This window comes from Bufo gargarizans, chromosome 2, assembly GCF_014858855.1.
Source record: "Bufo gargarizans isolate SCDJY-AF-19 chromosome 2, ASM1485885v1, whole genome shotgun sequence".
NCBI classification, from domain to species: domain Eukaryota; kingdom Metazoa; phylum Chordata; class Amphibia; order Anura; family Bufonidae; genus Bufo; species Bufo gargarizans.
In genome coordinates, this window is record NC_058081.1 from 52,067,261 (window position 1) to 52,139,349 (window position 72,089).

The 72,089-nt window shown below is 45.0% G+C and overlaps 1 protein-coding gene and 6 non-coding genes across 7 annotated transcripts; 5 read left to right on the top strand and 2 right to left on the bottom strand.

The window, feature by feature from the left end:
* Positions 1 to 2,432: 2,432 nt before the first annotated feature.
* On the top strand, positions 2,433 to 21,267 carry LOC122929433 (lysozyme C-1-like). Its single transcript, XM_044282994.1, has 4 exons — positions 2,433 to 2,571; positions 19,098 to 19,256; positions 19,981 to 20,059; positions 21,207 to 21,267. The coding sequence occupies exons 1-4, from the start codon at positions 2,433 to 2,435 to the stop codon at positions 21,265 to 21,267; spliced, it is 438 nt and encodes a 145-aa protein (XP_044138929.1).
* A 1,695-nt stretch (positions 21,268 to 22,962) lies between these two features.
* LOC122929795 lies at positions 22,963 to 23,098 on the top strand. The gene has a single exon (XR_006388016.1). It is a non-coding gene; the product is annotated as a U4 spliceosomal RNA (small nuclear RNA).
* An 11,543-nt stretch (positions 23,099 to 34,641) lies between these two features.
* On the top strand, positions 34,642 to 34,714 carry TRNAM-CAU. Its single transcript has one exon. It is a non-coding gene; the product is annotated as a tRNA-Met (tRNA).
* A 615-nt stretch (positions 34,715 to 35,329) lies between these two features.
* TRNAN-GUU lies at positions 35,330 to 35,401 on the bottom strand. Its single transcript has one exon. It is a non-coding gene; the product is annotated as a tRNA-Asn (tRNA).
* Positions 35,402 to 36,707: 1,306 nt separating this feature from the next.
* TRNAM-CAU lies at positions 36,708 to 36,780 on the top strand. The gene has a single exon. It is a non-coding gene; the product is annotated as a tRNA-Met (tRNA).
* Positions 36,781 to 37,398: 618 nt separating this feature from the next.
* Positions 37,399 to 37,470, bottom strand: TRNAH-GUG. Its single transcript has one exon. It is a non-coding gene; the product is annotated as a tRNA-His (tRNA).
* A 10,880-nt stretch (positions 37,471 to 48,350) lies between these two features.
* On the top strand, positions 48,351 to 48,422 carry TRNAG-UCC. The gene has a single exon. It is a non-coding gene; the product is annotated as a tRNA-Gly (tRNA).
* Positions 48,423 to 72,089: the final 23,667 nt, after the last annotated feature.

Here is a 72,089-nt window from a genome sequence, read left to right on the forward strand (position 1 = left end):
CGATTTGGTCCTTGTGACTTCACACAAAGCACAATAAGATCTATTCAGCCCTTCAAAACATGTTGTTTTCGGGGTTCGGTTGGGTTTAGAAACCATTGGAAATAAGATAGGATCATATGATCTAGTATATTCTGAATATTATCACCAATCGTAAGCCTGGGCAAAAGCTCAAACACAGACATGAAACAGAGGGCTTATCGGACCCTACGTAACAATGCACTTACAGAACATAACATTTACCTTTTCTTATAGTTATTACTTAACTGTGTGATAATACTTGGCAGCCTCTGGGGAGCAAATATTGTCCCCTTACCTGTAAGATAACATCTCCTTCCAGATGCATATAAGTAGAGCTCACGTCCTTCCATGTATTTAGGAGAAAAGCCTAGTTGGAGAGTAAGTATTACTGATTCTTGCCTTCCTTTCGCTTAGTACCTCGTAGTGACCCCTAGAATGTAATCCAAAGATGCATCAACACATAGCATTAATGGTTGATCAGTGTCTATGGAGAGCTCAACAGGAACGTGTCATCAGAAAGTCAGGTTTCTATGATAAATATATTTTGAATTTTTTTTTGTGACATTATTAGCAATTTTCCATGTCACTATATATATTTTTAAAAAATCCTAAAATTGAGCAGTTTTTGCACTGGCAGATGAGCAACAAATAATAGATGTAATTTCTATACAAGATCACTTTCTGCAGTCATCTCCTTATCATGACAGGCAGGATTACAATGCCATGTATATAGATAGATCGATCACTTATCTGCTCCCTCCTGACCTCTGCCAAGGTCACAGAGCATGCGTAGAAAAGTCTCCCATAGAGACGTATAGTCAATATGGTCCTCTCCTGTCCACTGTGTCTATGGACCATGTGGCTGCTGTAAAACATGTTTCTAAATGCTGCTAAAGGGGCCCTCTCACTTCAGCAAATGGCATTTATAATGTAGAGGAAGTTAATACAAGGCACTTACTAATGTATTGTGATTGTCCATATTGCTTCCTTTGCTGGCTGGATTCATTTTTCCATCACATTATACACTGCTCGTTTCCATGGTTACGACCCCCCCTGTAATCCATCAGCGGTGGTCGTGCTTGCACATTATAGGAAAAAGCACCAGCCTATGTGCGCTCCCATGGTCCCGGCCACCAAACAGGCTGGCACTTTTTCCTATAGTGTGCAAGCACGACCACCGCTGCTGGATTGCAGAGTGGTCGTAACCATGGAAACGAGCAGTGTATAATTTGATGGGAAAATTAACCCAGCCAGCAAAGGAAGCAATATGGACAATCACAATACATTAGTAAGTGCCTTGTATTAACTTTCTCTACATAAATAATGCTATTTGATGAAGTGAGACAACCCCTTTAGCATCAGCTCAGGAAAGATGGCCACCAGGAAAGAGAATTAAAAAAAAAAACTGATCTTAGGATATCACAGGGAGGCCTATAGTCAATGGGGATCCGGTGGTTAGCTGTAGAATCCGGCAGGCAGCTCTGTGCCGAAACAGCCTGGCGCATCCGCTGCCACAGATGCGAACCCTTATCTGGAGGTTCTAGAGTATACTCTTGGTGGTCCAGATAGTTAAAGGGTTTATTGATATTACTTCAGCTAGTCTAGAGTTCAGCATTAGGGCTCATGCACTCGACCGACAGGCACTGACCGCGTGGCCGCGGGATGCGGATCGCGGACCCATTTACTCGAATAGGGTCTGCGATCCGCATCCGACTGTCTGCACCACAAAAAAGTAGTGCATGCACTACTTTTTTGAGGTGTGGAGGCACGGACAGAAAACCCACGGAATCACTCCGTAGTGATTATGTGGGCTTTCGATCCCTGCCTCCATTCCGCACCGCATCTCCCGGATTGCGAACCCCTTCAAGTGAATGGGTCCGCATCCATGATGCGGGGTGCACACAGCCAGTGCCCGTGTATTGCAGACCCACTGCTTGAGGGCCACAATACGTCCACGGCCGGGCAACGGCCGTGAGCACGAGCCCTTATTCTTGTTGATAGGGAATAGTGCTATAGTAGTTATATTCCAGGTTAAATCAATTTAATTTACTCATCTTCTGATACGATACTGTGACACGGGTCTTCGTTGATCCATGTTGCTCTGCCCATAGAAGTCCTTCTGTAATGATCCGAAAGCCGACCATACTATAGATGTCGGCTGAATTTCTTGTTCACCTGACAGGAATCGCTCACACCATTCTTTAATACACATGCATGCTCGGCTTGACCATGTGTTCTCAGTTGGAAGAGTCGAGAAACTTATTGCCGGAGTCCTGGACGCCTCTGGCGGTGAATACCCCCCCCCCCCCAAGAATAAAATAATTGGATTGAGCATGTTGAAATCATTAATTTTATTGATTCCTTTCTATTATTATACAGAAACCTGCTGGATCCTGCCTTACCTGATAACCAAAATGAAGGTCCTCCTTTGCCTTGGTTTCTTTCTGTGCTTCTATCTCAGCTCAGAGGCAAAAATCTATACCAAGTGCGAGTTATACAGAATGTTCCAGCAAACTGGACTTTCTGGATATCATGGCATCAGCGCTGCAAACTGTATGTATACCCTAATCAAACAGAAATAATACAATGTAATATTCTGTGAGTTGTTCTGAACACTACGGGCATCCGCAGCAGCTCAAGGTTCACGTTCTATCAATGCCAAACATGTCACAAAAGGTTATCTTCCATGAGGTTGTCTGCAAAAGGCCAATGGGAGCAGACATACTAATGTCACTCTCTGACAGATCCCCACCATGATGATGATATCTGACATGTCTCGACCTACCTATAGCCCTCACAGCAGGGTAGCACATCAGTAGATCTTGTAGACTCCTCCATATTGCATATACTTTCTAACCATGGGCAGCATGAAATACTAACAGGCTCCCACATTACAAAGAACTACATTTTATTACTGAAATGCTGCTGTGTTAAAAAGAGCCAAGTATGTGGAGAAGGGTCCACTGGTGGCTCCTCTCCAGCTTCTTCTCCCCACCCAGCTCAGGTCTCTGCCTACAGGGGAGAGGGACCATCCAGCAGACACTTCTCCCTGTTCCCACTATGTTTTCTCTAAAATACCGTATCTATTCCTTTGTAATGAGGGAGCCTGTCACTACTTCATGCTGCCAGTGGTGAGGACAACATGAAGCTGATGACAGGTTCCCTTTAGAAAACGATGTACACATTTACACCATTACAATTTTCGTAGCCCTATTCTACGTTGTTTTCATTAAGAGAGACACAACTAATCTCAGAAAATGACATCCAAATTAGTTACATAGGGGTCTATGCACAAATCCCTAAGGGCTCCTGTATAAAATGAGACACCATTTCTGCTAACATACCCAAAAATACAGTAATATTTGTTATTTTCGTTTTTTTTCTGTTAGCCCTATGTTAAAAGACCCAATTTTACTTAAAGATGGGTTCCAAGACCAACTTATTGATTGCCCACCCTTCATTGTTCATCAATTTCAAATCAGGAGGAATCTGACCCCTGGCATGAAACTAGCATCCACTGTGAAGTGGCATTGTCTGGTTATTGGAGCACTGCTCCTATTTTTGTGCTTCAATTTTTACTACAGAGATGGGTAACATCCCTAGTGGTCTATGGCAGTGATGTGGAGAATGACTACGTCACTGGTAAAATAGGAGCAATGAGAAAGTTAAAATGGTTCTCTAAGCTTTACTTACATTCTCTCTGTCAGCTAATGCATCAAAGGAGGAGACTTTCATCAGTACTCACCCTTCCATCACGCCACCGATTCTACAATCCTCAATCATTTGAAGGCTTGTCTGGCTGCAGGCGCTTCTGCTGAAATCCAGACCAGATTTGCTTTTTTGTCTTCCTGTTCAGCTTCAAAATGTACATGCAGTTGAACAGGATGACACAGGAGCACATCCAGTCGGACTCGGGACTTCAGCAGAAAAATCTGCAGCCAGCCACATGATCACAGTTGACATCATGGAATTACAGTGGAAGGGTAAACACTGATGAAAGTCCCTTTCTTCGACATGATAGTTGACAGAGAATTTAGCTAAACCTGAACTCTTTAATGATTACTATCCTTGTGGTAAAGGTCAGTGAAACATTGGTGGACATACCACTTGGGCAGACAGTTCAGCTGCCCAGGGCCCCACAAGGAAAGGGTTCCTGACAGAACATATAAAGGTTAGTTTTCCTCTACTTTTGAATGCCTCCTTCCTCTCAGAGGTTCTTTCCTTGGCCAAGTTGCTTTTCCATGAAGCTCTCCTCTCAGGAATTCTGTTTTCCTGGAGTTAGATCCTCCTTAGGCCTACTTGGCAGGTCCTCTTTCTTGCTTCTAGAGCCTCAACTTTCTAACCAGGGGAGTCAGGGTCAGTCTGTCTCCCAGCAAATAAACCAAAAGACTGTATAGTAAAATGACATAATAAGAAATCTCATTAACTGTTTTGCAGTGTACCTCTGGGTCACTTTAGTAGAAGCTGGTGAATGTTACACAAGTTACACACACAGATATTGACAAGAATATAAAAAAAATAAGGGTATATTAAAACCTAGCTTTTAATATCATAGCTAAAAAGGGAAAAATAAGTGCCCATGTAAAAAAAATCACAAAAAAACATAAAATATATTGAACTCCCTGTCAGGGGTGTAATCAATTTATGCACCACACACACACACACAATATGTGCCATATTGAATTACCAGAAGACACCATGCAATAAATATTTAAAAAGAGGGATCTTACCCACTGCCATGGTAAATGGTCAGTTACTGTTTCATGCTGCGGAGATGGCCCATGTCGTAGTCCTACTCTTGTTGCACCCAGAAATGTCCATGGTATCCGTTGTGCATAATAGTACTCTGGACTCAGGTCGTAGGCAAGGTTACATCTCCTGGTTGGCAAAAATAAAGAAAGCTAACCCTGCTACACCCTAAGATGGCATTGGAGGCCCTTTTCCTTTTTTGGATGGCTCTATGTACACTAGTCCACTAACTTGAAGTCCAGCCATCCCTATTTAGCATCCAGGTCACATTATACCAGTTTTTTTAATTTTCTATTGATTTGTACCCACTATTTGTTGAGTTATTATTATTTTTTGTATGCAGCATGGTTTACTATGTTACTATATAACCGATTGAAGGAGTGAGATAAATAAGGTACACTTAGTTCAAAAAATACTACAATGGTCCAAAAATAACACAATTTATTTGAAAATCACAAAGAAGACACATGATCAGCACTGGTCACAATTAGAACAATACACACAGGTACCCCTTGAAAAAGCTGTATGCGAAACGTGCGTTGGGGAGTGGACCGGTGGTGTTGCTACACGATATATTCAAATCAATTGGTCAGTATTTTTTCTATCATGTGCTGAATTTAATCTCAATTATCTTTACTGCCTTAGTTTTGACAAATGTGGTGTATATCTCACACCAACTTTGTGGCAAATTTTGATATATATGCATGTGGATATTATTGTGGTATCTACTAGCCACAGCTTGTGGATACTACATGTCCTTCAATTGATGACCAATTGGTTATAGTTATGCACTTGCACTTTATATCCAGATATATATATCGGCAGCTCACCATCGGTCCCCTTGGTTTTTAATGTGTATTGTAACCTGTGTGTATTGTTCTAATTGTGACCAGTGCTGATCATGTGTCTTCTTTGTGATTTTCAAATAAATTGTGTTATTTTTGGACCATTGTAGTATTTTTTGAACTAAGTGTACCTTATTTATCTCACTCCTTCAATCGGTTATATATATTCTAATTAGGGGTGAGCCCGTAATTTTGTTAGGGCTACATATAGGTTTTACTATGTTACTACTTGGCCAGCAGTTCCCCTGATGAGTCTACAGTATAACTTGGACAGAAACATGGCATGTCAGGAGCAGCTATGGGGTACACTAGGGTACAGGACCACATTTTAGGGTAAGGTTCCGGGGAGGTTGCTCCATTGTTAGGCCTTTAGTGTGTACTAGCCCCCTTCGTCAATGCCATGATTTTCAAAAGAGTCTTGTCGTGAACTTGAGCTAAGGTTTCAATATAAAGAATCAGATCTAGATGTTCCTAGGGCCACATGTGGTGATTGTGATGCTGTGTATTGCAGTATGGCATACATGGGTGTACTTATAAACCAAGTAGACATTTGCCATTTTTTTACCACAATGGTCAGAATGGGGTCTGGGGTGGCTAAATGTAGGAAATACTGTTGGCTGCCAAGGTACCAATTTGGCGTAACTAGAAAATGCTTGGCTACATGGCAAATTTTTGAACACCTCCCTCTCCCCCGATCAACTTTCCCACAAATCTCCATCCTAGTCAAGACCACCCACATTCACCATACAACACCCCAACCAGACACAACTGACATATGTGTACTGCACAGATCCGGTGTCTATACACTGATAGCCATACAGAGTGCGCTAAATACAGATTTAATATACACTGATAGCGCCGGACAGAAAAACTGACCATGCAGTGTTTTTCATCACAACTGATGCACCAGATGTATGACAACTATTCCATAGAAAACAATGGGATCAGTTCTGCCTTCAGTTCTGGTGTTTTTTGCTTCACATTGGAGGGGAACGAACAGAACGAATAGCCTAATATAAGGGGTCCTCATAAGGTTACTAAGGGGGCCACGCTACTGTAAGTGGGCACTAGCAGGGTAGCTCTACTGTAAGGAGGGCACTAAGGGGGCCGCACTACAGAAAGGGGGCACTAAGAGGGCAGCACTACTGTAAAGGGCATTCTACTGTGTGGGGTCACTAAGGGTCACTAAGGGAGCATTGTATGGCATTGGGGCACTATGGGAGCATTCTACTATGTGGAGGCACAAGCATCGCACCATACATTGTAAATTAGCCATGTTTGGTATAGCAACTCAGGTCCAGTCACTTGAATGGGACTGAGCTGTGCCTAGGCCACGTGACCAAGACCGTGATGTCACTGACCTAGGAAGAGACCGCAGCACTCACCGGAGTGCCACAGCCTCTTCAGACAGCTGATCGGTGGGGTTGCTGGAAGTCGCCCCTCCAACCAATCTGGTATTGATGGACTATCTTAGGGATTGGCTATTAAAATTTTCTCACAATTTACTGGATAGGCAATAAATATCTGCACACAGGGATGTCCTTAACACCCTGTTCCTTCTAACAGCATGACCACAGTGAGGGGGTCATGTGAGTCACATGGCGATTTAACATGCCGCTTCATTCAGTGTCTATGGGACTGTCGGAGATAGCCGAGTACAGCATACATTGAATAAATCAGCAGTGGGCATGCTTGGTTGCCACTCCTTTCAAACTCCTATGAATTGGTGGGTTTCCTAGACATAGGGCCCCTAGCAATCAGACCCTTTAAATTGTCAATGGTGGGAAAAATCCTTTCACTGCCTTAAGGCTACATGCCCACGACCGTATCTGTTTTGCGGTCTGCTAATTGGATGACAGCCATTTTTTTTTTTTGCAGATCCTTTGTATTAATGCCTAAAACGGACAAGAATAGGACATGTTCTATTTTTTTGCGGGGCTACGGAACGGACATACGGATGCGGATAGCACACTGTGTGCTGTCCTAATTTTTTGCTGACCCATTAAAATGAATGGGTCCACATGCTATCCGCAAAAAAAACGGAAGGGACACAGTAACAAAATACGTTTGTGTACACGATGCCTAAGGCTGTATTACACTGGCCGATATTTCAGCCAATAATTTCTAACGGGCGTTCATATGAACGCTCGTTAGTAGAGTTGAGCGAACACCTGGATGTTCGGGTTCGAGAAGTTCGGCCGAACATCCCGGAAATGTTCGGGTTCGGGATCCGAACCCGATCCGAACTTCGTCCCGAACCCGAACCCCATTGAAGTCAATGGGGACCCGAACTTTTCGGCACTAAAAAGGCTGTAAAACAGCCCAGGAAAGAGCTAGAGGGCTGCAAAAGGCAGCAACATGTAGGTAAATCCCCTGCAAACAAATGTGGATAGGGAAATGAATTAAAATAAAAATTAAATAAATAAAAATTAACCAAAATCAATTGGAGAGAGGTTCCATAGCAGAGAATCTGGCTTCCCGTCACCCACCACTGGAACAGTCCATTCTCAGATATTTAGGCCCCGGCACCCAGGCAGAGGAGAGAGGTCCCGTAACAGAGAATCTGTCTTCATGTCAGCAGAGAATTAGTCTGCATGTCATAGCAGAGAATGAGGCTTCACGTCAGCCACCACTGCAACAGTCCATTGGCATATATTTAGGCCCAGCACCCAGGCAGAGGAGGGAGGTCCCGTAACAGAGAATCTGGCTTCATGTCAGCAGAGAATTAGTCTGCATGTCATAGCAGAGAATGAGGCTTCACGTCAGCCACCACTGCAACAGTCCATTGGCATATATTTAGGCCCAGCACACACACAGGCAGAGGAGAGAGGTCCCGTAACAGAGAATCTGGCTTCATGTCAGCAGAGAATCAGTCTGCATGTCATAGCAGAGAATGAGGCTTCACGTCAGCCACCACTGCAACAGTCCATTGGCATATATTTAGGCCCAGCACACACACAGGCAGAGGAGAGAGGTCCCGTAACAGAGGATCTGGCTTCATGTCAGCAGAGAATCAGTCTGCATGTCATAGCAGAGAATCAGGCTTCACGTCAGCCACCACTGCAACAGTCCATTGTCAAAAATTTAGGCCCAGCACCCAGGCAGAGGAGAGAGGTCCCGTAACAGACAATCTGGCTTCATGTCAGCAGAGAATTAGTCTGCATGTCATAGCAGAGAATGAGGCTTCACGTCAGCCACCACTGCAACAGTCCATTGGCATATATTTAGGCCTAGCACACAGGCAGAGCAGAGAGGTCCCGTAACAGACAATCTGGCTTCATGACAGCAGAGAATCAGTCTGCATGTCATAGCAGAGAATGAGGCTTCACGTCACCCACCACTGCAACAGTCCATTGGCATATATTTAGGCCTAGCACACAGGCAGAGCAGAGAGGTCCCGTAACAGACGATCTGGCTTCATGTCAGCAGAGAATCAGTCTGCATGTCATAGCAGAGAATGAGGCTTCACGTCAGCCACCACTGCAACAGTCCATTGGCATATATTTAGGCCTAGCACACAGGCAGAGGAGAGAGGTCCCGTAACAGACAATCTGGCTTCATGTCAGCAGAGAATTAGTCTGCATGTCATAGCAGAGAATGAGGCTTCACGTCAGCCACCACTGCAACAGTCCATTGGCATATATTTAGGCCCAGCACCCAGGCAGAGGAGGGAGGTCCCGTAACAGAGAATCTGTCTTCATGTCAGCAGAGAATTAGTCTGCATGTCATAGCAGAGAATGAGGCTTCACGTCAGCCACCACTGCAACAGTCCATTGGCATATATTTAGGCCCAGCACCCAGGCAGAGGAGGGAGGTCCCGTAACAGACAATCTGGCTTCATGTCAGCAGAGTCTGCATGTCATAGCAGAGAATGAGGCTTCACGTCACCCACCACTGCAACAGTCCATTGGCATATATTTAGGCCTAGCACACAGGCAGAGGAGAGAGGTCCCGTAACAGACAATCTGGCTTCATGTCAGCAGAGAATTAGTCTGCATGTCATAGCAGAGAATGAGGCTTCACGTCAGCCACCACTGCAACAGTCCATTGGCATATATTTAGGCCTAGCACACAGGCAGAGGAGAGAGGTCCCGTAACAGACAATCTGGCTTCATGTCAGCAGAGAATCAGTCTGCATGTCATAGCAGAGAATGAGGCTTCACGTCAGCCACCACTGCAACAGTCCATTGGCATATATTTAGGCCCAGCACCCAGGCAGAGGAGAGAGGTCCCGTAACAGAGAATCTGTCTTCATGTCAGCAGAGAATTAGTCTGCATGTCATAGCAGAGAATGAGGCTTCACGTCAGCCACCACTGCAACAGTCCATTGGCATATATTTAGGCCCAGCACCCAGGCAGAGGAGAGAGGTCCCGTAACAGACAATCTGGCTTCATGTCAGCAGAGAATCATTCTGCATGTCATAGCAGAGAATCAGGCTTCACGTCACCCAACATTGGAACAGTCCATTGGCATATATTTAGGCCCCGGCACCCAGACACAGGATAGGTTCATTCAACTTTGGGTAGCCTCGCAATATAATGGTAAAATGAAAATAAAAATAGGATTGAATGAGGAAGTGCCCTGGAGTCCAATAATATAATGGTTAAGGGGAGATAGTTAATGTCTAATCTGGACAAGGGACGGACAGATCCTGTGGGATCCATGCCTGGTTCATTTTTATGAACGTCAGCTTGTCCACATTGGCTGTAGACAGGCGGCTGCGTTTGTCTGTAATGACGCCCCCTGCCGTGCTGAATACACGTTCAGACAAAACGCTGGCCGCCGGGCAGGCCAGCACCTCCAAGGCATAAAAGGCTAGCTCTGGCCACGTGGACAATTTAGAGACCCAGAAGTTGAATGGGGCCGAACCATCAGTCAGTACGTGGAGGGGTGTGCACACGTACTGTTCCACCATGTTAGTGAAATGTTGCCTCCTGCTAACACGTTGCGTATCAGGTGGTGGTGCAGTTAGCTGTGGCGTGTTGACAAAAGTTTTCCACATCTCTGCCATGCTAACCCTGCCCTCAGAGGAGCTGGCCGTGACACAGCTGCCTTGGCGACCTCTTGCTCCTCCTCTGCCTTGGCCTTGGGCTTCCACTTGTTCCCCTGTGACATTTGGGAATGCTCTCAGTAGCGCGTCTACCAACGTGCGCTTGTACTCGCGCATCTTCCTATCACGCTCCAGTGCAGGAAGTAAGGTGGGCACATTGTCTTTGTAGCGTGGATCCAGCAGGGTGGCAACCCAGTAGTCCGCACAGGTTAAAATGTGGGCAACTCTGCTGTCGTTGCGCAGGCACTGCAGCATGTAGTCGCTCATGTGTGCCAGGCTGCCCAGGGGTAAGGACAAGCTGTCCTCTGTGGGAGGCGTATCGTCATCGTCCTGCCTTTCCCCCCAGCCACGCACCAGTGATGGACCCGAGCTGCGTTGGGTGCCACCCCGCTGTGACCATGCTTCATCCTCATCCTCCTCCACCTCCTCCTCATCCTCGTCCTCCTCGTCCTCCAGTAGTGGGCCCTGGCTGGCCACATTTGTACCTGGCCTCTGCTGTTGCCAAAAACCTCCCTCTGAGTCACTTCGAAGAGACTGGCCTGAAAGGGCTAAAAATGACCCCTCTTCCTCCTCCTCCTCCTCCTCCTCCTGGGCCACCTCCTCTTCCATCATCGCCCTAAGTGTTTTCTCAAGGAGACATAGAAGTGGTATTGTAACGCTGATAACGGTGTCATCGCCACTGGCCATGTTGGTGGAGTACTCGAAACAGCGCAACAGGGCACACAGGTCTCGCATGGAGGCCCAGTCATTGGTGGTGAAGTGGTGCTGTTCTGTAGTGCGACTGACCCGTGCGTGCTGCAGCTGAAACTCCACTATGGCCTGCTGCTGCTCGCACAGTCTGTCCAGCATGTGCAAGGTGGAGTTCCACCTGGTGGGCACGTCGCATATGAGGCGGTGAGCGGGAAGGCCGAAGTTACGCTGTAGCGCAGACAGGCGAGCAGCAGCAGGATGTGAACGCCGGAAGCGCGAACAGACGGCCCGCACTTTATGCAGCAGCTCTGACATGTCGGGGTAGTTGTGAATGAACTTCTGCACCACCAAATTCAGCACATGCGCCAAGCAAGGGATGTGCGTCAAATTGGCTAGTCCCAGAGCTGCAACGAGATTTCGCCCATTATCACACACCACCAGGCCGGGCTTGAGGCTCACCGGCAGCAACCACTCGTCGGTCTGTTGTTCTATACCCCGCCACAACTCCTGTGCGGTGTGGGGCCTGTCCCCCAAACATATGAGTTTCAGAATGGCCTGCTGACGTTTACCCCGGGCTGTGCTGAAGTTGGTGGTGAAGGTGTGTGGCTGACTGGATGAGCAGGTGGAAGAAGAGGAGGAGGAAGCCGAGAAGGAGGAGGTGGCAACAGGAGGCAAAGAATGTTGCCCTGCGATCCTTGGCGGCGGAAGGACGTGCGCCAAACAGCTCTCCGCCTGGGGCCCAGCTGCCACTACATTTACCCAGTGTGCAGTTAGGGAGATATAGCGTCCCTGGCCGTGCTTACTGGTCCACGTATCTGTGGTTAGGTGGACCTTGCCACAGATGGCGTTGCGCAGTGCACACTTGATTTTATCGGATACTTGGTTGTGCAGGGAAGGCACGGCTCTCTTGGAGAAGTAGTGCCGGCTGGGAACAACATACTGTGGGACAGCAAGCGACATGAGCTGTTTGAAGCTGTCTGTGTCCACCAGCCTAAATGACAGCATTTCATAGGCCAGTAGTTTAGAAATGCTGGCATTCAGGGCCAGGGATCGAGGGTGGCTAGGTGGGAATTTACGCTTTCTATCAAATGTTTGTGAGATGGAGAGCTGAACACTGGCGTGTGACATGGTTGAGACGCTTGGTGACGGAGGTGGTGGTGGTGGTGTTGGTGGTACATCCCCTGTTTGCTGGGCGGCAGGTGCCAACGTTCCTCCAGAGGCGGAGGAAGAGGCCGAGGCGGCAGCAGCAGAATAGGCCGAGGCGGCAGCAGCAGAAGAGGTAGCAGGGGGAGCCTGAGTGACTTCCTTGGTTTTAAGGTGTTTACTCCACTGCAGTTCATGCTTTGCATGCAGGTGCCTGGTCATGCAGGTTGTGCTCAGGTTGAGAACGTTAATGCCTCGCTTCAGGCTCTGATGGCACAGCGTGCAAACCACTCGGGTCTTGTCGTCAGCACATTGTTTGAAGAAGTGCCATGCCAGGGAACTCCTTGAAGCTGCCTTTGGGGTGCTCGGTCCCAGATGGCGGCGGTCAGTAGCAGGCGGAGTCTCTTGGCGGCGGGTGTTCTGCTTTTGCCCACTGCTCCCTCTTTTGCTACGCTGTTGGCTCGGTCTCACCACTGCCTCTTCCTCCGAACTGTGAAAGTCAGTGGCACGACCTTCATTCCATGTGGGGTCTAGGACCTCATCGTCCCCTGCATCGTCTTCCACCCAGTCTTGATCCCTGACCTCCTGTTCAGTCTGCACACTGCAGAAAGACGCAGCAGTTGGCACCTGTGTTTCGTCATCATCAGAGACATGCTGAGGTGGTATTCCCATGTCCTCATCATCAGGAAACATAAGTGGTTGTGCGTCAGGGCATTCTATGTCTTTCACCGCTGGGGAAGGGCTAGGTGGATGCCCTTGGGAAACCCTGCCAGCGGAGTCTTCAAACAGCATAAGAGACTGCTGCATAACTTGAGGCTGAGACAGTTTCCCTGGTATGCATGGGGGTGATGTGACAGACTGATGGGGTTGGTTTTCAGGCGCCATCTGTGCGCTTTCTGCAGAAGACTGGGTGGGAGATAATGTGAACGTGCTGGATCCACTGTCGGCCACCCAATTGACTAATGCCTGTACCTGCTCAGGCCTTACCATCCTTAGAACGGCATTGGGCCCCACCATATATCGCTGTAAATTCTGGCGGCTACTGGGACCTGAGGTAGTTGGTACACTAGGACGTGTGGATGTGGCAGAACGGCCACGTCCTCTCCCAGCACCAGAGGGTCCACTAACACCACCACGACCATGTCCACGTCCGCGTCCCTTACTAGATGTTTTTCTCATTGTTATGGTTCACCACAACAACAAATATATTATTTGGCCCAATGTATTGTATTCAAATTCAGCGGGATATAAATTTGAGGCCTAGTATTTAGGCGCTGGGTGACCGGTATGGATTTAGTGACAGAATTAGACTTGGAAATACACAGTAGCGGGTGTGTGTGAAGTTATTCTGAATGACCCAATGTGCACCTTGAATATTATATACCCTTTTAGGGATAGATTTCAAATAGCTCTGATATAGCAGAAACGACTAAATTATGAAATTGCTAAATTGGGAATTGTATTTCAACCCAGAACAAAAAATGTGCTTTGACGGACACTAAATAACTTTCCCAGCCACAACAGGACAGCGTTAACGAGAGATTTAGCAGGATATAAATTTGAGGCCTAGTATTTAGGCGCTGGGTGACAGGTATGGGTTTAGTGACAGAATTAGACTTAGAAATACACAGTAGCGGGTGTGTGTGAAGTTATTCTGAATGACCCAATGTGCACCTTGAATATTATATACCCTTTTAGGGATAGATTTCAAATAGCTCTGATATAGCAGAAACGACTAAATTATGAAATTGCTAAATTGGGAATTGTATTTCAACCCAGAACAAAAAATGTGCTTTGACGGACACTAAATAACTTTCCCAGCCACAACAGGACAGCGTTAACGAGAGATTTAGCGGGATATAAATTTGAGGCCTAGTATTTAGGCGCTGGGTGACAGGTATGGGTTTAGTGCCAGAATTAGACTTGGAAATACACAGTAGCGGGTGTGTGTGAAGTTATTCTGAATGACCCAATGTGCACCTTGAATATTATATACCCTTTTAGGGATAGATTTCAAATAGCTCTGATATAGCAGAAACGACTAAATTATGAAATTGCTAAATTGGGAATTGTATTTCAACCCAGAACAAGAAATGTGCTTGAACGGACACTAAATAACTCGCCCAGCTACAGCACTAAGGACAGATTTAGCGGGATATAAATTTGAGGCCTAGTATTTAGGCGCTGGGTGACAGGTATGGGTTTAGTGCCAGAATTAGACTTGGAAATACACAGTAGCGGGTGTGTGTGAAGTTATTCTGAATGACCCAATGTGCACCTTGAATATTATATACCCTTTTAGGGATAGATTTCAAATAGCTCTGATATAGCAGAAACGACTAAATTATGAAATTGCTAAATTGGGAATTGTATTTCAACCCAGAACAAGAAATGTGCTTGAACGGACACTAAATAACTCGCCCAGCTACAGCACTAAGGACAGATTTAGCGGGATATAAATTTGAGGCCTAGTATTTAGGCGCTGGGTGACAGGTATGGGTTTAGTGCCAGAATTAGACTTGGAAATACACAGTAGCGGGTGTGTGTGAAGTTATTCTGAATGACCCAATGTGCACCTTGAATATTATATACCCTTTTAGGGATAGATTTCAAATAGCTCTGATATAGCAGAAACCACTAAATTATGAAATTGCTAAATTGGGAATTGTATTTCAACCCAGAACAAGAAATGTGCTTGAACGGACACTAAATAACTCGCCCAGCTACAGCACTAAGGACAGATTTAGCGGGATATAAATTTGAGGCCTAGTATTTAGGCGCTGGGTGACAGGTATGGGTTTAGTGCCAGAATTAGACTTGGAAATACACAGTAGCGGGTGTGTGTGAAGTTATTCTGAATGACCCAATGTGCACCTTGAATATTATATACCCTTTTAGGGATAGATTTCAAATAGCTCTGATATAGCAGAAACCACTAAATTATGAAATTGCTAAATTGGGAATTGTATTTCAACCCAGAACAAGAAATGTGCTTGAACGGACACTAAATAACTCGCCCAGCTACAGCACTAAGGACAGATTTAGCGGGATATAAATTTGAGGCCTAGTATTTAGGCGCTGGGTGACAGGTATGGGTTTAGTGCCAGAATTAGACTTGGAAATACACAGTAGCGGGTGTGTGTGAAGTTATTCTGAATGACCCAATGTGCACCTTGAATATTATATACCCTTTTAGGGATAGATTTCAAATAGCTCTGATATAGCAGAAACCACTAAATTATGAAATTGCTAAATTGGGAATTGTATTTCAACCCAGAACAAGAAATGTGCTTGAACGGACACTAAATAACTCGCCCAGCTACAGCACTAAGGACAGATTTAGCGGGATATAAATTTGAGGCCTAGTATTTAGGCGCTGGGTGACAGGTATGGGTTTAGTGCCAGAATTAGACTTGGAAATACACAGTAGCGGGTGTGTGTGAAGTTATTCTGAATGACCCAATGTGCACCTTGAATATTATATACCCTTTTAGGGATAGATTTCAAATAGCTCTGATATAGCAGAAACCACTAAATTATGAAATTGCTAAATTGGGAATTGTATTTCAACCCAGAACAAGAAATGTGCTTGAACGGACACTAAATAACTCGCCCAGCTACAGCACTAAGGACAGATTTAGCGGGATATAAATTTGAGGCCTAGTATTTAGGCGCTGGGTGACAGGTATGGGTTTAGTGCCAGAATTAGACTTGGAAATACACAGTAGCGGGTGTGTGTGAAGTTATTCTGAATGACCCAATGTGCACCTTGAATATTATATACCCTTTTAGGGATAGATTTCAAATAGCTCTGATATAGCAGAAACGACTAAATTATGAAATTGCTAAATTGGGAATTGTATTTCAACCCAGAACAAGAAATGTGCTTGAACGGACACTAAATAACTCGCCCAGCTACAGCACTAAGGACAGATTTAGCGGGATATAAATTTGAGGCCTAGTATTTAGGCGCTGGGTGACAGGTATGGGTTTAGTGCCAGAATTAGACTTGGAAATACACAGTAGCGGGTGTGTGTGAAGTTATTCTGAATGACCCAATGTGCACCTTGAATATTATATACCCTTTTAGGGATAGATTTCAAATAGCTCTGATATAGCAGAAACCACTAAATTATGAAATTGCTAAATTGGGAATTGTATTTCAACCCAGAACAAGAAATGTGCTTGAACGGACACTAAATAACTCGCCCAGCTACAGCACTAACGAGAGATTTAGCAGGATATAAATTTGAGGCCTAGTATTTAGGCGCTGGGTGACAGGTATGGGTTTAGTGCCAGAATTAGACTTGGAAATACACAGTAGCGGGTGTGTGTGAAGTTATTCTGAATGACCCAATGTGCACCTTGAATATTATATACCCTTTTAGGGATAGATTTCAAATAGCTCTGATATAGCAGAAACCACTAAATTATGAAATTGCTAAATTGGGAATTGTATTTCAACCCAGAACAAGAAATGTGCTTGAACGGACACTAAATAACTCGCCCAGCTACAGCACTAGGGACAGATTTAGCGGGATATAAATTTGAGGCCTAGTATTTAGGCGCTGGGTGACAGGTATGGGTTTAGTGCCAGAATTAGACTTGGAAATACACAGTAGCGGGTGTGTGTGAAGTTATTCTGAATGACCCAATGTGCACCTTGAATATTATATACCCTTTTAGGGATAGATTTCAAATAGCTCTGATATAGCAGAAACCACTAAATTATGAAATTGCTAAATTGGGAATTGTATTTCAACCCAGAACAAGAAATGTGCTTGAACGGACACTAAATAACTCGCCCAGCTACAGCACTAAGGACAGATTTAGCGGGATATAAATTTGAGGCCTAGTATTTAGGCGCTGGGTGACCGGTATGGATTTAGTGACAGAATTAGACTGGGATATGGCCAAAAAATAAACAGACTATTGCTGGTTAAATGCACTTGGTGTGACAGCTTCACCCTGATGTAGGCTTTAGCCAAAAAACAACCACACCATTGAGGGTTAAATGCACTTGGTGACAGGCGCAGCTTGCCCCTGATTTAGTATATGGCCAAAAAATGAACAGACTATTGCTGGTTAAATGCACTTGGTGTGACAGCTTCACCCTGATGTAGGCTTTAGCCAAAAAACAACCACACCATTGAGGGTTAAATGCACTTGGTGACAGGCGCAGCTTGCCCCTGATTTAGTATATGGCCAAAAAATGAACAGACTATTGCTGGTTAAATGCACTTGGTGTGACAGCTTCACCCTGATGTAGGCTTTAGCCAAAAAACAACCACACCATTGAGGGTTAAATGCACTTGGTGACAGGCGCAGCTTGCCCCTGATTTTGTATATGGCCAAAAAATGAACAGACTATTGCTGGTTAAATGCACTTGGTGTGACAGCTTCACCCTGATGTAGGCTTTAGCCAAAAAACAACCACACCATTGAGGGTTAAATGCACTTGGTCGCAGCTTGTGCTGGCGCACCACAAGACACAAAATGGCCGCCGATCACCCCAGAAAAATGTGACTGACAAACGGTCTGGGCAGCCTAAAAACAGTGAGCAATTGAGGATCAGCAGCTCAATGATCCACAGCTGCAGATCGATCAGTTAATCAAGTCCTTTGGAGGAGTTAATCTGCCTAATCTCGCCCTACTGTCGCAGCCGCAACCTCTCCCTACGCTAATCAGAGCAGAGTGACGGGCGGCGCTATGTGACTCCAGCTTAAATAGAGGCTGGGTCACATGGTGCTCTGGCCAATCACAGCCATGCCAATAGTAGGCATGGCTGTGATGGCCTCTTGGGGCAAGTAGTATGACGCTTGTTGATTGGCTGCTTTGCAGCCTTTCAAAAAGCGCCAAGAAAGCGTCACAAAAGCGCGAAGAAAGCGACGAACACCGAACCCGAACCCGGACTTTTACGAAAATGTCCGGGTTCGGGTCCGTGTCACGGACACCCCAAAATTCGGTACGAACCCGAACTATACAGTTCGAGTTCGCTCATCCCTACTCGTTAGCGATCATCTTCCAGTGTAATACAGACACCGATTGCCCGATAAACAAGCAATTCTGATTTTTAAGAATGCTTAAGGGCAGATCGTGCTGTCGAATAGTGATCTGCCGCCTGCAAACCACTAGACAGGATGGGGACGAGCGATGGCATAGCGATCACTCCTCCTCTTGCAGAGGAGGAAATCACTGCACCTAATAGCCGTGGTCTCCTCAACTGGCTAGCAAGTGATGGCCGGGAGGGAACGCTTGCTGATCTGCCTGTCTAATACAAGCTTTAGGCCAGCTAGAATGCAGACATTAACACCTGTAGGATACGAACATTAACCCCATTCACTACCCTAGACCACCTAAGATCACTACCCTAGACCACATCTGATCCCAGGGAACAAGACCAATGAGTAGCTCCTCTCTATAGCAGATATGTGGACTTGTCTCTATGGCACAGACTCTCTTGTCCACCATGTGTGTCCTATTTTAGGTCAAATAAAATTTGCAGCGCCCATGGTGACTTTTTTTTAACATCAGACTGATTGGATTGTGGGCAGTAGATATGGTTTATGAGTAATATTAACTTGTTCGTTTCACATCGCAGGGATATGTCTGGCCTACTATGAGAGCAACTACAACACCGCAGCTATAAACAACAATGGGCCAAGCCGTGACTATGGAATATTTCAGATCAACAGCAAATGGTGGTGCAATGATGGAAAGACAGCAGGGGCAGTCAACGCTTGCCACATCAGCTGCCAGAGTACGTATAGTCACATATGGGAAAATTGAGTTTATCCCAATAGGGTTATCTAAAGCAGTAGTCCAAGGCAATAAGCCATTTTCACTGGGAGAAGTGGCCATGAGCTAATTATTTCCTAGTTATCAAGATGACTGCACAAGTGACTGGTCATTTAGCGAGTAAGAGCTCTTCTACACAGCAGAGATGCACTGTTGGACCACGTATGGACAGAGATGTTTTTCTCTAGAAGCAATGCATATACCGCAGTACATATAGATTTAAATGGGAAAAAAACACCGTAATTTTTTTATCCTGAGGTCCCACTCCCCCCACTCCACCCATCAGCTATTTAAAAGAGATACAGGCTCGAAGAAGTGCTGCGATCTCCTTAGAGCTCACCAAGCACAGCGCCATGCATTGTATAGTGGCTGTGCTTTGTATTGCAGCTCAGGCCCATTCACTTGAACATTACACCACTGGCCTAGGAAGAGGCCACAGCGATCAATGGATCTCAAACAGCTGATCGACTGGTGTTCCTGGGGGTCAGACCCCCGCCGATCTGGTATTGATGACCTGTCCTGATAGGTCATCAATATTTTAAAAACTCCTTAAACGTGTTACATAGTCATGATAGACTTTTGTGCAGAATAAAAATTCTACCCTTATCGGCCTTACCCCATTTTCTTATAATTTAATTTACTATCGTATGTATCAACAGTTTTCACAGTAAAATATATTTTCTTAGGTCTCCTGAATGATAACATTTATGATGACATTGAGTGCGCTAAACGAGTTGTGCGGGACCCCAATGGCATTGGAGCTTGGTAAGATGTTTAGAGATATTCTAAGAAATATTCTGTTTCCAATAAAACAGTTCTTCAGGATCTTTAGCATGGGCCATCCATGTTAGATAAATGGAAATATGACCTCCAGAATATCCCCTAATATTGCTATGAAGGGGCCATTTATTGTTTATGGACGCACAGTGGCTTGTCTGGTTCTCGTCATAGCAATAATCTGAGGGGACCACAGAGTGCTGTGTTGGATCCTAATGCAAGGGAATTGGGAGCCAAGTAAGATGTGGTAGCATCCATTTGAACAGTGGATGAGCTTGGATCTCTGTGGTGGTTAACAAGCAAGGGTCTCCAGTAGGAACATGTTATAAATGGATTTCCAAAAGACAAAAAGTAGATCTGTGTTTTGATTTTGACCAAACATATGGGAACACATGGCATTTGAAGAAACTCTCCATTCAAAAAAAACAAACAAAAAAATCACATTAACTGGGGATGAGCAGAACGCTTACATGGTGACCTTATTTTCATCATCTTAGTTGCAGATCCATCAATTGCTCCTCTTCTTCAATCCAAGATGGTCACACTGCTCCTCAGACTACCTGATGCATATTGTGCATCAGTCGTCCAAGACACGCCCTACTTGACCAGTCCTGCTCTTGGATTGGCCAGCACTGTTCACATGAGCAGTGCTGGCCAATCCATGCTGAGCAGGAAGTGTCTTAAGCTACCAAATACACAGAATGAATCAAGTAGTCTTAGATGTCAGAAGAGGAGCTCGGGAATTGGCAGATCTGCAGTGGAAAAAAAAATTAAAAGAAGGATCCCATGTAAGTGTTTCTTTCATTACCCAGTTAACATGAAATCTTTTTCTTGAACTAGGGGGGCCGTTTAAGGCATTCCTCCCATAAAAACATCACTCTTGGATGCAGAACATGAAACTGGTTTCTGATTTTCTACCTGAACATAAAAAAAAAAATCACTAAAAATATTGCAGCTCTTCTTCAAATTTTCTTCTCTGATTTAATCCAGTTTTGTCCCTTTTTACAATTATTCCTTTTACTACCACGGACCTATGTAATAGGTCATGACTTTACACTTTCTGTGGATAGACTAAGGGATGCCAGGCTCATCTTATAGGTGCTATATTATCATTTTTATTATTTCTTACCCACAGGGTTGCCTGGAGGAACCATTGCAGAGGAAAGGATTTGAGCCGATTTACATCTGGATGCTAATTAGCAAGGAGGAAAAATGAAAAATCAAGAGTTCCTCGTATCTACTTCACTGATTCACTCAATGATCTAATCAAATCCTGCAACTGTGTTATGGAATAAAATTATGCAATACCACAAAAACAGTGTTATAGTTTTATCCATGAGGGATGGAAAAGAAGGTAGGAAAGAAGGGAGGGAACGAGGAACGGATGGAAGGAAGGAGGGGAGGGAGGAAGGAAGGATGAAAGGAAGGGAGGAACAGATGTAAGGAAGGAAGGGATGAAGGATGGGAGGAAGGGAGGAAGGGAGGAGGGAATGGAGGGAGGAAGGAAGGAAACCGAAAAAGTTTAACCGAGGTGTGATTATTGCTAATTGAAAACTTTTCCCAAGGTGGCATGAAGTACAGTCAGCATTACCAATTTTCGGTGGTCTCTCAGTAGACTTACTCCTGAAAGTAAGCAGAGCATTTGTTGGTATAAAGTAGCTTGAGTAGTTTTGCCTTCCCTAGTGGGGGAAGTAAATTCCTCCCATGAACCAAACTCAGGCCTCCCCCTAAAACAGAGAAATGTAACTACTATATCTGCTTTGTGGGCAACAGAGCGGAAGGCGAGTGCTAGGAATAGAAAGGTGGTAACAAACATAGTCGCACCAATCACCGGAATCAGGGGCAGTCTGGGAACTTAAAGTGGCCCTAGAATAAAAAAAAAACTAAACTTGGCCCCATGTTGTAGGCGTGTCCAAATTCACAAAAGGTGAGGCAACACGAGTAAGCTGGGCCAACACCAGTAACAAGTAGGAAGGGAAAACAGAAGAAGGCAGAGCCAGCAATACCATAAAAAAATCAAAACCAAATACCACAGTGCAGCATAAAATACTGCCTCTACAAAACCAAATACCACAGTGCAGCATAAAATACTGCCATTTCACCATTCTGAGGACAGTGATACTGCTGATTTCAGAAGGGCACCAGTGGTTGCAGGCCAGGTGTATACGTATCGGATACTCCTAGCATTAATTAAAAAAGGGGCGAACTGGAAGCTTAAAAAAAAAAAAAAAAGTGTCCCCATTTCGTAGGCAGGTCCAAATTAACAGAAGGCAGGTGCAACACAAGTAGGTGGGGTCAACAATAACAGAGTGCAAAATACCATCCCAGCAGAACCAAATAACAGTGTCTGATATAGCTGTCCCTCTGTGGTGGCCATCAATAGCTACCATCTTCTGTTCTCCTACTCCAGTTGTCTATGGAGCAGGGGGCTTAGGAGGTGTGGGCCACAGCAGTTGAATTCAAGAGGGTCTGTCACTCGCTGGGTATATCAGAACCTGATTCTCACAGCGTTAATTACTGATGAGATCTCATTATGTACCAAGTCAGCAGCAGAGAGGAGGACTTGAGTGGCCCCCTGGGAACTTTCCCTGTAGGACCTATGGCCAATACGCCTCTGATTAACACTGACAACATCAGATTAATATGTGCCTGGCCAGTGGCCATGGGAGGGCTCGGGTAGATCCCTGGGCATCGGCCCACTGGAAAGTTTCCCTGTAGAGTCTATAGCTAGTCCACCCCTGACCAGAAAGGATGACTTCACGGAGTCATCAGTCTGTCAACTCCCAGGATGCCTTGCAGTAGCCTGAGAAAGCATAGGGCAGTTTGTGTTTAGCCATAGATTTAATGAGCTCTTCCTAGGAAGCATGGATTTTGGGGCCAACAAGTCTTTAGGCTTTATGCAGTGGCAGTATCATAGCCCATTAGGTTTAACTGAGGCGTGATTATTCCAAATTTAAAACGTTTTTCAGTCTTCAACCATGATGAGTTAGAACACTGCATGAGTATTTTTGCCCATTTCTCATGAGCTTTAGTATGAACTACAGAAAGCAGGTTAAGGAGAATTACTTTCACAAATGGGGGAAGCAATAGAGAAATGCCGCTTCCATAACTGTATGGCAAAGTAGGCAAAAGAAGGAGTGAACAAACTGGCTTCACCAGAAGGACCGACTCACTTAGTCTGTCAACTCCCAGGATGTCTTGCAGCAGCCAGAGAAGAAAGTGATATTTATTATACCGATTTTCCTAGGAAGCTTGTCTATTTATGGCCAGAAAATGTTAGCTATGAGCAGTGACAGTGTCATAGATCAAACAGTCCAGCAAATCTTCGGGTCGCGCCTGCTGTTGTAGGCTTTGTTGGCTGCCCTGCAAAATGAATTTAAAGTGTTTGTACCCCGTCTATCTTACCATTCGGCCTCTCCCCACTTTCCAGCAATGGATGCTTATCTTCTAAATTCTGCAAAAATACTAATTAATGGAGCTTTTTGGGTTATTGCTAACCTATCCTTAAGATAGGTCATAAATATCAAATTGGTGAGAGTCCAACATATGGCACTCCCAATCGTGGGCTATTGGCATCAGCTTCCAACTCTGGAACTAAGGCCTCATGCACACAAACATATTTTCTTTTCATGTCTGTTCCGTTTTTCTGCGGAACAATTAATTTCAATGGGTCCCCCCAAAAAAACTAAAGTTATTCCGTGTGCATTCCGTTTCCATATGTCTGCATTTCCGTTCCGCAAAAAAAGGAACATGTCCTATTATTGTCCGCATTACGGACAAGTATAGTACTGTTCTCTTAGGGGACGGCTGTTCCGTTCCACAAAATACGAAATGCATACGGACGTCATCCATATTTTTTGCAGATCCGTTTTATGCGGACAGCAAAATACATAGGGTTGTGTGCATGAGACCTAAGGCTACATTTACACGACCGTATGTGTTTTGCGATCCGCAAAAAATATGGATGACGTCCTTTTGGCATCCGTATTGCATCCTTTTTTTTCTGCGGATCCATTGTAACAATGCCTATCCCTGTCCGCAAAACGGACAAGAATAGAACATGTTCTATATTTTTGGCGGGGCTACAGAACGGACATACGGATAATGACAGCACAATCCGCAAAAAAACGGAGCATACACGGAAACAAAATACGGTCATGTGAATGTAGCCTAACATAGAGAAAAGACTTTGAAGCACAACTCTGTTCTCTATCTAGTAGTCATGCTGGATTTCTGCAGCTCAGCTCCCATTTACTTGAATCAGATCTTTGGGTTGCCATGTGTCAAACCCCAAACTGATCTGATATTGATGACTTAACCTAAGGATAGGTCATCAATATTTATAACCCGGAAACTCCTTTAATTTTAATTTTGTGTTAGTTCCAGTGCTGGCAGCTGCTGAGAGCAGCTGAATGGTGATGGTGACCCCTACTGATCTGAAATTTATGACCTCTCCTAAGCATAAGTCATCAACATCTTAACCCCTACTGTAATGGTGGCGATCCATGCCCACCTCTGCTCCGCTCCTGCCAGTGAGCATATATTGCTCACCCGCTCCACTGTTCCAGGTCTTTAGTTGTCCAGACCCGCCAGCGTCCCTCTTCTCCTGCCTGGGATGACCCGCTGGAATAGCGTGGATCTCCTTCTCACACAAGCTGAGGCCAGCTTTGTTTTTTCTTGATCCCTCAGTGTTTCACACCGATGTCTCTTGACCCCTGTGGGTCAGCAGTCACTTGAACAGAGACTTCTACAAGAGGTTCGTTGGTTCCCTGTATAGATGTTTAGATCCCAGTACAGGAGTTATAGGATGAAGACCAGGGGAGCTAATTGGAAGACGCCCTAAGGAGTAGCCCCAAGTCAAATCTATTCAAGTGAAGCAGCTCTTTTAGGTTATTACACAACACAACAGTAAAAGTTCACATAGCTTGTCTGCAGTCATGAACACAAAGTTAAATAAAGCTGTGAGACATACGGTCAGCTCCTCATGGCAATCTCTTTCTAACAAAGCTAGAACCAGCCCTGTACCTCACATGGATCCAGAAATCTCAAGATTTATATCAAGCTGACAGCTCAAGGGGAGTGTCTTTTCTGCTGAAGCTCAGGAGGCGTGTCTCAGCTCTCCCTATCACAGTTCAGGAGGCGTGTCTCAGCTCTCCCTATCACAGTTCAGGAGGCGTGTCTCAGCTCTCCCTATCACAGCTCAGGAGGCGTGTCTCAGCTATTTCTATCACAGATCAGGAGGCAGTTGAAGGATGGAACTGAGCATATACAGTCATCTCAGTGAGCCGGACAAAGAAATAAGAATAAAATAAAAAAAACAGCAGGTGGCGCCATACTGATACATTTTATTGAATAACTTAGTGGCTATGCTAAATTTTAAATTGCATGCAATTACAAAAGTATTCAGATCCAGGTGCTGGTTCTAAAACTGTAGAATAATTTTTTGGGGACAACCCCTTTAAGGTGGCTGTTTCTTGACTCATGTGGGGTAACCAGCCTATAGTTACAACATTCTTTGAAAGGCTACTGAATGATTTGGTTGCTGTCTCTTTAACCACCTCCGGAACGCCTAACGCACGGATGCGTCCGGAAGGTGGTTGATTCATTCCTCCTGGACGCATCTGTGCGTCATCTCGCGAGACGCGAGATTTCGGTCACAGCCGGCCCGCGCATGCGCATCGCGGGCCGGCAAAAGTTAAAGGAGTATTTCGTCAGCAACCTGCCAGCCAATGATCGTGGCTGGCAAGTTGCTGATTTTAAAAAAATCCAATCAGAAGCCACATAGCAGATCATTTTAGTAAATATGATCTGTTATATGGCTGCCCTGCTCCTCTGCTGGTCCTTTTCGTCGGTTGGATCCAGCAGAGGAGCAGGCTTCACAGTGAGTACACCAAACACTACACTTTAGCCCCAGATCACCCCCCCTGCAATTAACCCTTTGATCACCCCTTTGTTCGCCCCTGTCAATCACTAGTGAAAGGAACAAAGTGATCAGTGCAAACTGTCACTTTTTTTCCACTGGTATTGACTGTTAGGTTTTAGGATAGTTTAACCCCCTTGGTTAGCTAGTTTAGGGATCAGTTAGCGCCCAGCCCACCGCACCGCAGTCCCTTATTCGCCGATTAGCGTATCGCTAATCAGCATTTGTACTTTTATAGTATCTGTAAGTGATCAGAACTGATCACGGTCAGATCTATAATAGTATTTGTGTCACTTTAGTTCGCCCTCCACCCAAAACGCAGTGTTTGCCCGATCAGGCCTGATCAGTCGCCCACACGTGCATTACCCTTTACACGCGCTGCGGCGATAAAAAAAATCAGTTTTGATATTTTTTATCAACCGCAGCGGCCTCCGGTACTTCGCTAGCCTCCCATTTGTAAGACAGGCTTGCTTTTTTTCTTGGGTAGTCTCAGGTAATACCCCTAAATTTAGTTGCCCAAATGTCAAACAGGGGGTATTCTTCTGAAGAGGCCTACAGGCTTCTGACCCAGTCGGATGAGGAATGGGAACCCTCATCTGATGAATCTAGCGGGTCAGAATATGAACCTGTAGAAAGCAGTGGCTCTCTGACCCAAAGTTCGGACGAGGAGCCTGAGGTCCCTGATAGCACCAGGCGTACCCGGCCCCGTGTCGCTAGACCGCAGGTTGCGCAGGATCCGCTTCAAGAGCAGCAGAGTGGGGCTGGTGCTGTCGGATTACGTGGTGAGGCATACACCAGCAGCCCAGCCCTTCCTGGACCTAGTACCAGCACTGCCGTAGAACATGGTGAAGTAGCGAGCACCAGAAGGGCAGTTGAAGCTGGTACAGTGGCACGTGCAGTAGTTACCCCGTCGCAGCCACTGCAAAGACGTGCCCGTAGAGCCCCTAGAATCCCTGAGGTGCTGGCAAACCCTGATTGGCAGTCCCCAACTTCAGCCGCACCTGTAGTTTTCCCTTTCACTGCCCAGTCTGGAGTTCGGGTTGAGACAGCTCAGATCGGTTCGGCCCTGGGATTTTTTGAGCTGTTCTTGACTGCGGAGCTCTTAGACTTAGTTGTGGCAGAAACAAATCGGTATGCCACACAATTTTTAACCGCAAACCCGGGAAGCTTTTATGCCCAGCCTTTCCGGTGGAAACCGGTCCAAGTTTCCGAAATTACATTTTTTTTGTGCCTTCTCCTCAACATGGGTCTAACTAAAAAGCATGAATTGCGGTCATATTGGTCCACGAACCCAATTCATCACATGCCCATGTTCTCTGCTGCTATGTCCAGGACACGATTTGAGACCATCCTGCGTTTCCTGCACTTTAGCGACAACACCACCTCCCGTCCCAGAGGCCACCCAGCTTTTGACCGGCTCCACAAAATTCGGGCCCTCATAGACCATTTCAACCAGAAATTTGCAGATTTGTATACCCCAGAGCAAAACATCTGCGTAGACGAGTCCCTAATACATTTTACCGGGCGCCTTGGCTTCAAACAATACATCCCAAGCAAGCGCGCCCGGTATGGGGTCAAATTGTATAAGCTCTGTGAAAGGGCCACAGGCTATACCCACAAATTTCGTGCCTATGAGGGAAAAGATCAGACCCTGGAGCCGGTCGGTTGCCCTGACTACCTGGGGAGCAGTGGGAAGACAGTCTGGGACTTGGTGTCACCTTTATTCGGCAAGGGGTACCATCTTTATGTGGACAATTTCTACACAAGTGTGGCCCTCTTTAGGCATTTGTTTCTAGAACGGATTGGCACTGTGGCACCGCGCGAACTAGTCGCGCAGGCTTCCAACGGCTCGTTAGCACCCGTCTTGCAAGGGGGCAGAGGGCCGCACTGTGTAACGAAGAACTGCTCGCGGTGAAATGGAGAGACAAGCGTGACGTTTACATGCTCTCCTCCATTCACGCAGACACGACAATACAAATTGAGCGAGCAACCCGTGTCATTGAAAAGCCCCTCTCAGTCCACGACTATAACCTTCACATGGGAGGGGTGGACTTCAATGACCAGATGTTGTCTCCGTATTTAGTTTCCCGCAGAACCAGACGCTGGTATAAGAAGGTGTCTGTATATTTGATTCAATGCGCTCTGTATAATAGTTTTGTTCTCTACAGTAAGGCTGGGAGAACACGATCCTTCCTCAAATTTCAGGAAGAGATCATCGAGAACCTCCTGTATCCAGGAGGTTCCGTGGCCCCATCCACCAGTGTAGTTAGCCGTCTACACGAGCGACATTTCCCCAATGTCGTTGCCGGTACCTCAACCCACCCGTCACCCCGAAAAAGATGTCGTGTCTGTAGCAGGAGTGGAATAAGGCGTGACACCCGCTATTTCTGTCCTGACTGTCCTGACCACCCTGCCCTATGCTTAGGGGAGTGTTTCCGGAAGCACCACACACAGGTACACCTAGCATAGGGATCACATCTCACCAGGACAGGCACACAGGGCTATTAGGGCCCATTCACATACAGCTGCTGCAAACGTCTCCTTTCACCTGGGACAAAGTGCATAACGCACTTCGCCACATCTTTGGGCGATTTGCACTTTGCACATTGACCCATGGGGAAGGAGATGTTTGTTCTATAAAGGTGTAAAAAAAAAAAAAAACACACCAGTAAGCAAAAAGGTTAATGTTTAGTTCAAAAAGTTAAAGTTTATATGTTCTGTTCTAAAGTTAATAAAAATTATTGCGTTGCGGCCTGGTTTTTTCTTTTTTACCTTCCAGGTGGACCAACCGATCGACTAGCTGCAGCACTGATGTGCATTCTGACAGAAGCATTGCACTGCTGTCAGATTACACGCAAGTCGGTGTATGCGGCGCTGCAAGACGAGATTTCTACTCTGCAGTAAAAGATACGTTTGCCAAGGCATACGATGCTGAGGAGGAGGAGGCGGCGTTCCTATGCTTTGGCAAACACTTTGTATATAAAAAAAATAATAATAAAAATCCCGGCAATGATTTATTCATCCACATCGATTGATGTGAATGGAGAAATCTGGTTAGCTAAGTGGGTATGGATGTTGGGCGGAGCTCCTATGTCCTGGCAGACGCCTTTCCCCTCCTTTTTTTTTTTTTTGGCAGAGATTTTTTCATCCACATTGATCGATGCGAATGAAGAAATCTGTGCCGTTCATTTTTTTCTTTCAGCCCAGAGGCTGAACGAAAAAAAAAATATCTCATTACCTGTATGCTCAATATAAGGAGAATAGCAGAAACTCCTAATGCTGGCCATACATGTAATGATTGCGGAGACCCTCAAATGCCAGGGCAGTACAAACACCGCACAACTGACCCCATTTTGGAAAGAAGACACCCCAAGGTATTCGCTGAGGAGCATATTGAGTCCATGAAAGATTTAAATTTTTGTCCCAAGTTAGCGGAAAGTGAGACTTTGTGAGAAAAAAAACAAACAAAAAAAAAAAAAAAAAAATTTCCGCTAAGCTAACTTATGCCAAAAGAAAAAAATTCTATGAACTCGCCAGGCCCCTCATTGAATACCTTGGGGTGTCTTCTTTCCAAAGTGGGGTCATATGTGGGGTATTTATACTGCCCTGGCTTTTTAGGGGCCCTAAAGAGCCAGAAGAAGTTTGGGATCCAAATGTCTAAAAATGCCCTCCTAAAAGGAATTTGGGCACCTTCGCGCATCTAGGCTGCAAAAAAGTGTCACACATGTGGTATCGCCGTACTCAGGAGAAGTTGGGGAATGTTTTTTCGGGTGTCATTTTACATATACCCATGCTGGGTGAGAGAAATATCTTGGTCAAATGCCAACTTTGTATAAAAAAATGGGAAAAGTTGTCTTTTGCCAAGATATTTCTCTCACCCAGCATAGGTATATGTAAAATGACACCCCAAAACACATTCCCCAACTTCTCCAGATGTGTGACACTTTTTTGCAGCCTAGGTGGGCAGAGGGACCCACATTCCAAAGAGCACCTTTCGGATTTCACAGGCCATTTTTTACAGATTTTGATTGCAAAGTAATTCTCACACATTTGGGCCCCTAAATTGCCAGGGCAGTATAACTACGCCACAAGTGACCCCATTTTGGAAAGAAGACACCCCAAGGTATTCCGTGAGGGGCATGGCGAGTTCCTAGATTTTTTATTTTTTTTGTCGCAAGTTAGTGGAATATGAGACTTTGTAAGAAAAAATAAATAAAAAATCATCATTTTCCGCTAACTTGTGACAAAAAATAAAAAGTTCTATGAACTCACTATGCCCATAAGCGAATACCTTAGGGTGTCTACTTTCCGAAATGGGGTCATTTGTGGGGGTTTTCTACTGTCTGGGCATTGTAGAACCTCAGGAAACATGACAGGTGCTCAGAAAGTCAGAGCTGCTTCAAAAAGCGGAAATTCACATTTTTGTACCATAGTTTGTAAACGCTATAACTTTTACCCAAACCATTTTTTTTTGCCCAAACATTTTTTTTTTTATCAAAGACATGTAGAACAATAAATTTTGCGAAAAATTTATATATCGGATGTCGTTTTTTTGCAAAATTTTACAGCAGAAAGTGTAAAATGTCATTTTTTTGCAAAAAAAATCGTTAAATTTCGATTAATAACAAAAAAAAGTAAAAATGTCAGCAGCAATAAAATAACACCAAATGAAAGCTCTATTAGTGAGAAGAAAAGGAGGTAAAATTCATTTGGGTGGTAAGTTGCATGACCGAGCAATAAATAGTGAAAGTAGTGTAGTGCAGAAGTGTAAAAAGTGCTCTGGTCATGAAGGGGGTTTTAGCTAGCGGGGTTAAAGTGGTTAACTAGCAGGAGACAAATATGACACTGTCCAACCCACTCTTGCTCTGGCTTGCTTTGCACCCAACTCCTGGGCGTTGACATTCTGGCTCCAATATCCTTCGAGTGGCAGTAATGTAAATGGATGAACTTGCACAGTCTCTAACAGGTTCTCCCAGGTTGCAGGATGTCTTCACAGCCACTGCACTCTCGCACTCTGATCCGTTATGGTATCTGTCTCTGTATCTTTTACAGGCCTTGGCTGATCCCATGGTGTATGGACTAGGTGGCTTCTTTCGACCCCTCAGCTCTGGCTCCAACTCCCCTGTGGTAGTCAGATTCTGTTTCACTAGCTAGTCTCTGAGGTGACATACTCTCCTTTCCAGCACCAATCACCTCTACTGGTTCTCGCAGGAATAAATACTGGATTTGGCTCCAGCAGCAGCTTTCCACCTCATTACTTCATTTCCTGCCTGCTACTGATCATGACGTGTGCAAAGCACTCCGATTTACTATTCACTACATACTCAAGGACCTTCCCGTGGGTGGTCACCAAAAATTCTTCACAGACCAGGACCTTATGCTGATTAGGTTAGCTGATCAAAAAGATACCTGGACCCGTGTATTATTCAACTGAGATATTACAATTGTTCTAAACACGGATGCTTTCAATGCACACATTCATATCGCCATACAGTGCAGTATAAATACATATATCTTCCGTACAATTTTATCAAATCCAACCCAAATTATATGACTCTCCAAGAGGGTCAGTACACTGTCACAGTCTGCCCATGTCATCACTATACATGACTGTTATGACCAATTTGGTCCAAATCAAAAGTTCCCCAATAGCCCTAAAACATCTTGTATGAGATCTCCTAACACTGTATTCAACCCCTTTCAAGCTCTTACCCCATAACGCCGTACATCTACAGCGTTATGCGACCCCAAATGTATGAGACGGGCCTCTGCAGTGAACCCGCTCCATACGGAGCAGGTGCTGGCTGTTTCATACAGCGGCCACCCGACCGCACTGACGGGGAGCGGCGATCACACGACCACGTCATTTAACTCTTCAGGTGCCGCAATCAGCACTGATCGCAGCACCTATGAGTGTAGCCAGAGGGATGCAGTTCCCTCTGCCTTCTGATCAGAGCCCCCGCAGTGAAATCACTGGGCTCGGATCGGTTGCCATGGCAGCCTGGATCCTGCAAAATAAGAAGGTCATGTCATTTTTAGTGCATAGTGAACGATGTGAATTTAAAATCCAAAAAACTTGGCGGAATTCTGTTTTTATTTTCAATTTTTTCACACAAAGATATTTTTTTTACAATACAAGACATGGTAAATTAAATGCATCTTGACCCGCAAAAAAATAAGCCTCATATGGCTATGTGAATGGAAAAATAAAAAGGTTATGACTATTGGAACATGGGGAAGAAAAATCCAAAATGAAAATAGTCCCAATCTTTAAGGGGTTAAGGGTTTATGGCTATGGGCAAACAGATGGTAGCGGATGGTAACAAACTGCCTGTTTAAAGGCACACTGCACCTATCAAAATTGAGCTTATCTGTACAACCAATATAAAAACTGTCTAAAATGATGTTTTTTTTTGGTGGCAGATGTCTCCTGGTGTTTATATACAAAACGTGGTATCAGAAGATGGCTTTTTAACAAGCGATCAAAAAATAAATAAATCACTGCAACAGGTTCGGTGTCATATAAAGAAAAAATACCCACCATGACTACATGTGCCAGTGACATTATGCCCGATTGCCCTGGAAAGTGAAGAAGCAATGGCTGGTTACAAGAGACATGAAAAACATATCCTTTATAGAAGCAGTTTCAGGTTTGTTGTATTTACCCTGTGTAGGGAAGGATTCCCACCAGCATCAGTACAGGATGGAACATGATGGACAAGACAGGAGATGTTTGGCTATGTAGGGGTAGTAGTAGTGGCAATAGTGGTAAAAGTACAGTATGCAACATGATGGACCATGCAGGTGATGTGTGGCAGTGTAGGGGTAGTAGTAGCTGCAGCAGAAACAGTACGGTATGGAACTGTCACGGCCCCTCTTGTGACAAAGGTGTGAAGATCGGATAGACTTGCTGCACGTGAGATCTCACAGGTCTCTCTGTTTTACTCTTTGCATATTTTTGTTTGGCAGGATCTCACCTCTCCACAGGTGTTGCTTGTTATTAGTGATGATGTAATGGCCGACGTCACCCACACGGAGGAAAACAGGGAAAGCCTTGCCCAAGGGAGAGGGAAAGGTGGTGACCCCTAACTTACCTTGCGGCTGGCACCTGACTGCCCTGACGTCCCTAGACGGGTTCCTCACCCGTGCGGCGATCACGTGCCTAAACCCTGGCTTTCCCTAATATGAGCCCTAGATAGTTAACGGGCCGGTGGGATCGCTAGTCCGCACCACTATCACTAAGAGGGAAACACCAGGGAGAGGACAGACAATACAGACAAACACATAAACCCAGGTGGGCGACCACAATAGACCAAAAAGGTCCAACAGGGATCCGGAGGGTAGCGTTCTGGATCAACTACCAGAGAACGCAGCAACACAGCTCCAGAAGGTCAGAATAGATGTCCAGGCAGGAAGCTCTATATCTGGCAACCAGAGAAGTGTGAGAGAGGAATATAAGGAGGTTTGGGAGTGCTGGACAAGGAACAGCTGAGGAGAAGGAGCTACGGATCCCTGAGTGAGCCAAAAGGGTTTGCAAAGCAAACCCAGAAAGCTACCATAAGGAAAACAGCCCTATCTTAAATAGAGCGTGCAGCTAACCGCTGCGACTTCCTGACCCCGGGTAAAACGGAGTCAGGCGTGGTTCTCGATACCCTCGTGGCAGATGAGCTCTATTTAGGTCCGCCTCACACTGCTGACCATGCGGTTGATATTTCCTCTTAGAGTTGCTTGATCTTGTTTGTCTTGGATCTCCTGTTTCTCCATACATCTCTAAGCTAAGTACTAGTTGCCTTTTGTGCTTGTTGTTCTCTGGTGTGTTTTGGTTCTAGGCCTCAGGGAGACGCAGGTTTCTTCATCTGGGAAGGAACCAGCTGTCTCATTTCCTGCTACCTATCCTAGGGCTAGTCAGTTTAGCAGGGCATAAGTATCCGGCGTATGAGCATTTCGACCATCGGGATCTGCTCATACTGGCAGGAGATAGGAAAACGCCTAGTGATTACTAGGAGGTCACCATCCCTATTCATTAGCTTTTGAAGCCTAGACTGTTGTCTATTTCATTTGTGTGTACCTGGTGTTTTCCCCTTCCCCTTTACCCATGACATTATCAACCGCCGAAAAAAACATTATCCTTTGTGTAGCCATGGATACTGTTTCTGCACTGGTCGATCGTATGCAGGGGCTGACCATGGAGGTAGCTGACCTCCGTACGGCTGTTGCACAATTTCAGAGACCACAGGAGGTGGGTTACGGCAGCGGGAACCAAGTCTGCCCTGAACGTAAGGTCGCTATTCCGGATAGGTTTTCATGGGGCAGTGACAACTTTGTTCGGTTTAGGGAGTCGTGCAAAATATATTTTAGACTACGTCCTAACTCTTCTGGGGATGAGAGTCAAAGAGTGGGGATTATTATTTCCATTTTTCTGCTCCGTTATAGGGAGATGTAATGGGCAATAAACAACTATTTTCACGTTATTTTGAATGCAATGTTAGGGGATAAACAAGGTGATAATTTTATTGTGCAGGCCGTAACAATTATGTATATTTTTACATTTTTTTTTTTTTTTCTGGGTAGGCAAAGGATTATATTTTTCCACTCTCTGCCTCCATCTACACATGGTCCATTTTGGATCTGGATTCTAAGGTGCCCAACTGCCTCGTTAGCGCAGTAGGTAGCGCGTCAGTCTCATAATCTGAAGGTCGTGAGTTCGATCCTCACATGGGGCATGTGTGTTGTTTTTTTTCTACCAATTAAGAGCTACTTTTAAGACAAGTATTCCATACATTGAATTGAATTTATTTAAAGGGGGAGACGGACCCCTCCAAAACCTTCCTGTGCCACTAGGGTGTCTTGTTGCATCCTGTTGTCATCACACCCCACAACTATGGCATCTACTACTAGTTAGTCTCCGTCAACAGTAATTTGCCGCTAGTGGAGGCGATTTTTTTTTTTTTTTAAAGGGCAAAAAAAGTGTATTTTTTATCTTTGAGCTTTTCTTGCATTAATAAATGAAAACCTCCAAAGACATACTGATAGGGACCTTATAGTGTGAGCCCTATAGGGGACAGCTAATGTCTGTAAAGCGCTGCGGAATATAGTAGCGCTATATAAGTGCATAAAATAAAATAAATAAATAAATAAATAAAATAAAAACAATAAGAAATGTGATAAAGCTGGTTGCGGCTATTAACAAACCAGCTTCCACTTTCGAAAATGGCACAAAAACAACAAATTTCACTTGCAATTGATTCGGACACATTTCCACATATGGCAGTTTTGCTAGGATTAATACTTCTGTCCTATGTACATTTTAGACAACAAAAAATTTAAAAAACTAAAAATGCCGTGACCCGGATTCGAACCGGGGTTGCTGCGGCAACAACACAGAGTACTAACCACTATACGATCACAGCAGACAATGGGAGTGGGAAGATTAAAGGCCTTCTTCAGTCTTCTCTGTGACCTCATACTATAACCCTCTACAGTCCCAGACAGCCCCTTTAACCCCTTAGTGACCTGCATGTTTTGGGTCCTAGTGACAAAGCAATTTATTTTGTATTTTTATTTTGACATTGAAGTAGCTGTCGGAGGACTGGTTATAGTTTTTAATGGAGCCATTTTAGGGTACACATAACTTGCTGATTAACTTTTGTGAACTCTTTCTGGAAAAAATAGCAATATCTCCACTGAGTTTTTATGTTATAAATTTTGTGACTTTCATTTTTTGCCATAAATAACATTATAACTGTACTCTCTGGGTCAGTATGATTACAGCGATACCAAATACATATAGTTTATTTTAGCGTTTTACTACAATAAAACACGTTTAAAAAAAAATAAGAAAATGTTTTTGCATTGCTGCATTACAAAATCCATAACGTTTTATTTTCTGTTCTATGGAGCTCTGTGAGGGTTTTCTCTTCGCAGAATGACTTGTATCTTTTGTTGGTAACATTTTAGGGTAAATAACACTTTTTGATCTCTCTTTATTTTGTTTGTTTTTTGGCAGCAAATAAGCAAAAAGCAGCAATTCTGGCATTTTTTTTAAGGAAGTTCCCCATACAGGATAAATTACAAAGTGCATAGTGCGTAGTCCATTATTGACGCAACAATATGAAATATGTAGAGGCGATTTTATATTTTTAATGAAATTTTTTTATTTTTTATCTTGGAGCTTTTTTTATTTTTTTTATTTTAATAAATACTTTCTTTAAAATTATATCAACATTTGACATCAACATATTTTTGCCCTTACAACCCCATACCCCACCGCACCTCCCGGACCCTCATAAACCCGCAGCCCCCCCACCCATCTCCTGAAGACCATCGAGAAAGAAAAAAGAAACAGAAAAAAAAAAACTCTTCAGGTCCATTCAGAACAGATTTGATTCCACACAAAAAAAAACACATTTTTTTTTTGTAATTATATATTTTTTCCATTAAATGTTTTCACTAGATTTTCTTTTAATTTAATTTTTTTAACTTTTTGCTAGCCCCACAAGGGGCTGTAAAAGGTGATCTTTTGATATAATGCATGATACAGTTTAAGGGGCTTTCACAACAGAGCCATGTATTTCCATTCTTCTGCTCGGTTATAGAAGCAGAGGGATGAAAATAACTTTTTTATTTTTTCTGGGTAGGCAAAGGATTATATTTTTCCACTCTCTGCCTCCATCTACACATGGTCCATTTTGTATCTAGATTCCAAAGGGTCCAACTGCCTCGTTAGCGCAGTAGGTAGCGCGTCAGTCTCATAATCTGAAGGTCGTGAGTTCGATCCTCACATGGGGCATGTGTGTTGTTTTTTTTCTACCAATTAAGAGCTACTTTTAAAACAAGTATTCCATACATTGAATTGAATTTATTTAAAGGGGGAGACGGACCCCTCCAAAACCTTCCTGTGCCACTAGGGTGCCTTGTTGCATCCTGTTGTCATCACACCCCACAACTATGGCATCTACTACTAGTTAGTCTCCGTTAACAGTAATTTGCCACTAGGGGAGGCTAGTGAAGGCGATTATTTTTTTTTTTTAAAGGGGAAAAAAAGTATATTTTTTATCTTTTGAGCTTTTCGTGCATTAATAAATGAAAACCTCCAAAGACATACTGATAGGGACATTAGATTGTGAGCCCCATAGGGGACAGCTAATGTCTGTAAAGCGCTGCGGAATATAGTAGCGCTATATAAGTGCATAAAATAAAATAAATAAATAAAATAAAAACAATAAGAAATGTGATAAAGCTGGTTGTGGCTATTAACAAACCAGCTTCCACTTTCGAAAATGGCACAAAAACAACAAATTTCACTTGCAATTGATTTGGACACATTTCCGCATATGGCAGTTTTGCTGGGATTAATACTTCTGTCCTATGTACATTTTAGACAACAAAAAATTTAAAAAACTAAAAATGCCGTGACCCGGATTCGAACCGGGGTTGCTGCGGCCACAACACAGAGTACTAACCACTATACGATCACAGCAGACAATGGGAGTGAGAAGATTAAAGGCCTTCTTCAGTCTTCTCTGTGACCTCATACTATAACCCTCTACAGTCCCAGACAGCCCCTCAGGGACTATCAGGTGGTGACCTTTCCCTGTTCCCTAGCTGTGGGGGCCTAGCCTGCTGTCTTGTGTAATTTTGTTGTGTTTTGTTTGCTTCCCTTCCCTCACCTTCCGTGACATGATCTGACTATCTAAAACATTAGGGGTGAGGGACTGCTGCTGAGCTGACCCTCTAAAACATTAGGAGCAAGGGCAGCCTAATAAGCATGTTGATATGATGATGGAGGAGGACGACGAGAAAAGGAAGATTGAACCATGTACCCTTTTTTGTGGTGGAAGGGGTGCATGGAAATATTGTGTATTCAATTTCTTACATATACAGTCAGGTCCATAAATATTGGGACATTGACACAATTGTAACATTTTTGGCTCTATACACCACTAGTGTTGAGCGCGAATATTCGAATATCGAATTATTTTCGCGAATATCGGCACTTCGCTAATTCGCGAATATTTCGAATACAGTGATATAAATTCGATATTTCGAATATTCTTCTTTTTTTTTTTTTTGTTATATTTTTTTCTTTCCCACTTCCCTAAAGTTGTTCTTACCTGTCCTTTGGATTCCTGAAGCCCGGTGCCGCTTCTGCCGACTTCCATGCTCATGGAGCATCCCCATCACCATGGGAACGTCTCCATATACTAGAATGTACTGTCGGATTTGAGAATTACGTTGAAATCGCAATTTGATTATTTCAAGTTATAATAATCGAATTTGGATTTTAACTTAAAGGCTACTCTCCTATTGAAATAGCAATGTGATTAATTCAAGTTATAAAAATCGAATTTCGATTTTAACTTAGCACTGCTATATTCCATATTCGTTAATTCTAGCCTAATATGGAATATAGCAGTGCTAAGTTAAAATCGAAATTCGATTATTATAACTTGAATTAATCGAATTGCGATTTAAACTTGGACCTGGTTTACTATGGTTGGCTTGGTAGAATTAGCGAATATGACGAATATATTCGTCATATTCCACAAAACGAAGATAAAGAATGTATTCTGCATCTTCGTTTTAGCTACCTATTCGTCAACTTCACTAATTCTAGCAATCATATAGGAAAGTTTACTATAGAGACAGCTAAGTTTAATTCGCTATGCGAATATATGACAGCTTTTTTTAAATAAATTGTATAATTATAATAATTATCAGGTATTATAATTGTTCTATTTATTTAAAAAAAAAAGCAAAGTAATATAATCGCATAGCGAATTAAACTTAGCTGTCTCTATAGTCAACTTTCCTATATGATTGCTAGAATTAGCGAAGTTGACGAATAAGTAGCTAAAACTAAGATGCAGAATACTTCGTTATCTTCTTTTTGTGGAATATAACGAATATATTCGTCATATTCGCTAATTCTACCAAGCCATTGAAGCCAACCATATAGTAAACCAGGTCCAAGTTGAAATCGCCATGCGATTAATATAACTCGAAGTAATCGCATGGCGATTTTAACTTAGTAATGCTATATTCCATGCTCATGGAGCGTCCCCATCACCATGGGAACGACTCCATATACTAGAATGTACTGTCGGATTTGAGAATTATGTTGAAATCGCAATTTGAATATTTCAAGTTATAATAATCGAATTTGGATTTTAACTTAAAGGCTACTCTCCTATTGAAATAGCAATGCGAATAATTCAAGTTATAAAAATCGAATTTCGATTTTAACTTAGCACTGCTGTATTCTATATTAGGCTAGAATTAACGAATATGGAATATAGCAGTGCTAAGTTAAAATCGAGATTCGATTATTATAACTTGAAATAATCGAATTGCGATTTCAACGTAATTCTCAAATCCGACAGTACATTCTAGTATATGGAGTCGTTCCCATGGTGATGCTCCATGAGCATGGAATATAGCATTACTAAGTTAAAATCGCCATGCGATTACTTCGAGTTATATTAATCGCATGGCGATTTCAACTTGGACCTGGTTTACTATATGGTTGGCTTCAATGGCTTGGTAGAATTAGCGAATATGACGAATATATTCGTTATATTCCACAAAACGAAGATAACGAAGTATTCTGCATCTTCATTCTAGCTACCTATTCGTCAACTTCGCTAATTCTAGCAATCATATAGGAAAGTTGACTATAGAGACAGCTAAGTTTTATTCTCTATGCGATTATATTACTTTGCTTTTTTTTAAAATAAATAGAACAATTATAATACCTGATAATTATTATAATTATACTATTTATAAAAAAAAAAGCAGTCATATATTCGCATAGCGAATTAAACTTAGCTGTCTCTATAGTAAACTTTCCTATATGATTGCTGGAATTAGCGAAGTTGACGAATAGGTAGCTAAAACGAAGAAGCAGAATACATTCGTTATCTTCGTTTTGTGGAATATGACGAATATATTCGTCATATTCGCTAATTCTACCAAGCCAACCATAGTAAACCAGGTCCAAGTTGAAATCGCAATTCGATTAATTCATGTTATAATAATCGAATTTCGATTTTAACTTAGCACTGCTATATTCCATATTCGTTAATTCTAGCCTAATATGGAATATAGCAGTGCTAAGTTAAAATCGAAATTCGATTTTTATAACTTGAATTAATCGCATTGCTATTTCAATAAGAGAGTAGCCTTTAAGTTAAAATCGCAATACGCGATTATTTAAATCGCATATTAATCGCGATAACAAGAATAATGACGAATATTCGATTTCGATGAATATAAAACGAATATTCTATCGAATATTCGCGAATTTTGTCGAAATCGAATATGGCACCTGCCGCTCATCACTATACACCACCACAATGGATTTGAAATGAAACGAACAAGATGTGCTTTAACTGCAGACTGTCAGCTTTAAAGGGATTCTGTCATGACATTTTAGGTCTATAACCTAAACATATGGCCAAGTCCATACTAATAACCTGAATCCGAAACTGTCCTTATTAAATCTGCCTGTGGCTCTCTTAGCACATAAAACAGGTTTTTATAACCTGTGATTCACCTACCTAAGGTGCCCAAGGGGACGTCGCTTCATACAGTGTGCCCGGCTGCACCCATTTCCGTCTGGTGCCCAGCGCCGCCTTCCCAGTTGAAATCGCCGCCTTCCTCACCTCAGCGCTGCCTCCGCAATTGTCCGGTCCCTCTGCCAGATCCCACGCGTGCGCACTATGCATAACCTGAGGGACCGGACGATTGCAGGGGCGGCGCTGTTTTATGTGCTAATAGAGCCACAGGCAGATTTAATAAGGACAGTTTTGGATTAAGGTTATTAGTACGGACCTGGCCATATGTTTAGGTTATAGGCCTAAAATATCATGACAGAATCCCTTTAATTTACATCCAAATCAGGTGAATGGTGTAGGAATTACAACAGTTTGCATATGTGCCTCCCACTTGTTAAAGAACTTAAAGTAATGGGACAATTGGCTTTTCAGCTGCTCCATGGCCAGGTGTGTGTTATTCCCTCATTATCCCAATTACAATGAGCAGATAAAAGGTCCAGAGTTAATTTCGAATCTGCTATTTGCATTTGGAATCTGTTGCTGTCAACTCTCAAGATGAGATCCAAAAAGCTGTCACTATCAGTGAAGCAAGCCATCATTAGGCTGAAAAAACAAAACAAACCCATCAGAGAGATAGCAAAAACATTAGGCATGGCCAAAACAACTATTTGGAACATTCTTAAAAAGAAGGAACGCACCGGTGAGCTCAGCAACACCAAAAGACCCAGAAGACCACAAAAACAACTGTGGTGGATGCTGAAGAATTATTTCCCTGGTGAAGAAAACGCCCTTCACAACAGTTGGCCAGATCAAGAACACTCTCCAGGAGGTAGGTGTATGTGTGTCAAAGCCAACAATTAAGAGAAGACTTCACAAGAGTGAATACAGAGGGTTCACCACAAGATGTAAACCATTGGTAAGCCTCAAAAACAGGAAGGCCAGATTAGAGTTTGCCAAACGACATCTAAAAAAGCCTTCACAGTTCTGGAACAACATCCTATGGACAGATGAGACCAAGATCAACTTCTACCAGAGTGATGGGAAGAGAAGAGTATGGAGAAGGAAAGGAACTGCTCATGATCCTAAGCATACCACCTCATCAGTGAAGCATGGTGGTGGTAGTGTCATGGCGTGGGCATGTATGGCTGCCAATGGAACTGGTTCTCTTGTATGATGTGACTGCTGACAAAAGCAGCAGGATGAATTCTGAAATGTTCCGGGCAATATTATCTGCTCATTTTCAGCCAAATGCTTCAGAACTCTTTGGACAGCGCTTCACAGTGAAGATGGACAATGACCCAAAGTATACTGCAAATGCAACCAAATAATTTTTTAAGAGAAAGAAGTGGAATGTTATGCAATGGCCAAGTCAATTACCTGACCTGAATCCGATTGAGCATGCATTTCACTTGCTGAAGACAAAACTGAAGGGAAAATGCCCCAAGAACAAGCAGGAACTGAAGACAGTTGCAGTAGAGGCCTGGCAGAGCATCTCCAGGGATGAAACCCAGCGTCTGGTGATGTCTATGCGTTCCAGACTTCAGGCTGTAATTGACTGCAAAGGATTTGCAACCAAGTATTAAAAAGTGAAAGTTTGATTTATGATTATTATTATTATCTCCTATTACTTTTGGTTCCTTAACAATTGGGAGGCACAAATGCAAACTGTTGTAATTCCTGCACCGTTCACCTGATTTGGATGTAAATACCCTCAAATTAAAGCTGACAGTCTGCAGTTAAAGCACATCTTGTTTGTTTCATTTCAAATCCATTGTGGTCGTGTATAGAGCCAAAAATGTTAGAATTGTGTCCTTGTCCCAATATTTATAGACCTGACTGTATAAAAATGAATTAGTCTGTCTGGAAGTTCTTTATGCGTGACCAAACGATTGGACCAATCTTTACCAAATTTGCCACACAGGTGCATCAGGTGTCCGGGGAGGTTTTAGACGGTGTCTCAGCTCTCTAGGACTTACCGTTCCTGAGATATTCCCAAAAAATAACCTGCATAAGCCAATAGAAGCCAGCAAGCCTTTCACTTAAATCTCAACTGCAATTTACATGGTCACATGTCCCTTATTAGCCAATAGAAGATCGCAGGTCCTTCTCCAGGTTGCCATAACAACTGATCGCAGATTTTAGCAGTTTGCAGGTCCTTAAATATTAAGGTCATATGACGTATGATGGTACAACTACAATGCTATATGTATGGGGGCCGGGGGCCACTATTAAACGGACGGCCGCTGTGGAGTTCAATGTTAAAGGAGCGGGCACTGTGGAAGTCACTGTTAAAGGGGCAGGTACCGTGGAGGTCACTGGTATAGGGGCGGGCACTGTGGAGGTCACTGTTAAAAGGGCAGACAGTGTGGACATCACTGTTAAATGGACGGGCACTGTGGAGGTCACTATTAAAGGTGGCAGGCAGTGCGAATGTCACTGTCAAAGTGCAGGCATTGTAAAGGTCACTGTTAAATGGGCGGGCACTGTGGAAGTCACTGTTTATGGGCTGGGTACTGTGGAGATCACTGTTAAGGGGACGGGCACTGTGGAATTCACTATTAAAGGGGCGAGCACTATGGAAGTCACTGCTAAAGGGGCGGGCATTGTGAAGGTCACTGTTAAAGGGGCGGGCATTGTGGAGGTCACTGTTAAGTAGCGGAAACTGTGGAGGTCACTTAAAGAGGCGGCACTGTGGAGGTCACTGTTAAAGGGGTGGGTACTGTGGAGGTCACTGTTAAAGGGGCAGGCACTGTGGAGGTCACTGTTAAAGGGGCGGCCACTGTGGAGGTCACTGTTAAAGGGGCACGCACTGTGCAGGTAACTTATAAAGATGTGGTCACTGCTAAAGGGGTGGCCACTATAGAGGTAATTGTTAAAGGGGCGAGTACTGTAGAGGTCACTATTATGGGGGAAACTGTTGATATATTCTTATGACACATGGAAACATAAAATTAAATAGATGAAATATACCCGTGCAAAGCCGGGTCCTTCTGCTTGTATACCATAAAAGCCACATTTAAAGTGCCTTTATGTTCAGTCGCTTTCTTTTAGTGGAGTAGAGAAGCCAGGGGCAATCCAGGCCTTGTTCATTTTGATAAGCGTCAACCTGTCTGCATTTTCAGTTAACAGGCGGATGCGCTTATCAGTTATTATGCCCCCAGCAGCACTAAATACCTGCTCTGACAAAACGCTGGTGGCATGCCAGCACCTCCAAGACGTAAAACGACAGTTCGTGCCACGTGCCCAACAGAGGGATCATTGAAGATGCTGACATTGTCTGCTACGTACTCCTTCACCATCTTCCAAAATGTTTCCCTCCCTCCGCGCATCAGGGTGAGTGTGCTGGTGGGGTGTTATGAAACTGTCCCAGGCCTTGGAGAGTACTGCCCTGCCTCTGTTGGAACTGCTATGTGTTCCCCTCATCTCCCCTTGATTGCCCAAGGAACTACGCACTCTGCCGCCAGCATTGACAGCTGGGAATGTTTGGAGCAATTTTTCCACAAGGACCTTCTGGTATTGCACCATTTTGTTAGTCCTCGCCACCACAGGAATGAAAGATGAGAGAAGTTCTCTTTGTAGCGGAGGTAGAGAAGGGTGAACAACCAGTAATCGGTGTTGTCCAAAATGCATAAAACGAGTGGGTCACGGGAAAGGCAGCCTAACATAAAGTCAGCCATGTGTGCCAGAGTCCCAACAGGCAAGAATTTACTGTCATCATCAGGAGGATGACTCTCAATCTCCTCATCCTCTTCCTACTCTTCTGCCTATGCACGCTGAACAGATGACATTAAACTTATATGGGTACTTCCCTCTGTAGCGGAGGCAACTGTCTCCTGATCCTCATCATCATCATCCAATTTGCACTGAGAAGACGAATTGAGGGTAGTCTGGCTATCACCCTGTGTAATGTCTTCCCCTATTTCCACCTCTAACACATGCAAAGCGTTGGCCTACATTGTGAGCAGCGAGCTTTTGAGTAGACACAGAAGTGGGATGGTTACACTGATAATAGCTTTATCGCCACTCACAGTGATTCCTCAAAGTTTCCTAAAACTTCACAGAGGTCAGACATCCATGCCCACTCATCGCTTGTGAAGAGCGGAAGTTGACTGGTAAGGCGACGACCATGTTGCAGCTGGTATTCCACTACTGCCCTCTGCTGCTCACAAAGCCTGGCTAACATGTGGAACGTCAAGTTCCAGTGTGTGCTCACGTCTCACAACAGTCAGTGAGCTGGAAATTGTAGCGCTGACAGACCGGTGGAAGCTATTGATAACTTGCGGAAATTGGCACACACGCGGCGCACCAGTAGCTAAGGCAAATTGAGGTAGGTTTTGAGAAACCGCTGAGCTAGTAAGTTGAAGACTTGGGCTAGGCATGGGATGTGTGTGAGCTTGCCGAGCTCCAAAGCCACCACCAAGTTACGGCCATTATCAGACACAACCATGCCTGGTTCTAGGCTGAGTGGCGAGAGCCACAGCTCAGTCTGGTCTCTTATCCTCTTTCATAGCTCTGCGGTGGTGTGCTGTTTGTCACCTAACCAGATCAGCTTAAGCACGGCCTGTTGACGCTTTCCCACTGCAGTGCTACACTGCTTTCAGCTACTGACTTATGGATGACTGGTGCAGCAAGAGGATAATTCTGAGGTGGAAGTGGAGGAGTAGGCGGAGGAGGAGAAGTGAGGGTTGGAGCCACTAATGTAGGTGGTGGCGGAAACCCTTATGGAATTAGGGCCAGCAATCCTTAGCGTCGGTAGCACCTGTGCCATCTAAGGGTACGACTCGCTTCTGGCCTCCACAGCGTTCACCCAGTGTGCCGTCAGGGAAATGTAGCATCCCTGGCCAAAAGCACTTGTCCATATGTCAGTGGTTAAGTGGACCTTCCCAGTAACTGCATTGGTCATGGCACGGTTGATGTTACACATGCTGGTGTAAGGCGGGCATTGCATACCATGAAAAATAGTGGCGGCTTGTGACTGCATAGCGAGGGACGGCCGCCGACATCAGGCTGCGGAAGGCCTCAGTGTCCACAAGCCTAAATGGCAACATTTCCTGTGCCTTGATTTGGAAAGTTGCGTATTTAGTGCTATGGCCTGTGGGTGCGTGGCTGGGTATTTGCGATTGCGTTAAAATTTGTACGCTGCGCTGGGACACGGAAGTGGATGTGGTTGCTGATGGTGCTTGCGAAGGTCCAGGTGCAGGGTGAGACTCATCCGGGCCTGTGTCTTCAAAAGGGGATTGGCCAGCCAGGAGAAGAGGAGGCTGTGGTGTGACCCGCAGACACAGATTGTAGACCCAGGTTTTCGGCCCACCTATTAGGGTGCTTTGATGCCATGTGGCGGATCATGCTGGTGGTAATTTTTGTATGGCACAGGTTGCAAATTACAATTCTTTTGTCGTCTGCACTTTCCTTAAAAAAGCAGCAGACTGCGGAACACTTACCCCTTGGCACGGGAGATTGCTGCAAGGCGGTGCTCCGGGGAACAGTTGCGGGCCTGTTTGGTGTAGCCCGCCTTCTCCCTTTTGCCACCCCACTGCCTCTTCCAGCCTGTTGTGGTGCTGCAGATCCCTCCCCCTCTGTACTGCTGTCCTGGCTCGGCTTGCCACCTTCAACAACCTCTTGAGACACTAATTGCCGTTGACTTATTGGCAACTGTGTCTCATCATCATCCACCTTGTGAAACACTAATTGCCGTTCCCCACCGTCATCTTCTTGTGACTGTGGATGCTCAAAAGTTTGGGAATCAGGGCACAAGATCTCATATCCCTCTTCAAGCAGGCTTGTCAAGAGGCCCAAATGAAGGAATGGCGCTGAAAAGAGCTCCTTGGAATATCCGTGTGTGGGAGGAAGGAGGATAAGGGTGAGGATTGTGTTGACCAGACTCTTGGCTACTGAGACTGGACTTGGTGGAAGACAAGGTGGTGCTTAACCGACTGAAAGCATTATCTGCTGCAATCCAACCGACCACCTGGTCGCACTGGTCTGACTTTGAGAGCGTTGTCCTGCGCCTCCCTTCAAACTGGGACATGAAGCTAGGTATCGTGGATGATTTATTTTCTTGTGCTCTGGCAGCAGGCACAGTTTCGCCACACCCAGGGCCACGGCCTCTGCGTGCACCATCAGCATCACGGACACTTCCCTGTCCCTTACTGCTCACCTTCTTCATATTAAATGTTATATATGCTTGAAAGTATGTCACACGTACAATAGAGTAGTATTTGTAAGTGTATGCGCAAAAATTAAAAAGGTATTTGGGATGTGGAAAAGTCACGCAGGAGATATACTGCAGATAATGTCGCTGATGTCAGAAGCAGCTAATATAAAATTACAGGGAATGTCACAGGTATTTGGGATGTGGAAACTTTACACAGGAGATATACCACGGATAATGTCACTGTCCGCAGCGGAAACCGTCTACGGAAAAACTACACTGGATGTCCTTGATATTTATTGGATGTGCACACGTTACACAGGAGATGTAGCACAGCTAATGTCTCTGTCTGCAGCAGCATAACTATTGCACGCTATTTAGAGCGGGATGCGCTAAAAATAGATATTGCTGCCACACACTATAGTCCTTAAAAGGACTTTGGGGTCTCTGACACGTTTTTTCAACTGAAAAAAAGAAAATTTCACTCCCTAAACTATCTTTCCCTTCTTCAGCACAGCTCTCCCTGACTAACACTGAGCCGAACACATGTCATCGGGTGCTATATAGAACCTGATAAAGCGTTCTGGCCAGTCAGTCACTGTAATGCCAGAAACCAACATGGCTACGGCATTACAGCGAAGGGCAGTACTTACCTGCATGTTTATTGGCTGCGTAGCATTATGCTTGAGCGGTATTCGGCCGAATACCACCATGTGCTGAGCATCGAGATGCTTGAGCCTGATCGTGCTCGATCAACACTAATGTTTACTACTTTTGCAAGTTGTTCCAACAGGAAGCAGCCTGCCGGAATTGTCTGGATTGGGCACTGCCAGATGCTACCCGACATCTGCCAGCCCAATTCACTGTAATAAGGAACGGCGGAGATCCGGTCGCAACTCGGCAAATATGCAGAGAAAATTTGGCGGGATTAAAACTACTGCACAAAGCAGTTTTTGTCCAGCCGATTCTCGACATGTTTGCCGGGTTGCCTGTCCCCATTACAGTGAATACTGTCGGTTCCAGGTAGCATCTGGCAGTGCCCAATCCAGACAACTCCGGCAGGCTGCTCCTAGGGTTGTCTTAGTCTAAAAAAAGTTGCCATTGTTGTCCTTCCTTGGTTTTTTAAAAGTTTGAAGGTATGGCATTACTTTTCTCCGGCAAGTGGCAGGGCAGGAGTGCCTCCACTTTCTGAGCTGAGGCAGCAGTGCTACCAGGCTCCTAAAGAGACTGCACCGCGCTCAGTGCCCATCGCAGCTGTATCGTGGTGGTTCTTCAGAGGAAAGGCGCTAATTAGGTAGATTCTGCTCCCTCACCTTACACATAAAAAATCCTTTACAAAGCTTTATTTCCTATACCCCTCCCACCCTGATGACATGGAGATCCTGCAGTAACCAGCATGGCTATGCACCAAATACCTTATATACGTTAAGTACATCTCTGGGGTACAGCTGCTCAGAGCCCTAAGGCTTCTTTCACACTGGCGTTAGGATTGTCCAGCAGGGGAACATGTGTGTTGCCGGAAGTCCGCCCCTACCCCACTCACTATAATGGGGATAGGCTGGACAATCCTAACACCGGTGTGAAAAAAGCCTTACATTGCTCTGTTAAACTTCCCACACAGTTGAAAGTAGTGAAAGAAGCAGGAGTTATCAGGCGTTGGTGGTATAGTGGTGAGCATAGCTGCCTTCCAAGCAGTTGACCCGGGTTCGATTCCCGGCCAACGCAGAAAAATGTTTTTCCACTTTTGACTTGTGTAAAATGTATTTCTATCACTAATTATTTCAGTATTTAGTTTTTCTAATATTATTTGTATTTTTATCAGCATAACAATATTTCCCTTCTTACACTAGCGATTCTAAGCCCTGCAGTAACACAGACAGGCATTAGGGGGCAGACCTGATTTCATTTAGGGTAATTATATATATATATATATATATATATATATATATATATTGGTGTCCATGCAATTCCCTAAAATAGAAGTTAGGTATCTGCTGTATAATGATAGGTTTCTATACACTGCACTGTATGGAGCAGGTTTTACTACAGTATTTCTGGCTTAGAAGCAGTTTATAAAATATTAAAGGTTCTCCGACATTGAAACCTCCACCCTGCCTCTAAATATGTTATAATAATAAAAGTTCCTTTACTTACCGCTTCCGCTCTCACTGTTCCAGCGCAGCCTCTACGGTTGTCATCTACGATATGTATTTGCAGGCAGGAACAGTGACATACTTCTATACAGCACAAGATCACTGAGGCCAGCGATTGGCTGCAGCAGTCATGTGACATATACAGCTACATTAAGCACAGACAGTGGAGAAAGGGTTTAGGAGTGGAGCAGCAGCGCTGGAATGGCGGGGTATTAATTGGCGATTGTACAGTTTTTTAACACATTTAGGAGCTCTGACAACCCCTTTAATGCATGAAAAGCAATTCCTGAATAGGTGAAGCTGTTTTGAACTGAAATTGCAAGCATTTCCCAGACCTGTGGTGACGTCAGTGCGCTCATCACATGGTCCATCACATGATCTATCACCATGGTGATGGATAATGTGACGAACCATGTGATGAACGCAGTGACTTCACCACAGGTCCTTTTCCTCCTTGTCATCAAAAAAGAAGACAGAAGAGAAGCCGGGCTGCGCAAAAAATGGATGAGGTGAGTTAAATAATTTATTTATTTTTTTAACCCCTCCATCCCTATTTTACTAAGCATTCTGTATTACGAATGCTATTATTTTCCCTTATGACCATGTTATAAGGGAAAATAATAAAATCTACACAACACCTAACCCAAACCTGAACTTCTATGAAGAAGTCCGGGTTCGGGGCTGGGTGCCAAACATGCAGATTTTTCTCATGCGCGTGCAAAACGCATTAAAACGCATTGCACTCACACTGAAAAATGCCTTCTCAAACAGAGATCGGTAGACCCCCTCGATCAGATACTGATGACCTGTTCTGGGGATAGGTCTTCAGTTATAAAGTCTTGGAAAACCCTTTTAACGCCTTTTCTCACTGCCTCCAAGAGATTACTATTGGACATTACAGAGGGAGATATTAGATGAGAGAACTACAACTCCCAGCATGTCTGGGCTGTTATTATATGATAGAGGACATTACAGGAGAAGGTATGACAGAACTACAACTTCCAGCATGCCAAGGACTTTATTATGTGATATCAGAGGACATTATAGGGATGAGGTATGAGGAGAAAACTACAACTCTCACCATGTCCAGGCTATTATTATGTCAAATCAGAGGACATTACAGGGAGAAGGAACAAGATGAGAGGACTACAACTCCCAGCATGTCCAGGCTGTTATTATGTGATATCAGAGGACATTACAGGCAGAAGGTATGAGGAGAGAACTATAACTCCCAGCATGTCCAGGACTTTATTATGTGATAGCAGAGGATGTTACAGAGGGAGGAATAATGGGAGAGAACTACAACTCTCAGCATGTCCAGGTTGTTATTATATCAGAGGTCCTTACAGGGAAGACCTATAAGAGGAGAGGAATACAACTCCCAGCATGTCTACGCTGTAATTATGTCAAATCAGAGGACATTACAGGGAGGAGGAATAAGATGAGTGGACTACAACTCCCATCATGTCCACAAAGTAGTTATGTGAAATCAGAGGACATTACAAGAGGAGAGAACTACAACTCTCAGCATGCCCCGGCTGTTAATACGTGATATCAGAGGCCATTATAGGGAGGAGGAATAAGATAAGTGGACTACAACTCCCAGCATGTCCACAAAGTAGTTATGTAAAATCAGAGGACATTACAAGAGGAGAGAACTGCAACTCTCAGCATGCCCCGGCTGTTATTATGTGAAATCAGAGGACATTACAGGAGGAGGATTGAGGAGAGAACTACAATTCCCAATATGTCCAGGCTATTATTATGTTATATCAGAGGACATTACAGGTAGGAGGTATAACAGGAGAGGATTACAACTCTCAGCATGTCCAGACTGTTTCATGTGAAATCAGGGGACATTACTAGAGGAGGAGATATAAAAGGAGACAACTACAACTCCCAGCATCTCCAGACATTATGTCATATCAGAGGCAGTGGCAGATCTGGAGCCTGGTCTCGGGAGGGGCACTTCCAGATTATTTTCTGTCCGCCACCACAAGACTACACAGTGTAGCGGTATACTGTATATTGTGTGGCACAGTGTAGAGGTATATTGTGTGGCAGTGTAGAGGTATACTGTATATTGTGTGGCACAGTGTAGAGGTATACTGTATATTGTGTGGCACAGTGTAGCGGTATACTGTATATTGTGGGGCACAGTGTAGAGGTATACTGTATATTGTGGGGCACAGTGTAGAGGTATACTATATATTGTGTGGCACAGTGTAGAGGTATACTGTATATTGTGTGGCACAGTGTAGAGGTATACTGTACATTGTGGGGCACAGTGTAGAAGTATACTGTATATTGTGTGGCACAGTGTAGAGGTATGCTGTATATTGTGTGGCACAGTGTAGAGGTATACTGTATATTGTGCGGCACAGTGTAGAGGTATACTGTATATTGTCTGGCACAGTGTAGAGGTATACTGTACATTGTGTGGCACAGTGTAGAGGTATACTGTATATTGTGTGGCACAGTGTAGAGGTATACTGTACATTGTGTGGCACAGTGTAGAGGTATACTGTATATTGTGTGGCACAGTGTAGAGGTATACTGTACATTGTGTGGCACAGTGTAGAGGTATACTGTATATTGTGTGGCACAGTGTAGAGGTATACTGTATCTGTGTGGCACAGTGTAGAGGTATACTGTACATTGTGTGGCACAGTGTAGAGGTATACTGTATCATTGTGTGGCACAGTGTAGAGGTATACTGTATATGTGTGGCACAGTGTAGAGGTATACTGTATATTGTGTGGCACAGTGTAGCGGTATATTGTATATTGTGTGGCACAGTGTAGAGGTATACTGTATATTGTGTGGCACAGTGTAGCGGTATATTGTATATTGTGTGGCACAGTGTAGAGGTATACTGTACATTGTGTGGCACAGTGTAGAGGTATACTGTATATTGTGTGGCACAGTGTAGAGGTATACTGTATATTGTGTGGCACAGTGTAGCGGTATATTGTATATTGTGTGGCACAGTGTAGAGGTATACTGTATATTGTGTGGCACAGTGTAGCGGTATACTGTATATTGTGTGGCACAGTGTAGAGGTATACTGTATAACGTGTGACACAGTGTAGAGGTATACTGTATATTGTGTGGCACAGTGTAGAGGTATACTGTGTGGCACAGTGTAGAGGTATACTGTATATTGTGGGGCACAGTGTAGAGGTATACTGTATATTGTGGGGCACAGTGTAGAGGTATACTGTATATTGTGGAGCACAGTGTAGCGGTATACTGTATATAGTGTGGCACAGTGTAGAGGTATACTGTATATTGTGTGCACAGTGTAGAGGTATACTGTATATTGTGGGGCACAGTGTAGAGGTATACTGTATATTGTGGGGCACAGTGTAAAAGTATACTGTATATTTTGTGGCACAGTGTAGCGGTATACTGTATATAGTGTGGCACAGTGTAGAGGTGTACTGTATATTGTGGGGCACAGTGTAGAGGTATACTGTATATTGTGGGGGACAGTGTAGAAGTATATTGTATATTTTGTGGCACAGTGTAGCGGTATACTGTATATTGTGTGCACAGTGTAGAGGTATACTGTATATTGTGGGGCACAGTGTAGAGGTATACTGTATATTGTGTGGCACAGTGTAGAGGTATACTGTATATTGTGTGGCACAGTGTAGAGGTATACTGTATATTGTGGGGCACAGTGTAGCGGCATACTGTATAAAGTGTGGCACATTGTAGAGGTATACTGTACATTGTGGGGCACAGTGTAGAGGTATACTGTATATTGTGTGGCACAGTGTAGAGGTATACTATATATTGTGGGGCACAGTGTAGAGGTATACTGTATATTGTGTGGCACAGTGTAGAGGTATACTGTATATTGTGTGGCACAGTGTAGAGGTATACTGTATAATGTGTGGCACAGTGTAGAGGTATACTGTATATTGTGTGGCACAGTGTAGAGGTATACTGTACATTGTGTGGCACAGTGTAGAGGTATACTGTATATTGTGTGGCACAGTGTAGAGGTATACTGTATATTGTGTGGCACAGTGTAGAGGTATACTGTATAATTGTGTGGCACAGTGTAGAGGTATACTGTATATTGTGTGGCACAGTGGTAGAGGTATACTGTATATTGTGTGGCACAGTGTAGAGGTATACTGTACATTGTGTGGCACAGTATAGAGGTATACTGTAAATTGTGGTGCACAGTGTAGAGGTATACTGTACATTGTGTGGCACAGTATAGAGGTAAACTGTATATTGTGTGGCACAGTGTAGAGGTATATTGTACATTGTGTGGCACAGTGTAGAGGTATACTGTATATTGTGTGGCACGTAATAGAGGTAAACTGTATATTGTGGGGCACAGTGCAGCGGTATACTGTATGTTGTGTGGCACAGTGTAGAGGTATACTGTATATTGTGTGGCACAGTGTAGCGGGATACTGTATATTGTGTGGCACAGTGTTGAGGTATACTGTATATTTTGTGGCACAGTGTAGAGGTATACTGTATATTGTGTGGCACAGTGTAGAGGTATACTGTATATTGTGGGGCACAGTGTAGAGGTATACTGTATATTGTGTGGCACAGTGTAGAGGTATACTGTACATTGTCTGGCACAGTGTAGAGGTATACTGTATATTGTGTGGCACAGTGTAGCGGTATACTGTATATTGTGGGGCACAGTGTAGCGGTATACTGTATATTGTGTGCCACAGTGTAGAGGTATACTGTATATTGTGGGGCACAGTGTAGAGGTATACTGTATATTGTGGGGCACAGTGTAGAGGTATACTGTATATTGTGGAGCACAGTGTAGCGGTATACTGTATATAGTGTGGCACAGTGTAGAGGTGTACTGTATATTGTGGGGCACAGTGTAGAGGTATACTGTATATTGTGTGCACAGTGTAGAGGTATACTGTATATTGTGGGGCACAGTGTAGAAGTATATTGTATATTTTGTGGCACAATGTAGCGGTATACTGTATATTGTGTGCACAGTGTAGAGGTATACTGTATATTGTGGGGCACAGTGTAGAGGTATACTGTATATTGTGTGGCACAGTGTAGAGGTATACTGTATATTGTGTGGCACAGTGTAGAGGTATACTGTATATTGTGGGGCACAGTGTAGCGGCATACTGTATAAAGTGTGGCACATTGTAGAGGTATACTGTACATTGTGGGGCACAGTGTAGAGGTATACTGTATATTGTGTGGCACAGTGTAGAGGTATACTGTATATTGTGTGGCACAGTGTAGAGGTATACTGTATATTGTGTGGCACAGTGTAGAGGTATACTGTATAATGTGTGGCACAGTGTAGAGGTATACTGTATATTGTGTGGCACAGTGTAGAGGTATACTGTATATTGTGTGGCACAGTGTAGAGGTATACTGTACATTGTGTGGCACAGTGTAGAGGTATACTGTATATTGTGTGGCACAGTGTAGAGGTATACTGTATATTGTGTGGCACAGTGTAGAGGTATACTGTACATTGTGTGGCACAGTGTAGAGGTATACTGTATATTGTGGGCACAGTGATAGCGGTAATACTGTATATTGTGTGGCACAGGTAGCGTATACTGTTATATTGTGTGGCACAGTGTAGAGGTATACTGTATATGTGTGGCACAGTGTAGAGGTATACTAATTGTGTGGCACAGTGTAGAGGTATACTGTTATATTGTGTGGCACAGTGTAAGCTGTATCTGTTACATTGTCTGGCACAGTGTAGAGGTATACTGTATATTTGTGTGGCACAGTGTAGAGTATACTGTATATTGTGTGGCACAGTGTAGAGGTATACTGTATATTGTGTGGACAAGTGTACAGGGTATACTGTACATTGTCGGCACAGTGTAGCGGTATACTGTACATTGTGGGGCACAGTGTAGCGGTATACTGTATATTGTGTGTGCACGTGTAGAGGTATACGGTATATTGTGTGCACAGTGTAGAGGTATACTGTATATTGTGTGGCACAGTGTAGAGGTATACTGTAGGTATGTTGGCACAGTGTAGAGGTATACTGTATAGTGTGTGGCACAGTGTAGATTTATACTGTTACATTGTGAGGCACAGTGTAGAGGTATACTGTACATTGTGTGGCACAGTATAGAGGTAAACTGTATATTGTGTGCACAGTGTAGAGGTATACTGTACATTGTGTGGCACAATGTAGATGTATACTGTATATTGTGTGGCACAGTGTAGAGGTATACTGTATATTGTGTGGCACAGTGTAGAGGTATACTGTATATTGTGGGGCACAGTGTAGAGGTATACTGTATATTGTGTGGCACAGTGTAGAGGTTGTGAGGCAGGGACATGCCTCATGGTTGTTAGGGGAGATATATGGCAGGATTTGCTGTGTCTTCCCTCAGAATCGCCAGGTCTGAAGAAAGACCAGGTGCAGTAATCACCTGGGGATAAAGGAATCCTCAGAGTGAGAGGGGGTGGGGACTTGCACACAGAAGACTGGAGTGGCTCTGTGTGGTCTGAGCCGAGAGGGCTGAGAGACCTCTATCCCCAAGGAGACATTGTTGTGGGAGCAGCCAGGAGGCTGTGAAACATTGGCTGACAAAGCCGCATGGGTTCACAGGGTGTGGACTCGGACTTAGGTGAGTCAGCAACTGCATGTTTAGTTAGAGCCCTGACGGACAAGGTATTTTATTTTGGCTTTGTGTGTTTTTGCTTTATGCCGTGTGCCACAATAAATGCACTTTTGGACCTGAAACCTGGTGTCCTGAAGCCGTATCTGTGAGAATGACCCCGAAGAAGAGCTAAACCCCCACAAGGTATACTGTACATTGTGTGGCACAGTGGAGAGGTATACTGTACATTGTGTGGCACAGTGTAGAGGTATACTGTACATTGTGTGGCACAGTGTAAAAGGTATACTGTATATTGTAGGGCACAGTGTAGAGGTATACTGTATTTTATGTGGCACAGTGTAGAGGTATACTGTATATTGTGTGGCACAGTGTAGAGGTATACTGTATATTGTGTGGCACAGTGTAGAGGTATACTGTATATTGTGTGGCACAGTGTAGAGGTATACTGTATATTGTGTGGAACAGTGTAGAGGTATACTGTACATTGTGTGGCACAGTGTAGAGGTATACTGTATATTGTGTGGCACAGTGTAGAGGTATACTGTATATTGTGTGGCACAGTGTAGAGGTATACTGTATATTGTGTGGCACAGTGTAGAGGTATACTGTATATTGTGTGGCACAGTGTAGAGGTATACTGTATATTGTGTGGCACAGTGTAGAGGTATACTGTATAATGTGTGGCACAGTGTAGAGGTATACTGTACATTGTGTGGCACAGTGTAGAGGTATACTGTACATTGTGTGGCACAGTGTAGAGGTATACTGTATATTGTGTGGCACAGTGTAGAGGTATACTGTATATTGTGTGCACAGTGTAGCGGTATACTGTATATTGTGTGGCACAGTGTAGCGGTATACTGTATATTGTGTGGCAAAGTGTAGCGGTATACTGTATATTGTGTGGCACAGTGTAGGCTATATGTGTATAACAAACAAATTCCACATGAAAACTTACAATTACTTGGCTTGGCCCTTGGGGATCTCGGACGCCACTTCCACACTTTGGCCGGGGGCTCGGCGGAGCTCATGTTGTGTTTTATCCTAATGAGAAAGATTTCATAATAAGGATTTGGAGAAAGAGCAGAGGGATAGAAGAGCAGGGAGAGGCTGGTGCTGCTTCTATGGGGTCATACCATGGGGAGTAATAAAGCCCACTATAATGCCCCTGCCCCATTAGTAATAATTCTCTTTATAATGTGACAGTGCAAAAAACACCCCCTTGTAATGCCCTCAGTTGAGCTAATGTCCCCATAGTGCCCCCATAATGTGCCAGTACAAAATGCCCCATATATAGTGCCCCAGTAGATGACCTCAGTGTCCACCATAATTTTAAAGTATAAAATACCCCTTCTTAGTGCCCTCCCGTAGATGACCCCATAGTACTCCTCTTCCCCCTACCCCATAGTATCCACATAATGTTCCCCAGTTTAAAATGCCACTGTACAGAGCCCCCAAATAAAATAAAACTTCTTTGTGGCATTAGTAGATGCCCCTATAGTGCCCACCAACAATGTGCCTGTAAGAAGTGCCCCCAATCATGTGCCAGTAAAATGTGCCCCCATAGATGCCCCCAATCATGTGCCAGTAATAAGAGCCCCCGATCACGTGCAAGTAACGAGAGGCCCCCCTAATGTGCCAGTAACAAGAAAAAATGGCCATCAGACCTCCCTACCCCCACACTGCACAGGCACGGAGATCGAATGGATGTTCTGTAAATAGCCGCGCTTGCGCACTGGGCCATAATTTTTCCCTACCCTAAGGCTGGTGAGGCTCTCTGGCGCATGCGCAGTGTCCCGGTGTCCAGCTGAACTCCGCTGTGAGATTTCCCTAAACCGTCGTTTTGCGCATGCGCAGATCGGCACAACTCCGGTGCGCCCCCTCACGTAATTTCCGGTGCGTTCAGAAGTTACTAGGTAGGGAAATCTCACGAAGTAGGGTAATGTAACGTTACACCTGCAGCCTATCAGAGGAAGGGGAAGGGTCACTCCTCTCCCTCCCCTGTCCATCCGCATTTGCAGCACAGCCATTTGTATCGCTGTCCTGAGGACGGCGATGCAGATAACTATGGAGATGAGCGCTTTCACAATGGAAGCGCTCATCTCCCTGTGCCCTGCGGCCGCCGTCCCCACTTCTGAGCAGTTCGGGAATGCAATTGCCCCGTTGCCCCCCCCCCCCCCCCCCGGATCTGCCAGTGATCAGAGAACATTACAGGAGGAGGTATAAGAGGAGGGAACTACAACTCTCAGCATGTCAAGGCTGTTGTTAAGTTATTATATCAGTGGACATTACAGGAGAAGGAACCATAAGAGGAGACAACTACAACTCCCAGCATTTCCCTGGCTCTTACATTGAATCCATGCTTCTTGACTTTCTTCTCACAAAGCTGGCCCCCTTCATCTCACAGGTCCTTCACCACCTCCTACATTGATCACATGATGGTGATGTCATCACAGGTCCTTCCTCACTACTTCTAGTCTCCACTACAGAGCCCTGCCCATCTAATCACATGACAGTGATATTCAGGAGGTCCTTCAGCTCTTGATAATTTAGGATCTGCTCTTTAGACAAGACAATGCCTTTTCCTGTGACATCATACACACCAGAAGCAACGCCCTTAGTCACTACCATAATCTGCTAGGTCTAAGAGTTGAAGGACATGTGATGATGTCACCATCATGTGATCAGTGTGGGTGGAGTGTAGCAGTGGGGAATTGGTGAGCATGAGAAACCTTGGAAGTTGCAGTCCTCTTCTCTTACTACTCCTCCCTGTGATGTATTCTGATATTTGCATTATATCATATTGGACATACTGGGAGTTGTAGTTCTCTAATCTTACCTCCTCCCTGTAATGACCTGTGATATCACATAATAACAGCCCTCTTATTCCTCCCCCTATAATGTCCTCTGATATCACATAATAATGTCCAGAACATGCTGGGAGTTGTAGTCCTCTTCTCTTATACCTTCTCCTGTAATGTCCTCTAGCTGGTATATACAGGGTGAGTCTAAGGTCTCAGGACACCTTTTTATTTCAAAAATGAAAGGGAAAAAGAAATATCTGAATATCCTAGGAAGCAATGGGCCTATCTTTTAGGCTATGTCAAGAATATGGCCGCCATCTTGAAAGCCGCCATATTGGATCAAGGGCAAATTTTTCCAATGAAAAGGAGGTCATGTAGCATATCAAAGAAGACCAGAATTTTCTCAGAAATCGATTGCTGCAATCACTTGCAAACAAAAGTTCTGTGTTCATCACCAGAGACAACACATTGAACATGTCACATAGCTGTGCATCACAGGGAACGTTCCCGGTTGTTGCAACTTTCTGCGACTTTTGACTCAGCCTATAGATTATGTTTTCCATTGTATGTTATAGTGTCGTGCCCCACTGTCTTGGGGGTGATGTTTTTGGGGGGTTATGGAAGCGGTCACCATACTTTACCACACACCTTGTTACAGGTTTCAAGATGTTTGTTAGCGGGAGATTTTCAGGTAAATATGCTGTTTAAATGCAAAACCGCACATTAACAATCGGTATGAAAACGGTACAGTTTTATGGTCAAAACACATCTAAGCAGTTCATGGACAAACTGTGGTGGAACCCAACTCCACTGGATATGCTTTAACTGCCACCTCTGCTCTGGGACTGTTGTCTATCAGCAGAACTATCCCCCCACCATGTTCTCTATGAACTTCAGTGGAGATGTGGTCACCTTCTCATTGACCTCTATGGTGAATAGGGATCAGATAGAGCGGGCCCTCAGAATCTAATTTACTAGGGGGCCCTACGCACCCCAGTCCAACACTGCTCTTGCCGTAAATAATCCTCTTCTATGTTTGTGTACAAACCTTCTTTCCTCCACACACAGAGGACGTTTCCTCGTCACAGTCCTGTGGATAAATAGATGATGGGAGTGATCTCTGTACTGTCCTGATATATTTAGTATAAGTTAAATCCACTGCACTCCAAAAGTTTTTGCAAGATAAATAATCTCATTTAATTCTTAGTAAACAGAATGCTGTTAATATACATCCAGTGCAAATTCATTTACATATAGTAAGTATTTATGCCATATCAGATAGAAAAAATCCCGAACGTTTCGGTCTGTGCGACCTTCTTCAGCGGGGTCTGAGGGCAGAGAGAATAGGCGTGAATAGTATACTGTCCTCTGTAGTATATACAATATACAGTCCTCTGTAGTGTATGTGTATATATATATATATATATATATATATATTGTCCTCTGTAGTGTGTATATATATATATATATATATATATATAAGAGCAGAAAATCCACAGCACATCCAAGTAGTAAAAAGTAAAAAAACGGCTTTATTCACCAGACACGCAACGTTTCGATCCGCTCAATGGGATCTTTTTCAAGCAGTGACAGCTGTCACTGCTTGAAAAAGATCCCATTGAGCGGATCGAAACGTCGCGTGTCTGGTGAATAAAGCCGTTTTTTTAACTTTTTACTACTTGGATGTGCTGTGGATTTTCTGCTCTTATATCCTTGGCTGTGGATCGCCTCCTCAGCCGCTGGCACTCCGACCGTACCGTCCAGACAGCTGTGCTGCCCACACTCCTCTACCTGTATTAAATATATATATATATATATATATATATATAAATCCAGGAGAATGAGCGGCACTCCGATAGATGAAAAAATAAGTGAACCTTTATTCACCCAGGTGCAACGTTTCGGCTCTGCTCTTGAGCCTTTTTCAAGTTGAAAAAGGCTCAAGAGCAGAGCCGAAACGTTGCACCTGGGTGAATAAAGGTTCACTTATTTTTTCATCTATCGGAGTGCCGCTCATTCTTCTGGATTTATACATTGGGGTAAGAAGCCTATTCCCCAAGGGACATGCACCCTACTTTCTGTATCCTGGAGCACCAGTGCCGCCATTTTTCTTGAACTATATAGATAGATATATATATATATATATATATATATATATACTGTCCTCTGTAGTATATACATAGTATACTGTCCTCTTTAGTAAATTTACAGTATACTTGTCACCACCAGATCTTTGAGAAGTTCTGTTAGACGTTCTTTAGTACCTTCTGCATGATCTTCTTTTGTTTTGCTTTCATTTTGACATCTCTCCTCCCTCTCCCAGCTGTCATCTATTAGCAGTGATTGCCTCCCTATATATCTCCTCCCCATACTGCCTTACCTTGCGGTTTATACAACTTCCTGGAGTGTGCTGATGCTAGATGCTGTTACTGCTGCATCCACAAGATAAGTCTGTTTCTTTATTTCTGGTGACCCTGACTCCCTCCACATTAAGTGTAGGGAGCCGGTGGTCGTGTCCCCTCACTATTATAGGGTGTTCAGGTTTCATACAGTCGAGGAACGAGGGTATGCAATTTTCTACCATTGAGATTTTTGCATAGGCTGAGCAGTAAGGGAGAGAGCTAGGGCTGTTAAAGGGCTTACCCTTTTGTTCCTTCAAGTCAGTCGGATCTTCATTTGTGTCTTCTAGTTTTCTGTAACACCATCCGTGACATTATAAACCGCCAAAACCGTCTTAAGCATAAATCCGGTTTCAACCTTGATTGACCGCATGCAGGGTCTTTCACTGGAGGTAGCAGATCTCTGGAAAACTGTCTCTCAGTTTGAGGTGACTGTTTCTGCTTGCGTTCATGGAATTTGTTCTGAGCCTAAAATCTCGCTTCCGGATACGTTCTCCGGGGGTACTGAGAATTTTGTTCGTTTTAGAGAGGCTTGCAAACTCCATTTTCGCCTACTTCCCCATTCCTATGGTGATGAGGAGCAGAGGGTGGGGATCATCTCGCTACTCAGGGATAACGCTCAGTCCTGGGCCTTTTCGCTGCCGGTGGGGGCACGGCCCTTCCGTTCAGTGGATGAATTTTTTTTAGCCCTAAAACTTTGCAGCTTGAACCCTAGTTGGTGGCGGAGAAGTCACACAAGTCATCCGGCATGCAGAGATTAAATACAGCAGTGTGTGGACCATTTTTAGCGCAAGGCAGCTCATCACATCAGGCATTTTTTAGTCAAATGTATCGCTAACTGTCAGCCCCTTCGGGATCCATGCCTCATTCATCTTAATAAAGGTGAGGTAATCTAGACTTTTTTGACCTAGGCGACTTCTCTTCTCCGTGACAATACCTCCTGCTGCACTGAAGGTCCTTTCTGACAGGACACTTGAAGCAGGGCAGGCCAGAAGTTCTATCGCAAATTGGGATAGCTCACGCCACAGGTCATGCCTGCACACCCAGTAGTCAAGGGGTTAATCGCTCCTCAGAGTGTCGATATCTGCAGTTAAGATGAGGTAGTCTGCTACCTGTCGGTCAAGTCGTTCTCTGAGGGTGGACCCCAAAGGGCTGTGGCGATGCGTAGGACTTAAAAAGGCTCTGCATGTCCTCCATCAACAACACGTCTGTGAAGCGTCCTGTCCTTGCCGGCGTGGTCGTGGTAGGAGGAGGATTACTTTCACCTCTTCCCCTGTTAGATTCCTGTTGTGCTGTGACACCACCCTTATACGCTGTGCAAAGCATACTTTTTAACTTGTTTTGGAACTGCTGCATCCTTTCCCACTTTCGGTAATGTGGCGAAACCAACCTCGCCACTGGGTTTTGGAGAGGCCTGTTTACCAGCCTCTTGCCTCAGGATTACAGCCCTTTAAGATACTTTTACTAACTTTTAAACCCGTGAACCTATTCAAGTGAATTTAGGATAGGTTTGTCCCCAATTTATACTGGTTAAATTGATATAAGTTATATGTATGTACAATGTAAACTCACAAAGTTGTAACAATTTATAAGAAGTGTAACTTTTCAGCGTAGGAGATAGTTGAGTAGATACAGAAATTGACTCCATTATCTCCTAGACAGAGGGAAGGAATATGCTGGGTGTGTTTCTATTGTCCCATTGTGCCATTGTCCCATTGTGTCCGATTGGTTGCTGTACTTACATTGTATGTGTTGTAATATATTGATTGGTTGTATTTCAAAACCCTGTGGGCAGTACTATGTTTGTGTATTGTGAATAAAAGAGGCTGTACATGCAAGTACAGTCAGAGGCTGCTTTTATACCTTCATGAAGTTTTGGCTCATGTTTGGGGAATGCGATAACTACACTTTTGGGGATTGCTTTATCACAATACTCCCCTGAGTATAAGCTCTTGTAAGAGCTTGTTCCTGGTTCCTGTCTCTGCTTTTAGGAGAGGTTCACCCATTGGAGCCTGGAGCCTTGTCGTAGGTCCAGGGTGGGTAGGAGACGGCGAGACCTCCACCAAGCTTCGGCGGTTCGTGGGGTCTGCAGTGCTGACGATGTCCAGTATAGTGCTTGGAGTCCTCTGAAAGCACTAGGAGCCTCTATCGACGGAGGTACCCGGTCGGGGTGCTAGGCGTTCTGTTACATTGGTGGCAAGCAGTGGGATGGCGTCCTAGCGTGAGGAGAAGCAGCTCGGAGACACCGTTCGTGGAGTATATTGAGGGCAACGCTAGTATCTGTACAGCACCCCTGACTACAGCAATATGGATGCCGTTGGTTCCTGCACAGCAGTCAATGAGGAAGATCACCCGGATTACAGGGATGCCGAGCGGAAAGGCGTATGGCACCAGGCCCTGTAGGACGTGCAGCGTCGGAGGGGTGAGAGTCTTCCCAGTGAGGAGCAGAGATTACGAATGTGATTGGCGCTGTGACTACCTCTACTGGGAGAGCAACCATTGACGGAGTGGGTGTCAGAGCTTGAGACACTGGTATTGCAGGAAACCTGGCTGGATGACGCTTGCCAAGCACTATGGTGGGACACAGTACGACAGTCTCCATGGATGGAGGAGTACGCCAAGCCCGAAGGTGAGGAATATAATTGCCCCTGGGTTATTGTGGGAGTCTTTTGAAGACATTGACTTTGGGAGCACAGAAGAATCTAGATTTTGGGACATTACTAACTACAGGTGGGACTTGCACAATTGGCCTACAACTAGTGGGGTGGGGGCAGATCTGACCTTTCTGGTCCAAAGGAAGTGGTGTCACGGCCACGGTTATGGTCGTGACTCCTTGGGAGCCGCATACAGTTGCCCGCGGTTTTGGTTGTTGTGTCAACCGCAGCTGAGGCATTATGTAGTTGGCCTCAGTGCGGTTGCTGCGGACAACAGCCTTGTGTGCGGTTCCCGGGGAGTTGTGTGTGGATGCACGTTTGTATGTCTGGTGTGCACTGTGTTTTATGTTTGTGTGCGCACGGACATCATTCCCTGCACTGTGGTTGCCCGTGGCAACGTTTGGTGGTTGTGTACATGTGGTGGCACTGTCCCGGCCCTCGGGCTGACTCCCTGGACGGCTGCCACCCATGTCGTGGCCAGCGGCAACAGCCACAGTGTGATCTGTTGGACACTTTCCCTTTTATGTGAGTTTCCCTTCTGTGGTGTGTGTAGGGTTAACTCCCTTCCCAGTGTGTGTGTGATGTCACTGGGTGTGTCCTTCCGTTGGGTGTGGCCACTTGGGCCTATATAACCTCTCTCTGTGGCAGGGCTCAGTAGGTTGCTGCAGCCTTGCTAGCTGGAGCAGCCTCCTGTGTTTTTCCATCTGCCTGTGAGAGCCACCACTGTGGTCATAAGATTTAAGTTAAGGTTTTATGTATGCCTATGTCTTTATGTATGTATGTGTTGTTGGTGGATGTTGTCTGTTGGGACTTTCACATGTCTTTGTGCAGCATACGGTTCTGGACCCTTGTCTCTTTAGGGATCCAGTCAGCAGGGCTGTGGCAGGTTGGTGAACTTCTGTTTGCCTGCCATTTCCGTATTGCTGTTTCTGTCCCCCTTTTCCCAACAGCTTGGCCATTGAGGCTCCTGCTCCTCCGTGTCAAGGAGGAGTAGGTTGCCTTACCCAGCTCCTAGCTCAGGGATCTGCGGAGGGTAAGATAGGGCTCCGAGGTTCCTGCGCATGGGCCCTCCTACCCTAAAGGTCGGCCCATGCAGGTTAGGAGTTAGGGTCAGGGTAGGGATGCTGTAGGAGGTGACCTGCTCCCTATCCTGTGGCCTCATGGCCGAGTAGCCACTTCAACACCGGGCATCTCACGGCTGAGGGTTTCCCCCATCCTCAGCCGTGACAGTATGACCACAGCGGCATCTCATGTGGCGGCTTTCCCTCGAAAGAGGGTAGAGCATGCACCGCTGTCTACGGATGGGGTGCATGCGCGCTCTTCGGAGGTAGAGCGTTATGGGGGTTTCGCCGCTTACGGCGCGGTGAGTGGCTTTTCCCCGCCTTGACCTCACCGTGTTCGTTTGGCGTCCCCTGTTGTTTTTATCCCCTCACCCTGGTGTTTTTTTGTGTGTGGGTGTTGTTTGGTATGCGTGTGCATACCTTCGGAAGAGGGTGCAGCATGCAGTGCCATACCCTTGTGGCCTGCATGCGCGTTCTCCGGAGGGAGAACGTCCCGGGGGGATCACCGTTAACGGCACGGTTGGTGGCCATTCCCCGCCACCGTACCTTCCGTGTCCGTGTTGGTGGTCCCTCGTCCCTCTCCATGTTCCCATCTCTGGTCGTCTGCTGGCAGCACTCCGTAAGTGGTCCGGCTGTGTGCTGGTTAGGAGTGTCTGCTGGCAGCGACTGGAGTGAGGACGTGAGTGGAGAGTCCCCTCGTCCATCTCTCAGTGGTTCTTTCCCCTTTGTCGCTGGTGCGGGCTGCAGTCCTCGTCGGACTGGCTAGTGTGAGCCGGGAGAGGATGCAGCTGACAGCGACCCCTTTTTGGAACCGGCACTGAGTGGACGTTCCCTTCTCCTATCCCCTTGTCTGAGTCCCTCACGTATTTTTATTTTTTTTGGTGGGGGGGCTTTGAGGGGTGGGAGTGTCACGGCCACGGTTATGGTCGTGACTCCTTGGGAGCCGCATACAGTTGCCCACGGTTTTGGTTGTTGTGTCAACCGCAGCTGAGGCATTATGTAGTTGGCCTCAGTGCGGTTGCTGCGGACAACAGCCTTGTGTGCGGTTCCCGGGGAGTTGTGTGTGGATGCACGTTTGTATGTCTGGTGTGCACTGTGTTTTATGTTTGTGTGCGCACGGACATCATTCCCTGCACTGTGGTTGCCCGTGGCAACGTTTGGTGGTTGTGTACATGTGGTGGCACTGTCCCAGCCCTCGGGCTGACTCCCTGGACGGCTGCCACCCATGTCGTGGCCAGCGGCAACAGCCACAGTGTGATCTGTTGGACACTTTCCCTTTTATGTGAGTTTCCCTTCTGTGGTGTGTGTAGGGTTAACTCCCTTCCCAGTGTGTGTGTGATGTCACTGGGTGTGTCCTTCCGTTGGGTGTGGCCACTTGGGCCTATATAACCTCTCTCTGTGGCAGGGCTCAGTAGGTTGCTGCAGCCTTGCTAGCTGGAGCAGCCTCCTGTGTTTTTCCATCTGCCTGTGAGAGCCACCACTGTGGTCATAAGATTTAAGTTAAGGTTTTATGTATGCCTATGTCTATGTATGTGTTGTTGGTGGATGTTGTCTGTTGGGACTTTCACATGTCTTTGTGCAGCATACGGTTCTGGACCCTTGTCTCTTTAGGGATCCAGTCAGCAGGGCTGTGGCAGGTTGGTGAACTTCTGTTTGCCTGCCATTTCCGTATTGCTGTTTCTGTCCCCCTTTTCCCAACAGCTTGGCCATTGAGGCTCCTGCTCCTCCGTGTCAAGGAGGAGTAGGTTGCCTTACCCAGCTCCTAGCTCAGGGATCTGCGGAGGGTAAGATAGGGCTCCGAGGTTCCTGCGCATGGGCCCTCCTACCCTAAAGGTCGGCCCATGCAGGTAAGGAGTTAGGGTCAGGGTAGGGATGCTGTAGGAGGTGACCTGCTCCCTATCCTGTGGCCTCATGGCCGAGTAGCCACTTCAACACCGGGCATCTCACGGCTGAGGGTTTCCCCCATCCTCAACCGTGACAAGTGGGAGCTGGAGCAAGATTATCAACAGTTGTTTCGCTCCATTCAAGCCCAGCGCAAGATACAAGACAGTTGGATACCAGGCCCAGACCTGCAGCCCTACCCCTGGCAAGTCACAGCTGAGGTATCCCCTACTTCCTCCCCAACTGTGGAGGTATGGGACTTCATAGACTAGTACTAGGAGGAACCCCAGTCGGCAGGTGGAGATGGGACCGTAGTCACTCCACCGTCCCAACAGGGTGGCTGGGCAGGCGGCCCAGATCCCCCAACTGCCACTGGGAGTACAGGGAGAGGAGATTGTTGGTTCCTCATCTCTACAACAACCAGAATCACTGGTAGTGGAGACAGCCGGTCTCACTACCTAGCGGGAGTATACTCTACAGGGAGAGGAGACAGTTGGTCTCTCTCCCCAGCGGCAGATGGGGTATCCAGAGGAGGGGGTAAGTGATAGCCCCCCTCCACAGCTCTCTCCCAGCCCAATTCTGAGGGTAGTGGGTAAGGCTTTAAACACCACTGACCCCTCTCCAGCAGAAGAGCTGGCATCAGAGCAGAGCGCTGCTGACCTCTGCCCTAACCGTTCATTTACTACCCAAAAGGAGTTGGCACCATGCACCCCAGCTGAAGCGCTGGCATCAGGGCAGAGCGCCGTTGACCTCTGCCCTCCCCTATCCTCTTCTTCAGAGCCGTACTTCACACAGGCTACCCCAGCGGAAGAGCTGGCATCTGAGCAGAGTGCAGTCGGCCTCTGCCCACCAAGTACCTACAGCTCCAAGCTGGAGAACCACAAGAAAGCAAGGAGTAGCAGATGCCCACTCAACAGCTGGGGACATACAGAACAGAGCCAGGCCCCAAGATTCAACAGGTCCAGTATTGGGTTGTGGTTGGACTGCCAGACTAACTCAGGTACTGACCGTGAGGTCAGGTATCTGGTTAGTCTTCCCTGGGAGGGGGAGATGTGTGGCGAAACCAACCTCGCCACTGGGTTTTGGAGAGGCCTGTTTACCAGCCTCTTGCCTCAGGATTACGGCCCTTTAAGATACTTTTACAAACTTCTAAACCCCTGAACCTATTCAAGTGTAACTTTTCAGCGTAGGAGATAGTTGAGTAGATACAGAAATTGACTCCATTATCTCCTAGACAGAGGGGAGGAATATGCTGGGTGTGTTTCTAATGTCCCATTGTGCCATTGTCCCATTGTGTCCGATTGGTTGCTGTACTTACATTGTATGTGTTGTAATATATTGATTGGTTGTATTTCAAAACCCTGTGGGCAGTACTATGTTTGTGGATTGTGAATAAAAGAGGCTGTACGTGCAAGAGGCTGCTTTTATACCTTCATGAAGTTTTGGCTCATGTTTGGGGAATGTGATAACTACACTCTTGGGGATTGCTATATCACAATACTCCCCTGAGTATAAGCTCTTGTAAGAGCTTGTTCCTGGTTCCTGTCTCTGCATTTAGGAGAGGTTCACCCACTGGAGCCTGGAGCCTTGTCGTAGGTCCGGGGTGGGTAGGAGACAGCGGGACCTCCATCAAGCTTCGGCGGTTCGTGGGGTCTGCAGTGCTGACTATGTCAAGTGGAGTGCTTGGAGTCCTCTGGAAGCACTAGGAGCCTCTATCGACAGAGGTACCCGGTCACGCTCCAGGAAGAAAACAAATGGGATGATGTCGCTGATGGTGCCTTCGGCGCGACTGACTAGAATTGTCACCTCCTCAAAAGGATGCATGAGCCTGCAGGCATTACGCATGAGCGTCCAGTAAAGTGGCATAAAAAATACCCAGCTCCGCAGGGGCTGTCCTAGCACCCCGGTCATACAAATACTCGTTGACGGCTTTTTCTTGTTGGAGCAGGCAGTCGAACATTAGGAGTGTTGAATTCCAATGTGTCGGGCTGTCGCAAATCAATCGCCTCACTGGAATGTTTTTTCGCCGCTGAATATCTGAAAAGTGCGCCATGGCCGTGTAGGAACACCTGAAATGGCCACACACCTTCCTGGCCTGCTTGAGGACGTCCTGTAAGCCTGAGTACTTATGCACAAAGCGTTGTACTATCAGATTCAACACATGTGCCATGCACGGCACATGTCTCAACTTGCCCAAATTCAATGCCGCCAACAAATTGCTTCCGTTATCACACACCACTTTGCCAATCTCCAGTTGGTGCGGAGTCAGCCACTGATCCACCTGTGCATTCAGGGCGGACAGGAGTGCTGGTCCGGTGTGACTCTCTGCTTTCAGGCAAGTCAACCCCAAGATGGCATGACACTGTCGTATCTGGGATGTGGAAGGAGGCCATTTTAGATTTAGTATTCACAAATAGGAATTTGGTATCTGATATTACTGTAGGGGAAAGCTTGGGATCTAGTGATCACCAGTCAGTGTGGTTTACTATAAGTACAGTGACTGAGTCACACCACACAAAAACAAAAGTTTTAGATTTTAGAAAAACAGACTTTTCTAAAATTAGATTAGTGGTATACGAGTCCCTATCAGACGAACAGTTTCATTGGAGTCCAGGAGAAATGGGACTACTTAAAAGTGGCACTATTGAAGGCAACAGAAAATTGCATTAGGCTTGTCAGTAAAAGCAATAAAAGGAAGAGACCACTGTGGTACTCAGCAGAAGTGGCCAAAATCATAAAAAACAAAAAGATAGCATTTAGGATTTATTTAAAAAAAAAACGAGGATGAAAGACAAATTTATAAGATTAGGCAGAGAGAGGCCAAACAAGTTATAAGAGCTTCTAAAGCACAGGCAGAAGAGAAATTAGTTCAGTCAGGGAAAAAAGGCGATAAGGCATTCTTCAGATACATAAATGAAAAAAGGAAACTAAAACAAGGAATTACCAAATTAAAAACTAAAGAAGTAAGGTATATTGAAGAAGATAAAGAACTAGCTGACTGCCTCAATGAATACTTCTGTTCAGTTTTTACAAAGGAAAATGAAGGAGAAGGACCTCAGTTAGGAAAGAAAAATAATGAATCTTTTGACGCATGTGTCTTTACAGTGGAAGAGGTTGTAAGTCAACTGTCTAAAATTAATACAAATAAGTCACAGGGGCCTGATGGGATACACCCAAAGCTTAAAAGAGCTCAGTGGTGAACTAGCAAAACCATTAACAGATTTATTTCACCAATCACTGGCAACAGGAGTCGTCCCAGAAGATTGGAAATTAGCAAATGTTGTGGCCATTCACAAGAAAGGTAATAGGGAGGAATCGGGCAACTATAGGCCAGTAACCCTGACATCAATAGTGGGGAAATTAATGGAAACCATACTTAAGGAGAGGATTGTGGACCATCTAAAATCCCATGGATTGAAAGATGAAAAACAGCATGGGTTTACTTCAGGGAGATCATGTCAAACTAATCTTATTGATTTTTTTTGATTGGGTGACTAAAATAATAGATGGAGGAGGTGCAGTAGACATCGCTTATCTAGACTTTAGTAAGGCTTTTGATACTGTCCCACATAGAAGGCTTATCAATAAAGTGCAGTCATTGGGCTTGGACTCCCATATTGTTGAATGGATTAGGCAGTGGCTGAGGGACAGGCAACAGAGGGTTGTAGTCAATGGAGTATATTCAGACCAAGGTCTTGTTACCAGTGGGGTACCTCAGCGATCTGTTCTGGGACCCATATTGTTTAATATCTTTATCAGCGAAATTGCAGAAGGCCTCAATGGTAAGGTGTGTCTTTTTGCTGATGATACAAAGATTTGTAACAGGGTTGATGTTCCTGGAGGAATACACCAAATGGAAAAGGACTTAGGAAAACTAGAGGAATGGTCAAAAATCTGGCAACTAAAATTTAATGTTGATAAGTGCAAGATAATGCACCTGGGACGCAAAAACCCAAGAGCAGAATATAAAATCAGTTATACAGTCCTAACCTCAGTATCTGAGGAAAGGGATTTAGGGATCATTCTTTCAGAAGACTTAAAGGTAGGCAGACAATGTCACAGAGCAGCAGGAAATGCTAGCAGAATGCTTGGGTGTATAGGGAGAGGCATTACCAGTAGAAAGAGGGAGGAGCTCATGCCGCTCTACAGAGCACTAGTGAGACCTCATTTGGAGTATTGTGCTCAGTACTGGAGACCATATCTCCAGAAGGATATTGATACTTTGGAGAGAGTTCAGAGAAGAGCTACTAAACTAGTACATGGATTGAGGGATAAAACTTACCATGAAAGATTAAAGGACCTTAACATGTATAGCTTGGAAGAAAGACGAGACAGAGGGGATATGATAGAAACTTTTAAATACATAAAGGGAATCAACAAGGTAAAAGAGGAGAGAATATTTAAAAGAAGAAAAACTGCTACAAGATGACAGAGTTTTAAATTAGAGAGGCAAAGGTTTAAAAGTAATATCAGGAAGTATTACTTTACTGAGAGAGTAGTGGATGCATGGAATAGCCTTCCTGCAGAAGTGGAAGCTGAAAATACAGTGGAGGAGTTTAAGCATGCATGGGATAGGCATAAGGCCATCCTTCATATAAGATAGGGCCAGGGGCTATCCATAGTATTTAGTATATTGGGCAGACTAGATGGGCCAAATGGTTCTTATCTGCCGGCACATTCTATGTTTCTATGTTTCTATGTGGAATAGCCCCGGGGGAACTGGGGGGTGCAGTTGATGTGGAGCAAGACACAGCAGCAGAAGAGGACTCAGCCGAGGAGGTTATGGAAGAGGATGGAGTAGGAGGAGTAGAGGAGGTAGCAGCAGGCCTGCCTGCAAGTTGTGGCAGTGTCACCAACTCCTCTGCAGAGCCACGCATTCCATGCTTGGCAGCCGTCAGCAGGTTTGCCAAATGCGCAGTGTACGTTATATACCTGCTCTGACCGTGCTTTGCAGACCAGGTATCAGTGGTCAGATGGACCCTTGCCCCAACACTGTGTGCCAGACATGCCATGACTTCCTTTTCCACAATAGAGTACAGGTTGGGGATTGCCTTTTGTGAAAAGAAATTTCTGCCGGGTACCTTCCCCTGTGGTGTCCCAATAGCTAAAATTTTTGCTGGCAGGCTAAGAGTTCCGACAAGCCAGCTGTCAGACGCCGGGCAAGGGGGTGACTCTGTGACATTGGCTTCTTACGCTCAAACATTTCCTTGACAGACACCTAACTGTGGGCAGATGAGCAGGAACAGCTCAAGGCGAGAGGCGGAGTGGCGGGTGGTTGAGAGGGGGCAAGGAGGACAGCAGTGGTTGACGTGGCTGAAGATGCTGGATCAGGAGGAGGATGGTGGCTTTGAGCTTGTGTGCTGCTTGTACTCGTCATCATGTGTTGATCCCATAGGCGTTTGTGATGTGAGATCATGTGCCTTCGCAAAGCAGTTGTACCTAGGTGGGTGTTGGACTTCCCACGACTCAGTTTCTTTTGGCACAGGTTGCAAATGGCATCGCTGTAATCAGAGGCAGACACACAAAAAAAATGCCACACTGCTGAGCTTTGCAATGACGGCATTCTGGTGGTGGCAACATGATGCGTTGATTGGCGTGCTGTCTGGCTGACCCCGGGTGCCGATACATGCTGCCTGACTGTGCCACTAGCTCCTTGCGATGACCTCCCCCTGCTTCCAACTCGTCTCCTGCTCCTCTCTGTCTCCCCTTCTGAACTTTCCCCCTGTTCTTCTTCTCTTCGAGCAGGCACCCACGTGGCATCCACGGACACATCGTCATCATCGCTTCACTTGTATCTGACACCTCAGCAAAGGAAGCAGCAAC

Excerpts from the sequence above, each read along its gene's own strand:
- LOC122929433 (XM_044282994.1), top strand. The coding sequence starts at position 2,433 with ATGAAGGTCCTCCTTTGCCTTGGTTTCTTTCTGTGCTTCTATCTCAGC. Across the intron at positions 19,257-19,980 it reads TTGCCACATCAGCTGCCAGA|GTCTCCTGAATGATAACATT; the intron begins GTACGTATAGTC and ends ATATTTTCTTAG. Across the intron at positions 20,060-21,206 it reads CCCAATGGCATTGGAGCTTG|GGTTGCCTGGAGGAACCATT; the intron begins GTAAGATGTTTA and ends TCTTACCCACAG.